Source organism: Cydia amplana, chromosome 6, assembly GCF_948474715.1.
Source record: "Cydia amplana chromosome 6, ilCydAmpl1.1, whole genome shotgun sequence".
Lineage (NCBI taxonomy): Eukaryota > Metazoa > Arthropoda > Insecta > Lepidoptera > Tortricidae > Cydia > Cydia amplana.
The window spans coordinates 10,055,262-10,127,350 of record NC_086074.1 but is presented as its reverse complement, the minus strand read 5'-3'; the positions used below and the strand labels follow the sequence as shown (position 1 = coordinate 10,127,350).

The window sequence follows — 72,089 nt, the reverse complement described above, 5'->3', positions numbered from 1 at the left end:
CATGGTAAATACTTATGTAAGTACATACACATACAAAAATTAGGTATGGCTGCTGGGTTATCTCAAGGGTGATGGTAAGCAAACCCAATAACGATGTTCAAAACGCTACAATAGCATCTTGATCTATTAATAATATCTATGTAGAACATTTCATTTTATAACATTTAGGGCACCACCAAAAATAATAAAGCATTAAGTATTTTTAGTTTTTTCCGTTTAGTGATGGTGAAGGTGGATCCTCGTAACGTATCGATTTATCGCAGCATGTCGACCTTAATTGGACCGTATTAAATAGGTACCTATATATTAAAAATAACGTTCTTCGAAGATTCATCGGGTCATGGGTCTTATCATAGTTGTCTCATCATCATCATTAGTCATTTCTGGGACATCTATTTATCAGATAGACAATTTTCTTAACGTGTATCCAACCAGCCTATAATGGGTCGCGTTTTAATGCGAGAGTACCTACCGCATAAGCGCATAACATACATAACTATAGAATGACAATTATAGTCTTAACCATCCTATGCGTTACACATAAAATCAAAGGAAACGGGGTTTACTTTTGACTTAGGTTTACTTATTACTACGACGATATAACCTACACTTGGTTAATTGTAGGGTAGAATGGTTAACACTGGATCACTCCATTTTATGCTTTTATGTAATTTAAGATTCAAAACATGTGGATCCGGTATTATTTCTAAGAAAATAACGGAGATTAATCCATTGCGCAACAGCGGTGGTTTGCTTTGCAGCGCACTCTCAGCCTACAGTAAATCAGATAAAAATAGTTTGCTAAACAGACTGAATTAATTTGCTTATAATTATGATTGTAACATTTGCGACTTTGATAAAAATAAATCAACAATAAATATACCTACTAAAAAAATTCAAAAATATGAAATAAATATGTAAAAAAAAACTAGCGATACTAATTAAAAAATCCTAAATCAAGCTAGTCTGAATTCATTTTCATCTTTTGTTATACCTAACAAGCTTCTTTGGATAAAAAAGAATTATACATGAGAAATAGATAGGTACCTTGCAGTTTCCCAATGTTTGCGTTATTTACTGTGTTACAGTATGAATTATCTCAGATGATTTTTTCGGGCTCGAGCACTAATCTGTTAAACAAAAGCCTTTGTTTCTTTTAAGAGCGGTCTTCGGCACGTGCCAAAGTAACCATGTCGTTTAAAAAGCAACTATCGTGATAGTATTAAGGTTCAAATTTATGTGACAGCTCATTCTGAGAACAATCAGGGTGGTCTTTTCTTTGGAGATAACAAAACATGTTATCTCCAAATGGGTTGTTTCATGAATTTGAACCATATAAATAGAATGATAAATTTGCTTTTTAAACGGGTTTGTTCCCGTTACTTAAGTAGGGTCTATTAGCGGTAAACAGGTGTAAGCACTGCATAAAGGAAACAATACCTTTTGTTTAATAGACTAGGGCCCGAGCCCGAAAATCATCTCAGATAATTCATACTATACCACCAAACCACTGTCAACCGCCTTACCCTAATACTACATTTAAAAAAACCATTTGGTGTTGGTCATATTATTTAATTCTGAAAGTACGATTCATTCGATCGAAACCAATTAACTCGTACTCGTAATCAAACTAATTCGATCAAATCTGACATAATAAAAAGCCACAACTAGCTTGAGATTCGAGGTTTAGTTTTTTCATTTTCATATTAGATAGATATGGATCGTGTTATTTAATACTATATTGTGCTTTTATCCTAAATTATCAATTATGAAGACATTGGATATTGTTGTATTTATAAAAACTTTTTAAGTTATCATGTAAGATTTATTTAAATAGAATCTGGCTTGATTTTATTACTTATTCTTCATAATATTTAGTGATAGTGTGTCGACACCGAATAATATTTCAGAATAGATATCGCAATAAAGACTCTACTGAAAACCAACAACTTTATATCTTCGTTATTGTATCTAATCGTTTTCTTTACTCTGGTTTAAATGCATTTCGCTATTGACTTTAGCAAATTAATTTAACTTATACTAATCAAAGTTGAGCCAGTGTTTCTGCAACTTTCTATTCAGGCTCCCAGAGAATGGAGCTTTCTGTATAAATACACTATGCCTCTTTGGTAACTGTTTAACTCGTTTAACTTCATATGTATGAAGTTATATGAGTAAATTATAATTATATGTATTTATTGCAGGCAATTGTGATTAGGTACCAGTTTTATAAAAGGGCTTTTTCTAAAATAAATATCGAAAACCCGATTCTTTCAAATCTGGACATTCTTGGGCTCATTCTACTCAGAATCGACAGCACTCTCCATCCTACCATTAAAAAAAGATGTCCCAAAATGTCCATTCCATTACGTCACGTTTTTAGTATGAGAAAAAATTTCACTTGTATGTAACGTGACGTAGTGGAATGTACAATCCCACCAAAAACATTTTCATGTAAAATGTTGCCAAGACGAAACCATAAGGCTCGCACTGACAAAAAGTTATCAGATCTCTTGTAGAGCCAAGCTTCTAACTCTACAAGCCCTAACTTCACAAACTCTACACCTTAGTCAAAATATGTGGCTTGACCGTTTCGCTATTGTCACATGGACGTAAGGTGAAAAATGTATTCACTATTCATTATTTTTTTATAATACAATAGTTCTTGGAGTAATGAAACGGCCAAGCCACATATTTTGACTAAGGTGTAGAATTTGTGAAGTTAGGGCTTGTAGAGTTAGAAGCTTGGCTCTACAAGAGATCTGATAACTTTTTATCAGTGCGAGCCTTATGGTTTCGTCTTGGCAACATTTTACATGAAAATGTTTTTGGTGGGATTTCACTTCTTTTTGTAAGTTGCTTCCATCCCCTAATTTAAAGGGTTGCGCGTGTGATTTAAGGTACTATTAAAAATCCTGAAATACGTACCTCGGGGCATCTTTTATACAATCTGCTTTTTACTGATTCCCCATACAAACTTCAACCCTCCTTTTCCCCTAACGCCTTTTCCACCCCCTTTTCACCCTTACGGGGTGATTTTGGGGTTGAAAACTATTCAATGCCATTCCCCATTACAAAAACTATCTACATACCAAATTTCAACTAAATCGGTTCAGCGGTTATTGATTTCCCATACAAATTTCCACCCCCCCTTTCCCCCCCTTAGGGGCAAAAAATTTCAAGTTTTTGAATTATTTTGTTGTTTGTGTACTAATACTATCTTACATACCAAATTTCAGCTTCCTAGGACTTCAGGAAGTACCCTAGAGGTTTTGATGATCAACAGTGAGTGAGTGAGTCAGTGACGAAATTGGGGTATTTTAGATATGAATAAAATCTTAAGTATAAGAGCTATTCAATTGAAATTTTTTACGTTTAATAAGTCCACTATTGACATCATATCCCGAGAATTTTGTTTATCTGGCATAATCCAAACCCAAGTTATGAGGGTTCAAAAAAACGACGAAGCGCTTCGAGAAAAGGTAGGTAGTGCCCTTGCGCTTCGCTTTGCTCGTATTGGCGGGGGCACGGTTTCATACAAAATTTTGGGACAATTTTTTTATCACCAGGATTGAATATGCTAGTGATTCTGAGTTGAAAGAACCCAAAAACACCAGGATCTGGGAGAATCGGGTTTTCAATATATATTTTAGAAATCGCCCAAAAAACAAAAAACAATGTTTGTTGTTTGTTTAATCTTTACTTAATTCATAATGTGTCTAATATAATTCGTTTAAGAGGTTTCTTCTGAATCAAGTCAGTCTTATTTCATGAAATGAGTATTATTGTAGGATGAAATAAATCATGAAACATTACCTCATTTTCATTTTAATGAAAATATCATTTCCTTCGAAGGAGGTACATCCAAACTTTACATCCGTCATTTTGCATGGGCCAACGGTCGAGTGGCGGTGGCAGGGGTGCAAGGGGGGCGGCGGCGGGTGGAGCGGCGCCACCCCGCGGCCCCCACGGGCCCCACGCGGGATCGATACGTCATTTGAGCTGGTCGCCATGGAGACCGCGAACGGAGCGGGGCGGCGCCGCGGCTTCGGGATGGTGGGTGCACGGAACTCCACGGGCCCGCGGGCCCCCGCCAAATGAAAAAATAGATACAGCCTTATTTGGGACAATCCCTCTATAAAAACAAGCCAGTTAAGATGATGCGGAATTGAGATATTTCTGTTTATTACGTCTGGATATTACTTTAACTTGAATGTCTACTGTATTCTATCCTGTGATTCTATCTAGCCTTATTTTATGGTAGGTAGTAGGTAATTTCGCTTGGCCCGCAGTCCGATCACCGTATGATAGTAGATAACAAGGTCGCCGAACCAACACCATATTTCATAGGGCTACAATTACAACCCGCATATTTGTTTAGGAGGAAATATTGGATTGATTCTACTGTAAGAAGACAATTAACTTACGAGGGGCGTTCAAAATATTCTCGGTATTGATATCTTACAACCTCTTCTAAAATTTCTTTCGTTACTGGCCGCTAAGGTTTATTCATTGACATTAAAAAAAAGTATAATTCGAACCGAGATGTTCTTTTGCTTTTCTGCAATTGCTGAACAAACATGAACATCATGTGGGAATTGACAATGTTAACTAAATTAGAACATCGATGCGTGATAAAATTCTTGACAAAACAGGGTAAAAATCAAAAAACCATAAAAGAGGAAATGGATTGTGTTTACCGTGAGTCTGCTCCTTCTTTATCTACCATTCAAAAGTGGTCAAGCGAGTTTAAACGTGGAAGGGAGAGTGTTGAAGACGACCCTAGACCTGGCCGGCCTGTAGTAGCTACTTCACAAGAAAATATTGATAAAGTGGAAAAACTTATATTGGAAGATGGTCGAGTGAAGGTAAAATCTATAGCACAAGTAACCAATCTCTCTATTGGTACCGTACATGATATTATCCATGACCATCTTAATATGTCAAAAGTAAGTGCAAGATGGGTTCCGCGAATGCTGACTCGGCTTCAAAAAGACATGCGTGTAGCTTGTTGTTCCGATTTTATTGACCTGTGCGGTGAAAATCCTGATGAGGTGCTGCAAAGAATAGTTACTAGAGATGAAACCTGGGTTCATCATTATGACCCAGAGAGTAAACAAGAGTCCATGCAGTGGCACATTAAGGGTTCAGCTCATCCCAAGAAGTTCAAGGTCATCCCTTCAGCTGGCAAGGTCATGGCCACGATATTTTGGGATTGTGAAGGAGTATTACTGATCGATTATAAAGAAAAAGGTGTAAATATCACAGGACAGTACTACGCTAACATTCTACGTCAATTAAAGGATGCAATCAAAGAAAAGAGGCGAGGAAAGTTAACCAAAGGTGTTATGCTTCTGCATGACAACGCCCCCGTCCATACTGCTCATATTGCCAAGGCAGCTATTGTTGAATGTGGGTTTGAAACTGTTACTCACCCACCGTATAGTCCGGACTTAGCCCCCAGCGACTTCTTTTTGTTCCCCAATCTTAAAAAGGATCTGCGTGGAAATAAATTTTCCGATGATGAAGCATTGAAGGCGGCAGTGGAGGAGCATTTTTACACCAAAGATAAAAAATATTTTTATGCAGGATTAAAAATAATAATTGATCGATCTTTTAAGTTTATGAACATAGGGGGGGAGTATATTGAAAAATAAAAATATCAAACTTTTCGTACTTGTTTGTTTTCATTCTCATACCGAGAATATTTTGAACACCCCTCGTAGTTACTAAAAATTACTTTAAATGTTTAAGCTTGGTTTGTTAAGTAGGCGCCTGATAGGTAAGGCGGTAATATCACATTTTTGTTGTCCAAAATCAAACCGTTTATCCCTTACTCTGTCTATATACCGTATTCGTATATACGTATAACCATATTTATATGCAATTTAATAAGCCTGTTGAAATATTTTCTTTAGTCCATCTTTTTTCTTGTAAGCCCGTTTATAACCGCCTTCAAAAAAAAGGAGGTTCTCAGTTTGACCCGTATGTATGTATGTATGTATATTTGTTCGCGATTATCTCGCGTTTGGCTGAACCGATTTTGATGCGGTTTTCAGAAAAGTGTTTCTTACATTCTGGAGAAGGTTTTAGTATACATAGACCTGAGCTGATGCTGAACCCTGGCTGTACCTAGTGGAACTCAGGTTTGGTGCAACATAGGCTCACGCTGTTTTGGTCATCCGACACGCCTTGATAAGCACTTGGGAGAGCAGTACCCAAGATAGGGCTGATGCTGAACCCTGGATGTACCTAGTGGAACTCGGGATGTACCTAGTGGAACTCAGGTTTGGTGCAACATAGGCCCACGCTGTTTTGGTCATCCGTCTCATCTTGATGAGCACTTGGGAGAGCAGTATCCAAGATAGAGCTGATGCTGAACCCTGGCTGTACCTAGTGGAACTCAGGTTTGGTGCAACATAGGCCAACGCTATTTTGGCTATCCGTCACATCTTGATGAGCACTTGGGAGAGCAGTACCCAAGATAGAGCTGATGCACCAAACCACCCTGGCTGGCAGGGTTCACCCTGGCTGTACCTAGTGGAACTCAAGTTTGGTGCAACATAGGCCCACGCTATTTTGGTCATCCGTCACATCTTGATGAGCACTTGGGAGAGCAGTATCCAAGATAGAGCTGATGCTGAACCCTGGCTGTACCTAGTGGAACTCAGGTTTGGTGCAACATAGGCCAACGCTATTTTGGCTATCCGTCACATCTTGATGAGCACTTGGGAGAGCAGTACCCAAGATAGAGCTGATGCACCAAACCACCCTGGCTGGCAGGGTTCACCCTGGCTGTACCTAGTGGAACTCAAGTTTGGTGCAACATAGGCCCACGCTATTTTGGTCATCCGTCACATCTTGATGAGCACTTGGGAGAGCAGTACCCAAGATAGAACTGATGCACCAAACCACCCTGGCTGGCAGGGTTCACCCTGGCTGTACCTAGTGGAACTCAAGTTTGGTGCAACATAGGCCCACGCTATTTTGGTCATCCGTCACATCTTGATGAGCACTTGGGAGAGCAGTACCCAAGATAGAACTGATGCTGAACCCTGGCTGTACTTAGTGGAATTCAGGTTTGGTGCAACATAGGCCAACGCTATTTTGGCCATCCGTCACATCTTGATGAGCACTTGGGAGAGCAGTACCCAAGATAGAGCTGATGCTGAACCCTTGCTATACCTAGTGGAGCTCAGGTTTGGTGCAACATAGGCCCACGCTATTTTGGTAATCCGTCACATCTTGATGAGCATTTGGGAGAGCAGTACCCAAGATAGAGCTGATGCTAAACCCTTGCTGTACCTAGTGGAACTTAGGTTTGGTGCAACATAGGCACACTTTGTTTTGGTTAACCGACTTGTCGTCGTTTGCCTATGTTGCAGAGGTCCACTAGGTGGGTCGATGAACTTTTTTCTAACTGCCTTTAAAAAAAGGACGTTCTCAGTTTGACCCGTATGTATTGTACGTATGTATGTGTGTATGTTTGTTCGTGATTATCTCGCGTTTGGCTGAACCGATTTTGATGCGGTTTTCAGAAAAGTGTTTGTTACATTCTGGAGAAGGTTTTAGTGTACAGTACATGGATGGTTTGAAAAACCAATTGGACCCGGTAGGTGGCCATGCTATCGGTATTCGGTATACCTACCAACAAATTTACGTTGCTAAAACCGATTTAGATAAAATAGTGGGAGTGGGAGTCGGACTCGGACTGGGACGTGGACTGGGAATGGGAGTGGGAGTGGGAGCAATATACATACAAATCGTTTAGCACCAAAACGTCATATTATGTTGTGTCGCGATTATCATCGAGTTAGGCCATCACCAACATTAGTAGACTAAATAGAGAGCCTAACAAACTAGTATTTTAGCCCAAAACCTAAAATAAATGAAGTACCTACCTATCACTAAAAAGTAAAAAATAAAATAAAATAAATAAAAAATAATTAAAAAATTAAAAATAAACAAAAATTAAACCAAAATAAAATAACTTAATATAATATATTTAAAAAAAAAGGGAACCGCCTTCAAAAAACCAACCCACTGAAAAGTACAAAATAATTTTTATATGGCACCCCTTTACGTGTCCAGTCCCTATCCCACGGCGTAAAGCAAATTTTTGCCAAAAAGTAATTAATACCTAATAATAAGAAAATTAATAATCACCCGGGTAATTACTTAGTTTTTGAAGGCGGTGCCAAACCAACAAAAACAGTCTTTACTACCAATCAGAAAAACAATACGAGTACGTAGTACTTAACCTACAAGAACTAAATTAATGAGTAAACTAAGTATGTATTTATAATGCAAGTAAGTGCAGCGTTCTTCGTTGTATAAAATATCGGTTCACAAAAATTTTGGTTTGGCACCGACTTCAAAAACTAAATAATTACCCGGGTGATTATTAATTTTCTTATTATTAGGTATTAATTACTTTTTGGCAAAAATTTGCTTTACGCCGTGGGATAGGGACTGGACACGTAAAGGGGTGCCATATAAAAAATATTTTGTACTTTTCAGTGGGTTGGTTTTTTGAAGGCGGTTCCCTTTTTTTAAAAAAGATATTATATTAAGTTATTTTATTTTGGTTTTATTTTTGATTATTTTTAATTTTTTAATTATTTTTTATTTTTTCATTTTAAATTATAAAATATGTTCAAAGGCAGATAAGTCAAACTTGTGGAGTTTGACTTGATTTAAAGTTGGTGGCTTAACCCCGATCCTAACCGCCTAATATTCCCCAATACGCCGGGTTCGGTACGTTGACACTACTTCACCGCGTTTGACCTAAGGGTTGTTCTGGTTCAAAGTAGTTTGAGTCCTCGCTTTGAAAAGTATAGAGGAGTTTCCCTAAATATAGATTACCGTATAATACGTATAGGTACCTAATTTATAATATAGGTTAACTATTAACCTTTTGGACGCCAATCACCGATATATACGCACCGCAGGTCCAACGCCAAAGACGTATTAATCGGTCATAGACCACAGAGCAACATAAACCTAGGTGCATATGCATAAAGTTCAATTTCAGTTTTGACACTTCGGTGACGTGGCGTCTGAGAGACAGCTTTTGTGTTTGACACGGCGTCGAAAAGGTTAAACATAGCCTATCTATACCTTGTAATTTCTTATTAGGTTTGTTAAAATAATAGACAAGAGACAACTATTCGTTTGTAGTAATTTTGTAATTGTTCGGTCTGTTAAGTAAAAATAAAAGATTAAAACCTGTCAAGTGCGAGTTGCATGGATTCGCACCGCGAGGGTTCAGCGGTGCCCCGTGCTTTTAACATTTTTTTCCTTAAGTTCGGCTCACGTTTGACCAATTTGTTATTTTAATTGATAAAATTGATTTATAATGCCGCTGAATTACACATCATGTATATGTTTACACTAGCTGTTGCCCACGACTTCGTTCGCGTGGATTTTTATATTGGTTGTTTTAACACTACATGAATATTGTGCAGCGAATTATAGCAGTTGGGTTAAAAATTTGACAATACAAAACATTAGTCCGTCACATGTCTTTCTAAGGGCGGGATTCTACCAGTTTGCGGCATCGTCACGTAAAAATGCGGTGGCGGATGGAACAGTCTGAAATTAGAAAGACCTTGTGCATAGGACGGCTACTACCTACCTATTATTTTATTACTACGCACTACGCTACTACGAACCACGTTGATTCCCCATCCCATGTCCACACATAGTGTAGGGTTCCATCGACTGTTAGTTACATAAATGTATGACGTACCTCTCTAAAAATATATTTTATTTTTATTTTAACTTCTAAAGTAAGTAGCCCTCACAAAATAACATATGTACCTAGGTGCCTTATACTTATAGCAAAGAGAATAGACAGTATAGAGGAGGTTATTGTCATAGTAAATTTTGTAGTCGAAAAATCTATCGACTCACTATTAAAAAAAAACAATAAATGTACACCTAGGTATATAGATATGTATATAGATAAATGTTTTTTTTTTCTTATTTATTATTATTTTTAGAACGCCATATGACTTTGACCCATGTTCTTTCAGTGATATGTTCATTTTTACCTTTTTTGTACCTACGGAATAAGTAGTACCTACAATAACTCAGATTTTATAAGTAGGCTTAAACCAAATATTATCCAGCTACATTAGTAAGTCAAAACTTCCAATAAAAATAGAAGAATATCTGTTTCGGTTGTCGAAACGGGTTCTCGATAAATATTATAATTGGAACCTTTCGTAGTTCAATCCGGACACGAAAACAGTTTATTTCAACTTCAACTTTCCATAAAACTGTACAGTACGTATATACCTGAAAGATATAAGTAGGTACCTACATATGTTGTTTTAAATAGGGTGAGAAATCCAGAAGGGGCAGTAAGAGGATATAAGAATTTTAGCAACTATAAGATACTTATTGATACTTATAGGTATGTAAATATACAGTGAAACCTGGATAAGTGAGACTTCAAGGGACGAGCAGATTTGTCTCACTTAAAGAGGTATTCCACTTACCGAGGCTCTCAGTTAGCCAGGTATAAATAAATTTCTGTCTCATTTACAGAGGGTCCCATTATAGAGGTGAGAATAGAGGATATATTTCAGTTATAGGGGTGGTTAATAAGGTATTTTGTAATTATCTTTAAAAATAAACAAGGTGAAATAATCCTTGTCCCTAAATATTTTTTTAGGTCTGTTTAAATATTTATTCGAATTTATTTTGAACAATTCTACAAAGGATAGATTTTTTCAATTAAATTTGATACGAACTTCATTCCGTCTTAGAAATTTACTATAAATGAAAATTTGTTTACTCGTGTGTTACTTATCAAGATTTCAGCTTTATAGACAAAGTAATACATAAAGTAACTAAATGAAACTTGCAGTCGTTTAGACACAATTAAGCAAATGCGGAATTTGTGGATAGACTAAGAGTTAGTAAGAATACGGAAATTGATCAATAAAGTCCAAGTTATAGAGGTCATAGATTGACGTTGTCTCAGATACAGAGGTCAATTCCTATAAAATTCTAAAAAAACAATTAGGAAAATGTAATCTTATAAATATAGTTTCGGTAAAAGAGGTAAAATACACTCTCTGTCTCAATTATAGAGGTAAATGTGACTATATAATCACAACAACTAATCCCAGTTATAGAGGTTCGTTTTATCTCACTAACAGAGGTAATTCAGTGCTAAAGTGTCGGGAGTCGGGACCGCACCATGAGTCCCAGCTATAGAGGTTTCTCACTTATCCAGGTCCCACTTAACCAGGTTTCATTGTATTTCTAACTAGCTGTTGCCCGCGACTTCGTACGCGTGGATTTGTATATTGGTGGTTATATAAGTATTCTACATTAGCTTAGAACATTATGCAGCAAAAGATCGCAGTAGGACGGTTAATCATTTGTTAATTATTAATAATATACAATGCATGCGACTTGTCTTTCACAACCTACGAAGTTTCAAGCCCCTAAGATAAGATAAGATAAGATAAAAGATAGTTTATTCAAGTAACTAAATAAAATTATTCTCGATATAATCCCTCTTAGAAGATTTTCATGTCCTCTATTTAATAAAACTTACTACCTAACTACCTATTTACGAAGTTTGAAGTTCCTAGCTTTAAATAAAATTTGAACCCTATACAAACTTTCAACCCCTTTTTAAACATTTTAGTAGTCTTCTAATAATATCCCTAAATACAAAGATTCAAGTCACGCGCTCGAAAAAATGTTCGATATCCATACAAACCCTCAACCCCTTTTTCACCACCTTAGGGGATGAATTTTCAAAAACACTGAAATTAGTATTCTTGCATTTTAATAATATATCTTTTTACGAAGTTTCAAGTTCCTTGCTTAAAATAAAATTTGAACCCTATACGAACTTTCAACCCCTTTTTAACCCTGTTAGGGGACGAATTTTACAAAACGCTGAAATTACTTTTCCTGTCTTCTAATAATATGCCCATATACAAAGTTTCAAGTCCTACACTCATAAAAAAATGTTGATCTCCATACAAACTTTCAACCCCTTTTTCACCACCTTAGGGGATGAATTTTCAAAAACGCTGAAATTAGTTTTCTTGTATTTTAATTATCTTTTTACGAAGATTCAATTTCCTAGCTCAAAATAAAACTTGAACCCCATACAAACTTTCATCCCCATTTTAACCCCCTTAGGGGTTGAATTTCTCAAAATCGCTTCTTATCTCTTGTACACTTTATAAATGCAACTTAATGTGCAAATTTCAACTTTCTAGCTTTAGTAGTTTCGGCTCTGCGTTGGTGAATCAGTCAGTCAGGACACGTGCATTTATATATATAGATAATCACTAGGTTGGTCTTCAAAGATTTAAAAAAAACATTGGTGCCTATATTCTGTCGGGATTCTTACAACTAGGCTTTTTTGAAAATTAGTACCGCTTTTTTAAAGTGTCATTCAATAGAACTTGCGAACTATGTAAACAAAACTTACTAGTAATTTGACATTCAGTGTCAATTTTAGTATGGCGGTTTGTTTACATAGTTAGCAAGTTCTATTGAATGACATTTTAGATCATAATACTGGTTGCCTAAAATTTAAGTAAGAAATGTAGACAATAGGGATGATGACACATGTTGAATTTTATAACAAAATCTAGTAAAATAGATAGCAAACAAGCAATTTATCACAATAATCTGGATATATGTAGACGAAAATAGATCTCGTCGTTCCTAATAATGAAATTTCCTATCTCGTAGAGTTTTTCATTTCCCTGCTCCATTTGGATTGATCATTTTGTATCTTAGTTTCGTTTTTCCTTGTCATATTAAATAGGTATGTGTGTATGTCGTAGTCAGATCGTATAATCCACCGTATTACATTACGGCTAGCCGTTTTACAAAACACGGGCGTTTTGAAATGCGGCGGTTCGACGATTAGCCGGATTGTCATTGCGATACGTTCTTCAATAAGGCGGCCTACGTTTAGCCGCATCGTATCTACTATTTAGATTGTAGAGTGACCAGTTCTTTCGGTCGCCTACGTAACCAGAGTTTGACAATGTTTGCAGTTTAATTTATTTTTGCCATGGTCCCACCGCACTACATGTGTTTCTTTTCCAAAACATTTCCTTCACAACTTAAATAGACGGAGCCCCACAAGCGGGGATAGGAGCCCCGCTTGTGGGGCTCCTATTTCTGGGCGGTTTGCCCTTCGGGCATCTGAAGTTACCTAACGAACCTAACCTACTTACCTACCTACGCCTTTTTACGCCTTAATGTTTTCACGGACGTCTCACTAAATCAATAGGTAGGTAGGTTAGGTTCGTTAGGTAGCTTCAGATGCCCGAAGGGCAAACCGCTCAGAAATAGGAGCCCCGCGAAGCGGAGCTCCGTCTAATTAAGTTGCGAAGGAAATGTTTTTTGAAAAGAAACAGTCCGACGAACTCCAGATTTGATGGACACCCCAGCGTTTTTCATAGTTTGTTGTTGTTATGTCAGGCAGCGCCACGAGTGTTAAAAATGAGAACTAAAAACTGTCAAAGCGGCGGCTAATGACTCGCTGTATTACATTACGGCTAGCCGTGTTGAAGAACGTATGGCGCCGAATACATTCCGGCGGATTTTCATTAAGCCGCATTCAATCCGGCTAATCGTCGAACCGCCGCATTTCAAAACGCCCTGTTTTGTAAAACGGCTAGCCGTAATGTAATACGGCGGATTATACGATCCGACTGCGACATGTATATTATGTTTCATTCGACTTATAAATAACGAGTCACGTCCAACACTGTCATTTGTTTAATTGTTTCTTTTACGAGTACACTAATCTAACTAGAAGAAAGTTAGGTAAACGTACTGGTGCTCGACGCGGGCCCAGTACTCGTACATGTCATCTTAAAATTTAAGTCATTGACGTCATTGTCAATAGAGGTGACCTTCGACCAACACGGAAGGGACGCGGCATTCGCACTATTTCCCCTCTGCCTAGGTACAAGATCAAATGATCTAGCGCGGGTAATAAAACTAGTTGCGCTCGGATTTTAAACTAGACCGAGTCCAGACGCGCTAGTGAACACAGCAGCAGAAAAAATGCCAATTGCTCGGTTTTTTGTTGTAAAAAGAGGTCGGGGACATCAAATTTACAAAAAGAAGGTATTACATTTCACATGTAATATTTTTTTTACATATCATACGTTTAATTACATTTAAACACGATTATTATATTTTAGTTGCATGTAATTGTTAGATTTATCGATTTTTCTCGCCCAGTACAAATTGCGGATCGGTCGAGCGACAAATCCGACTTCTCATCTCTTGACGAAAATGTGTTAGTGTGCGTGTTGTGACACTTGTGACTCGTCCGTACACAAAAACAGATCGAGGTGTGCAAGATTTGTCTGTGTAGGGTGTCATTTTCTATGTATTTGTGTCGTCATTACAGATTGGATTTTGTATGTAAGTGTGTGAGAAGTGCGACTGTGTGCACGTTCCCCCCCGCGAAAAATCGCAGAATGATTTGAATGTCAAGATATCGCTTGGGCCTATCCCTTCCGACCTGTCGGAAGCCCGTGTTGATCGAAGGAGGTGACAGCAGGGTGCCATATATTGGGCATTAGCATGTCGAGCACTAGTATGTTTACCTTAATTATAGTCTTCTAAGTCTTCTTGGTCTTGAATTACTTCCTTCTCGATTTATCATAAATATGGGTTCTAACGATTTGCTTCATAAAACAAAACAGGATATTGATGTAAGATGTGTGGGTACCGATAAAATTAACTATTTACTGTTTGCTTGGCAATTGGCATAGGTTCTGGTACAGCACATTGACTCAATACCATTTACCCTGTATTAGTGGTCTTGTACTTATGTAAAAGGATTATTGCGTCATTCTTACAGCGTCATGCTGACTGGAATTAATAAGTTTTATCTATAACAATAGTTAGGCCCCAATTGAACTTGCCAGATAGATATAAATCTACATATTCATCTTGATAAATAATTTACTCTGTCTGATTGCTATATTGTCAGTGTAAGAATATCATAGGTTGTGGGAATAGTTTATTAAAATAAGTTAGTAAGTAAGTACCTGATTTAAATATTAATTGTAAACTGTGTACAGGAAGGTGATAAAAAATATAAGGAATGCATCAACAGTAATTATCATTGATCAAATAGCAAAAACTTAGGCTTTACAACATCACATGATCAGTTAACCGGCAACTGGTAAGCGGTACATAACAGTGGCACTTTAATCTTATTTTGTATTTTCTTTTATATTATGTACGGCTTCGCACAGGTTAACAAATTATATATAAACCTCCCTCTTGAATCACACTATCTTTAAAAAAAAAAACCACATCAAAATCCGTTGCGTAGTTTTAATCTAAGCATACATACAGACAGACAGACAGACAGCGGGAAGCGACTTTGTTTTACACTATGTAGTGATTGTCTCGTTTGTGCTTACGAATAAATTCTATTCTATTCTATTCAGTAGCACACATGGCCACAAATATTCGGATAAGTATTGTTTATATTTATTTCGATAAATGTATCCGCTTAGAATTGTATTAAAATAACTTGATATCAGCCTTGATTAATCAAGAACAAAGCAAAATGGACCGCCTATATTAATTAGGAAATTATGCATAATATCGTAAAAAATAGAATAAATAGGTATTGTACTATTACGTCAAAACGTTTTCAAATTGAACGACAGTATTATACTTATTCTTATACAATTCAACCTACAAATATACAAACTTTCAAATACGTGTATTTGCTTATACAAACAAGAAAGTTAGCGAACAATATAAAAGTAATGGGATAGAGTGAGACGGTGTGCAAGTCGTTGTGAGTGCGAGAGGGACGTAGTTATTCAAATTGAGGGTACATATTTCTACATAGGTAACAAATAGCTAGTAAAGAATTGTATGGACATTCCTGATTGAATATTTGAGATAAAATTTTCCATTATATTTATCGCATCATTATATTTTGTTTGTACAGTGCACAACTTAATGTTTTAAGGAAGTGTCAGAACGTGGCGTGATTCGTATGCATGATGATATATATGTATTCGTACCTATCCTTTAATTGAAGGACCTTTTTACGTTTGGAATTTTGGAATTAGCACTCTTGCAAGAAGTATTGTCAGTTCCTCTTCAACCTTCCATTCCGCTTTTAAGAGGTCGGGTAGACGTATGTACATACATATACGTCTGTACAATTGTACAGTTACAGTTGTACACGAGTAATGATATTATTTTTGTAACATACCTAATACTTTAGGTTAGGTATAAGGCCTGACCAGTAATATATGATCATTGATAATTTTCAAGAGGGCGCTGTTATTTATCGTATGGCTTGGTTACATTTTTTTTTTAAATCTTTATTTAATGTGCTTAGTCTAAAAGACGATGCCGCTCAATCGGCTCAATAATACACATCAAGAAATGCTCTTACAATAAATCTTTTAAAAGCTAAACAGATCCTTATTTTCTTCTTCGGATGCCCACCATCACCATACTGTACAGAGCTCTAGCTTCCCTTGATTGAGGGAAAGCCAAAATCCCGTTACAGCCGCCCAGCTCCTTAATATTAATGCCATGGCTTGGTTACATGTTACTGGATACAGAACTTAACTAACTTAAAATTAAAATTATTACTTACTGGTCAGGCTTTACTTACAAATAAATAAGTTTTTTATTCACACTTAAATGTCGCTGATGTAAGGAAAGGCATTCCCATGTTATGATTATTGAACAAAAAGTAGAAAAGTTGAAGAGAGTTGGTTGCAGGAGCAACTTGAAGAACAGGTATTTACACTGTTTGAATATGTAGGTTGTGCAGGTCGTTTGAGATTATTTTCTGTTAATTTAATGTAAATATGTATGTCAGGAATGGGAAAAGCAAACCATTAATTATGAAACTTTGTGTCTATAGAGCATTATGTCGAGAATTGTTACATTTAATGGCTTTTTGCATTGGTAGGCTTGTTGTATTGTATACTAATTTCAAAGTACCTCATTCGTTAAGGATACAGTAGTATTCTATAGGTATAGAGTATAGGGTATTGAAGCAAACATACCTATAATTATTTTGGCCAAATTTACTAAACAAAATGCCTACACCAATAATATATTAGTATTGTTTAATTTTTAGATTTCTTGTTCAATTGAATCATCTTTATTTTACGTTAGTTATTTTATCAATCACTCAAATTTAAAAAGTGTGTAAGCTTACGCCATCTATCGCTAGAGTCCTGAAATGTTTCATCCGCTCCGTAAGTAGGTGCCTCCTTTGTATCCTTGGTTCATTCGAACCCTGTTTTTGGGAACAGTGTGTTGATTTACCACTAGATGGGGTGATCGGGTTATTAATAAATAAATAAAATAAAATGTTCGCGTTCGGGATTAAGGTAAAAAAAAAGTGATCATCATCATCATCATTGGCCCTTTCGTCTACTGCGGACGATTTTTACACAAGTTATGGTCCCAAAACTTGTAGTAGGTAGGAGAAAATCTTGGAAGGTAAATTTGACCCAATTCCCGATTTCGTATGGTATCATTGAGCTGATCTGATGCTAGAGACAGGAGGAGACCATAGGAACTCTGTGATGAAACAACGAAACCTAGTTGTGTTGAGAGTTGTGTGAGGTTTTTTGAATTGTCTCGATGAGTATTATTTAACATGCCGGTGGTAAGAAAAGTACAGTCAGCCAGAAAAGCTTGCACTAAAAATGAAATTTTTGCCATAAACTTACTAATTACGTATCCTCGCTATATAAAAGCTTACCGTAAAGCTTTCAAAACATTTGATTGCTAGTGTTTGTTTGCAGGCGCAGCTTATTCAGCACCTCTGTGAAGAACCATCTCATTCGCCTGGTGAGTGTTTACTAGGGCTTCCAATACCGGGATCCCGTCCTTTTAAACGCATTTTTCAATACCGGTATTTTTAAAGGCAATACCGGGATCCCGGTATTTTTAAAAATGAGGGAAATGCGCAGTATAAACCCTTTAAATCCATTATATTCGGTTGTATCAAAAAGCTTACTAAATGTCAGACGCATCTAGAGTTAGACCAAGAAAAGTCTGCAACGATTTTGATAGCACGCGCAGTGCAAGTATTATATTAAACTTCTATGAAATTATGACGTACAAATAACACTTGCACTGCGTACTGCATATGCTATCAAAATCGTTGCAGACTTTACTTGGTCTAACTCTAACTGGTCTCTAGCCCGCATTTTATTATTGAAACAAGATCGTTGGCTAAGGCGTCAGATAAATATTTGGTGGTTGATGAATCCTGAAGTTATGTGAGTGATGAATATGATGATAGTGACATTAAATTTAACGTAATTAGTTCTTATAATTTTATCAAAAAATAAAACGAAAGAGCAAGGATAACTGTAATAATGGCGCGGCAAATTTGAAAAAATGTTGTCTGGTTGGTTAAGTTGGACTACAAATGTGACTGGTGAGGTGAAGTCAACAAATTGGATAAAATTATTGCCAACCTGGAGTGTGAAATAAAATTATTGCAGATGGCGGCATTGATTGTTTATTGTTGTAATAGCTTTTAGGACATATCTGGTATTCCAGTGAGTCTTTTTAATTCCCCTTTTTAATAAAACTATATATTTTTAAGCGATTCATATTCAATACCGGGATCCCGGGATCCCGGTATTGACGAAGACAGTTTCGGTATTAATACCGGTATTGTGAGAAGTCCGGTATTTGGAAGCCCTAGTGTTTACCAAATATGTACAATTATTATTATGGACTGTTATAGGAAGTGGGTTAGATAGTGTAGGTAGAGTGCCATAACCCCTTGCCTACCGTGTTTAGGATAATAATACCGTATTTAGGGAGGTATACACAGTTTTTTTAACATTACTTAAGCACACGTACACACACATTACACATACCTACTACTTGATGTAATAGTTGTACTGTTAACCTTTTGGACGCCAATGCCCGATAAGTATATACGCACCGCACGTCCAACGCCAAAGACGTATTAATCGGTCATAGACCACAGAGCAACATAAACCTAGGTGCATATGCATAAAGTTCAATTTCAGTTTTGTCAATTCGGTGACGTGGCGTCTGAGTGACAGCGTTTGTGTTGACACGGCGTCGAAAAGGTTAATTAATTGTATAAGATTACCTTTTTATTCCGTACGATATCTTTATCTCCCATCGCAAGTTCGCGCGGCGCGCTGTCTTATAACTGCTCTATTTTTTTGCTGGCTTTACTCCCCATTAAGGTTATTACCTACTTATTAAGACGATAGTAGACGACCGCTTTTCCATACAAACGTAATCCCCATTTTCCTCCCTGGATAATGGAGATTATGGAAAATATTCTTACACCATTTATTGTGTATTACCTAACAATATATTTAAGTTTTTTTATAAGAGTTAGGAGCAAAAAAAAAATCCTACTCGTAATAATAAAAAATCTGAAAACTCAAACGACTCTTAGCGGTGGTTAATATAGATCAAATTGTATAAACATATGTCCTATCATTTTAATATCCAGAGAGGGATAGTGAGGTTTGCGTTTGTATAGAGAAGCAGTTGTCCCTATTCCTCTACAATAAAAAATAAAAAATTTGCACGACGCATGGTTTGCGACAAGACACAGTACAGGGCAGAAGTACCGTCCATGGCCCCTGTACTGTACCCTTCTTGGCAATTTTTGTTATAATTTATAATTATAATATGATAAATACCGTGGCAAACTCAATTGTTACAGTATAAAGCTTTGAAAATATAATAGTTTTCTATTTATTGATTCAAATTTCAACTGGACAAAAACGGTGGAAAGGTGGCTAAAAACAGTAGTTTTCCATAATAATCCAGTGAAATTGTAGAATTTTGTAACGTGGCTCTTTTGCGTCAAATCCTGTAGTTCTGATTTTTTTGCAGACTTATTTATGATGTTGGCCCAATTAATAATCCAGGTTTGTGACCTCGAGCGCCGAAAGCAACTTTGTCCAAAAACGAAAAAACCGCGAAAAATTCGGTTTTCTTTTAGATTTGGGCGATTATAACCCTAAAGGACTAGTTTTTGATAGTACTTTCCTTATACGTTTTTAAAGAAGACTAAATTTTCTATTATCCGAGATTAGAACTGTCTCTGTAGATTGAACAGTTTCCGAGATAAAGGCTTTCAAAATTTAGATTTTTTTGAAATTGAGCTCGCAAGCTAAGAAAGTGCAGTGAGTATGCACTTATGACTCAGGCGATGCCGCTTGGCACGATTGTTCCTAATGTCAAACAAAGCTGATTTGGTCCAGTAGCTACGAGATCGTACCGTGCCTACCCCCCAAAAAGGGAGGGGAAAGGGTCGGATCCCCAGGTCCAATCTAAACTATATTTATTCCTGCTCTTAGCAACTAGAGCAAGTTATATATGATTTTCATATAATTTAGAGCTTCCTTATTCTATAAAGTATCACTTCTAAGCAGGCATTCATACATTTTTTTGTAAAAATACGAAGCGGATTGAGTAACGATTTCCATAGAAATGTAATTATGGCCAAAGTCAAAAGTTAAAAATCTTAAAAAAAACACTTAACTTGGCGTTTTAAAAGTATGAATATAATGTTTTCATCCCTAAATAATTTTAAATGAGTTTAGAACCACACATTCTAAATATATAAAAAAACACGGAAATAAAATGAAGTCATTATTCTCAACAAAATTTTGAATATAATCGGTTCTATTGCTTAGAGGTTACGCAAAAACTGCCCTTTTACATACTTTATTAGCTACAGTAGGAAGTGCTTCTAGTTTAGTAGATATTTGCCATTTTCAAAATTGTCCCGCCTTCCATGTTACCCCGATGCACCTCAAGTGAAGTAGGTGCTACTTGAGTTTAGGTATGTTCTCTTCTTCGTAGCGCAAGGAGGTAAGGAACCTTTATCATGCGTGATCCGACATTAACTTTGCCGGTCTTTTAGGTTTGCTAAGGAAAACACATCAATTCATTTGAAATATTTTATTTAAACTCTCTTGCACAGTAGCACAGACAGCTAGATTGTAGCTTGGTAATAACTAATTAAACAAATAAAATAGAGTTGAAATAAAATTATTTATTTTCCTGATAACCTGAATGTAATTTTTGATAAAAGAAGATTAATATTTTCTCGTATGGAAAACCTATCTCATCTTGATATACAACCAAAACTACAACTTTAAATAAATAAGAAGAAATATTAACTACAACTTACATACACAGAAGAAGGTTTGTACGAATTAATGCGATCGTTATTTACATCTCTACATATAATATCATTCCAAAAACGATCGCAAAGTCTGATCAACTTTCGTACCCGTCTTGATCTGATACACATGAAAGGTCATGTATTTAAGTCTACCAGCACTTTAATATCAAAAGTTACAAAAGATCCTACAATATGCTCCTTAACATCATATTGCAAAAAGTTTTTTACAAAACACTTTTAAAAATATTGGTCACTATTACTAAATAAGTGCTAGTAAAAACTGTGCACCTTCACGAATTAGAGAAAACAAGATCAGTCGTGATGTCACTTTCTGTCAGACGTGGAGGCAGGAAAAGCGCTCGCCAAGGCTGCGCCGGCGCGTGTGCCCCGCTCGCGTCGACGGACGCTTTTCGCCCTATCAACATGAAGTGGCTTCCTTTTTCTAACTTCTAAATTATAATAGTCACTTGTCTTAAAACATGGCTTAAGTACTATACACCTAACATATATAAATTATTACAAATTAAGTAAGGCATTTACATCAGGGATTCTTATGGGTTACTTCATATTTACACGATACTAGATCGCTTATTATAACATCGTGTAAAAACAAAGATTTTGACTAAACTTAACTATTTCGGTAAATTTAAGTAAAAATGGTCAAGATTTCGGCGATCTAGTGACCAACGACACAAAGCTGGATGTATTTTGTCGTTTCAATTCAATTTTCGATATCGAATCGCTTCGCTTTGGTCAGTTTTCACTTTAAAGTTTAATAAATTTTGAAACTCCTGTTATCATAAAGGCATAGTCGATTACAACTTAGCACTATCGTTTGGCACTGACTTTTGTTAATGAAAAGATAAATAATAATAATAAATTAGCCTTAATAATGAAGACCCGAAAACACTAACAATTCAGATTTAGAAAAATCTAATTTAATATTTTAATCACAGTCAAGTATTATTGAGTTGTGCGTGCCATGACTTTATGAAAGTTAAAAAAATTACCATATATGACACGAAATCTTACACTACTCCTTCCTTCGGGATAATTTGAGCATTATTCTTGTGCATAGAAGAGTAGATGGAAGTATTATCACATAGGTTCTTTACCCTAGTGACGTCGCAGGCGAATGAGTCATTTTTCGGGGGGGTATTTCACCTTCGTCGTTTCGCGGACACCGCCGCGGCGATCATCTGTCTGAGCATGGGCTCTGGCGTACACACCTTGGGATCGCACTTCATTTGACCGTCTCCTCCACATCTGAAAAATCGATACAAGTTTATTGACTTGGTCAACCTGGTAATCAAGGGTTGAAGTAGGTGCTTAAAGCTGAATTAAAACACCCTACTATTCATTTCAGCGAGAAATGTCTTACTAAGAAAAACTACTTTTACTTTTATGTAAGTTTTGGCTTAGGTACATTTAATTTTTGGTACAATTTTTTAACTTATTGTAGCAGAAAATAATACTTACGTGCAATGTAAACATGGTCCTGATGATGCTCGCACGACTTCTCCCACTTTGTAGGTGTGTCCCTTTATTTGACAGCCTCTTCTCTGCGCAGCGCCCTTGTAGGCGTGAGGTAGGAAGTGTGGTGGCAATGTTGTCGTCGTCGTTGTTGTTGTTGTCGTAACGTTGAGAGTAGTCGCCATGGACACTGGGCATTCATATCGAGGACAACAGAATCCTTGGATAGGTTCTTCATGACAGCCATGAATTGGAGGAGGACAACTTTGTTGAAGGCAAATAATGTCACTTCTAAAGCAGAAGCAGAAATCACAAGGATCGTCTCTTGGTATTTGTTGCGCAGATACGTATACTTTTCCACCATATCGACAAGTACCAGGACCGAAGGAATCTTCTTCTCCGTAATCAGGCTCTTGTCCGTAACCACTAGTTCCGCTCGGTGGGATATGGCTTTCTTCTTCTGTTGGTAATTCCTCTTCTGTGGGTTGGACTTCGTTGGCTCCAGGTTTCGGTATTTCGTCAGTAACATCAGGTTGTGATTTTTCAGGTTCAGCGGCCGGTTTTGGTACTTCATCATCAGGTTTTCCGAATTTATCAAGTAACGGTGAAGGTGTCGTGGATTGATGTTCTTCTGCTTTTATAGTTGTGGCTTTGGTGGTTGCTAAGATAAATTCTTCTTCAGGTGCATTCGTTTCTACCACATGTGGTTTCTCTGATTCAGACTCAACGCTTGGTACTAAAGGCTTCTCATTTTCCGTTGGTTCTTCAGCTGTCGTGGGTGGGAACGTGGAACTTTCATTAGATTCTACAATATGTGGTTTTTCAGTATCGAGAGATCCAGGCAAAGGAGATATCGTGGTGATCTCTTCAGACACAGGCAAAGGCTCCGTTGATTTTTCAGGTGTCGAAGTTTCTGTCACTTCTGGTACGCTTTGATCCTTGTCGGATACCACGTCTTCTTGCGGTGACTTTTCTGATTCCGTACTTAGGACAGACTCTGTTACCTTTTCTACGGATATTTCAGGTGTCGATGGTTCATATTCCTTTAATGGTATATCGGAAGGACTAGTACTTGTTTCTACATCTGGGGATACAGTCTTATGCGTATGTTCCTCTAATAATACTAAGTCTGGCGTTGTTTCTGGATATTCTTCTTTTGTAGTTTGCTCAGGCTCTTCGGATATTATTGTTGTTTTCTCTGGCGTTTCTAAAGTTTCTGGAGCTTTGGTAACATCTTCTTTAACTGGAGGACTTGTTGGTTCGGTTCGCCTTGTATCTTGCTTTTCTGTCACAGGCAATTCTTGTCCTATTGTTGCACCCAATTCAGTATCAATCAATTCAGGTGCTTTAGTATCGGATTCAATGGATCCAGAAACAGATGATTCAGTCTTTGCGGGTTCCACGAACGGCATTTCCGTCTCAATTTCTACTCCTTCGTGGGGTTTCTCTGTTTCAGAATCAGAATCTGCTATCTTGACCGGATATTCAGTTGCCTGTGACTCTGTAATCTTCTTATCTGATGTAGTTGATGATCCGACTTCTGTAGTTAGTGGTGTTTCTGTTTCGGGTTTCGACGATTCAGTGGGAGTAACAAATTCTTGTGGTTCAGATTTAGTTTGATCATCAAATTTAGTTGTTATTTTTAACGGTGAATCTGTGACTGACTCGTCCTTTTCTGTGATGGAAGATTTTTCTGGCTCTGGTTCAGTCTCTAATGGCTCTGGTGTCTTAGTTGTAAATTCTTGCTCTGGCTCTTCGGTTATATCCTTATCAGATTTTGTTGCTAATATTTCTGGAGCAGTTGTAGCCAACTCAGGTGAAATTTCAGGTAATTCGGTCGCTGGTTTTTGAGATTCTAATAATTCGGATGGTTCTGTCGGTACATTGTGTGGCTCTGTTACGGTTTTTTCTGATGATTCTGGTGTTTCCGGCACTTCCGTTTCCGAAACTGTTGGTACTTGTGGAGCTATCGTTGCCACTGTTTGTGTTTCTGGGGCCTCTGTTACTTCCTCTGGAGATGCCGTGCCAGATTTTTCAGGAGTTTTAGTATCAGATGAAATTTCTGGTGCTCCTGTAATGCCTTGGACTTCTGGTAGCTCTGTAATCTCCTTCTTCGGTTCAGTTTCAGGAGCTTTAGTATCAGCTGAAATTTCTGGTGCTCCTGTAATGCCTTGGACTTCTGGTAGCTCTGTAATCTCCTTCTTCGGTTCAGTTTCAGGAGCTTTAGTATCAGCTGAAATTTCTGGTGCCTCTGTAATGCCTTGGGTTTCTGGTAGCTCTGTAATCTCCTTCTTCGGTTCAGTTTCAGGAGCTTTAGTATCAGCAGTAATTTCTGGTGCATCTGTTATTCCTTGGGTGTCTGGTAGCTCTGTAATATCGTTCTTCGGTTCAGTTTCAGGAGCTTTAGTATCAGCTGAAATTTCGGGCGCATCTGTTATTCCTTGGGTTTCTGGTAGCTCTGTAATATCCTTCGTCGGTTCAGTTTCAGGAGCTTTAGTATCAGCTGAAATTTCTGGCGCATCTGTAATTCCATCGGTTTCTGGTAGCTCTGTAATCTCCTTCTTAGATTCAGTTGGCGATGTTTCGGGAATGGTTGAACTAGTTTGTTGTGACTCAGGTGCTGCAGTTGATTCCTTCTTTGGTTCTGTTTCTGGTAATCCAGGGGAGCTTGTCGCAGTATCCTGAGATTCAGGTGCTTGTGTATCTTGGGACTCCGTAATTAAAGTCTCTGGAACGTTCGTTACTGTATCTTCTGTTACTGGAGCTTCAGTTACTTCTTTTTGAGGTTCAGTTGCATGTACTTCTGGAACGTCACTTGAAGAATCATCATGCGTTGGAGCTTCTGTACCCTCTATTAAAGGTACAGTTCCAGATATTTCAGGAAGAACGGTTACCTTTTCTTCTATCATAGGAATCTTTGTATCTTCTATAGGTACTGTTTCTGTAATAGGTAGTTCGGGAAGGCTTGTTGTTAGATCCTGTACTACAGGAGCTTGGGTGGTTTCGTCTTTGGGTCCTGTTTCTAGTGTCTCAGGTACATCGGTGGCCACATCTGTTACCTCTGGAGCTTTCATAATTTCTCCTTGTGGCTCAGTTTCAGATAATTCTGGTACGCTGGTCACCGTATCTTGAGGCTTAGGTTCTTTTGAAGTTTCCTTATCTGATGTTTCCGGAGATATATCTACCACCTTCGTTGCAGTATCTTGTGATTCTGGAGTTTCCGTAGATTCTTTTTGTGACTGCGTTAAAGATATTTCTGGAGCAGTAGTTGTAACATCTTGTGTTTTTGTTGTTTCCATGTGGGATTGTATTTCTGGTTCTTCAGGCATAGCTGGAGATTCTTTTTGTGATTCCGAGGCAGTTTTAGAAGAATCGGAGGGCTTGGTAACCATATCGTTTGATTCTGGGGCTTCTGTAGTATCTTTATGAGGTTGAGTTACGAACAAGTCTGTTTCTGTTACAGAAGGTTGCGACTCTGTTATTGTTTCTTGCGGTTCCGTTTCCGATACCTTAGGAGCACTAGTAACGCTGATTTCGGTCGCAGGTGTTTCTATTTCATCCTTCTGGGCATCTATAGCAGTTACTTCTGGAGTATTCGTCGTGACTTGTAACTCTGGGCCCTCTGTTACTTCTTTTTGTGCTCCCGTAGAGGATGATTCAGGGATATGAGGCAGTTCATCATCTAGTTTAGATTCTGTAGTTCCGGATTGGGAGATTTCCGGTGCTTTTGTAATAGATTCTTGATCTGGTTTCCCAGATTGTGGAGTAATAGATGGAACATCCTGTGGTATTGGTACATCAGATGTTACCGTTTCCGGTATAATTTCCTGTGGTTGTTTAGTAGCAGCCTCTTCGGTCACAGGTTGATCAGATTCTTTTTCAATTGAAGATGGTTCCGTCGGGTGTTCATGAACTATTAATTCTGGTAGTTCAGTAACATCTTCAGTATCATTCGATTGTTCCTGAGAAGGAGTAATTATTTCTCCTCCTTCAGTGGTTGGTTGTACTGAGCTCTCCGGGACGGAGGTAGGCGATTTAGTTTCCATATTGTCACTTGTTTCTTCTTGTGGGGCACTAAACTCTTGGAGATTAGCTTCTGTCACAGATGGTTCCGAGCTTATTGGTTCAGTGACAATCTGTACTGATACTGGTGAAGAACCAGTGCTAGTTTCCGTTTCTGGAGCTGTTTTATCTGTTGGGAATACATCTTCAGCGACGACTGATGTTCCCAACTTTTCTGCAGGTGATTCTGTTGGCGTAGCCGAATGATCTTCATCACTCACACTAGGCATTTTTTCAATATCAGATACTGACTCTTCCGATGGTGTTTTAGCAGGAATGCTTGTTGGCAGCGGTGATTGCACGGAGTCCGGTGATTCTGATTCCGAAGTACTACGCTCAGTGGTTAATGCTGGCTCAGGTGTAACTGTGCTGCCAAATTCATCGTCATCGTGATCTTTCACAATGGACATTGGAGTTTGCGTTTGAATGTCGACTATAACAGGTGGCGGTGTTTCTGCGTTTTTGTCTTCGTCAGATTCTTCAGCAGACGTTTCTTGAGGTAATGTTATAAACGGCTTAGGTGTCTCAGTTTGACTTTCAGGTTCACCAGTAATATCATGAACTGGAGCCTTTGTTATTTCATAATCACCTGGAGTAACGTTTTCAGGGAGATCAAGGTCTTCTGGTTTAGACGCAGCTTCACCAACAACTAACTCTGGGGCTTGCGTTTCTGCTATTTCCGTAGTATCTGGTAATGACATATCACCGGCAGTCTGCTTAGTATCGTCAGATTTACTGGTGACAAGCTCTTCAGGTGTTGATGTAGATACTGGCAGTTCTGGTATTTTTTTGTCTTCATCTTGTGCTGAAGTACTTTGCGGCTCAGGAGATGCTGTTACGAGAACCTCCGGAGCAGCTGTTTGACCTTCATAAGATTTTGGTGTCGTTGGCGTACCCTGTGATTCTTCTTCTTGGATTGGTTGTACGTCTACCTTTTCAGTTATTTGTTCAGGTGCAGATGTATAACGTTCAGTAGTCTCGGTTATTTTTTCTTCAGTGTCTTGCACATATTCTGGTTCCTTCGTTGATTTTTCGTGGCCATCTCTGTCTAGAGTTTCAGGAGCCAGTGTTAACAGTTCTGGTGATTTAGTGGTTTCCTCAGTTATTTTGGGAGAGCTACTTTGAGTTGCTCCCTCGGTTGTGGTAATATCAGCTGTGTCCTTATCTTTAGCAGCATCTTCTGGAACTTCAGACTCCGTATCACTGATTGGTTTTAATGTTGGTTCTGGCAACTCAGTTCCAGCAAAGCTTGGCAATTCTGTAATTGTTTCTGTAGTATCTTTATCAGATAAGCTTGGTATTTCTGTCGTGGGAACTTCTGAGAATGCTGGTGTTACTTCTGGTAATATTTCTTTTACCTTAGTGATATCTAATGGAGCCATTGTTGTTTCTTTGTTGGCACTTTCGGTAATGCTCTCTTCCTGTTCACCCTCTGTTGCCTGGGTTACTATTTCAGGGCTTTTGGAAATAGTTGCAGGAGTCTCTTTTTCTTTGTCATTATCAATTTCTTCGTATTGTGGAGTTGTACCTGATTCCTCGCCCTTTTCTGGTATTGACGCTTTGGTGGTTGCACTGGGTTCAATTTCTTTTTCAATAGCAGTTGTCTTTGGTAACTCGGTAACTGGTTCCTCAGATTTTGTTTCCAGTTCTTCATGTAATTCAGTTACTCTTGGGGCAGACTCTGTACTAAACTCTGGTATATCACTTATGTGTGGGACATGATCTTTTTGTTGTGTGCATTTAGTGCCAACGCAATCACTAGGTTGTTTATTAATTTCTGGAACTTGTTGTGTTTTACATTCTTCTTCGTTGCATTCTCCAGTAGTTGGAGTCTGATTACTTTGAGCACAATCACTGCCATCCTTACAATCTTGTGATTCTTGTGGTATCTGAGATGGGAATTCAGATACGCATGATTCGCCTGTGCAATGTGGTGCTTTTTCGGGAATTTGGACATCTTTACAGCCATCTGGATTGTCACAATGTGTGGAATCATCCTTAGAAGCAGTGATATCAGGTTGAATTGTGCAATCATCGCCTTGACATGTTTGAACAACAGGAATATCACAACCATTTTCATTGTTACACGTTTGATCTTTACAGCCATTTGGATTATCACAAGGTGCGAAAGCTTCCTTAGGACCAGTAACGTCAGGTTGAGTTGCGCAATCTTCGCCTTGGCATGTTTGAATGACAGGAATTTCACAACCCGTTTCATTACACGTTTGATCTTTTGGAATTTCTGTTTCACATTTACCCGAGGCACAATGATCTGGTAATGATGAACAACTATCGCCGTTACACCCTTCGGTAGGGATAGCTGGATGAACTTCTTCTGGCTTATTGACAACTTCACCGCACCCTTGAGATCCACATTCGTCAGCCTTCTTATTTGAATCATCGGCACAGCCCTCAGAGGTACATGGTACAGATGGTGTAGCTTCTTTCTTATCTTCATCGGTTTTGCATTGGTCCCCATCACATTCGATTGTAGGTGTAGGAATAGGACTTTCAGTACCTGCCATCTGACTATGTGATTGAGGTGGAACCGTTTCTCTTGGATGGTCACATACATAAGTAGGACAGCAAGATTCAGGAGAATCATACATTGGTTGACAGTTATCCATATAGTCTGGTGGTGGGCTACAAACGATTGGTTCACATTTGACAATGCTACTGATGCACCTACAACTGGTGTGACAATGACTGCTACTGGGTACAATACTCTCGTGACTATAAGTGACACCATCAAGTAAGCAATCGCCTTCACCGGGTATTCTACCTGGTGCCAATGTGGGGAATGATTCTTCATCAATTTCGTTTTCAATAGGATTTGCAGATGTAGTATAAGAAAGGTCAACCTTGCCGACAGTAGTAAACTCAGTAGCAGTTTCAGGTTGTACAGTCGTAGCAGTTTGGGTATCTGTCTTAATAACATCAGATTCTGTAGTTAGTTCCACGGGCGACTCAGTAGTTGATTCTTTAACCTCTATTTCTTTTTCAATTAACTGTGAAGTTGTAGTTTTAACTTCTTGTTCTATGGATGAAGAAGTAGTACTTTCCGGAGTTATGATGTCACTTGCTTTAGTGGTAGATTCTTCCAAATGTTTCAGTGTTGTTGTTTCCTTGGGAATCATTTCATCTTCTTCTTTCCTTCTGGTGGGTATCGTAGTTTCAGCCACTTGGTCTTCTGAAGTAACTATGCTATCTGGGGATGTAAGTAACTTATGGTCAGCAATAGTTGATTCCGCAATGACGGCAGGTTCGGTAGCTGTGATTTCCTCATGAGGAGTAGTTTTGTATTTTAGGGAAGACTCATCTTCAGGTAATGCAGTTGTTTTCGCGTCGTAAGAGGACTCTTTTTCTGTTTCTAGCTTAGTAGTTGTTGTTGTTTCAGGTGAAGATTTGTCTGAACTATCTTCTTCAAAATCTCCACTTGGCACGGTATTTTCTCCCTTATCAGCCTCAGTTGTTGTCTTTTCAGTAATTTTAGATTCCGTTTCGGGTACTTCAGTAGTGCTTGGACTATAATGGTCTGGAATTTCATCTTGATCAGTTACAATTAACGGATGAGAGGTTTCGCTTTCCGGAAGAAGCATTTCACTGGCCTCGGTTGGTTTGAAAGGTTGTTCTTCCCCACTACCCTCAGTATCAGGCTCCAATGGGGAAACTTCAGTCGATGGCTCATCTGTTTCACTTCTATATCCACTGCCTTCTACACTAACTCTTCTTGGTGGAGATAATGTAGTTATATCCTCGAAGGGGGTTACAGTTGCAATATCAGGTTTCACCTCAGTAGTCGTTTCATCGCCTTCACAGATGTAGGTGTCGGGGCAGCATTGGCCTTCATGTGGAGGCATGGAAGTGCAATTTTTGCCCTCATTCTCCATAGGAGTACCACACTCTTGCACTACACATACAATGTCACCTTTCATACAGTAACAATGTTCGCAAGCCTTTTCTGTTTTTATTGATGCACCATCAGAAAATATTTTGTCATCGTGCACACAATCTTGTGTCATTTGTGTTACTGGTGCAAGAGTTGTGGTGGTCAGGAGGAATCCTGGCGTAGGTCGCACCGTTGTGGTCATATCGTCCAAGAGTGGTATTTCATCCTCGGGGTGATCTGAAAATGTACAATTGTTATAATTAGCAAAGTGTTCAAAAATAGGTAGAAGTGATTAATATTCAGATTAAAGGGCAGATGAGAGGAAATCAGGAAATGAATTGGTTTATGGAAAACATCTGTTCATATTTTACCGGTTTTGATTGGTCCTTGAATGAAAATATAGATACATAAATAATTATGGTATCTTATGTGAATATAATATTGATCACATGTCAGAAGTTTAATAATTAGTAGATAGATGCATTTCTCCAGGCATAGGCATAGTAGGCATCTAGGCAAGAACAGGCTCAAAAATATAATTATTTAGAATTCTGTCCCATTCAGCACTATGTGAACATGAACGGTACTGTTAAGGCGTTTTAGATATGTTTTATCGCTTCGGCAACATACTATGTCGCAGATATACCTAAGCTTAGGGATTTTAGGGAGGCGAATGAAATTGGAATAATAACACTGAGCCCCTACTGATGTTCGAATTTAAACTATTGTGAGACATACTAACATAATTGAATAACATGTCGCGCGAATGACTAAAAACAAATGGGTCTAAACCAGGGATGTTGCGAACATCCGCATCCACATCCGCAAACGCGGAACTTCCGCATTATTTTCAACATCCGCATCTGCATCCGCATCCGCATAAAATCGATGCGGAGCTTATGCGGATGCGGATGTCGAACAAGTCGGTACAGTAACGTCTTAGCGGCGGCGTAAGAACTAGGTCATTACCTATAACGAAATCATCTAGATCCAGAAAAGTCGGCCAAGTTACTGTTTATTAAATATAACGCAGGTGCAGAATATAGGTATATTCTTGCTTAAATACTAAACGTTTCGTTTTTTTAAATAAAAAACTACTAAAAATGTAATATTTGACGTTTTCTAAGTACCTAATCTTGACATCCGCATCCGTATCCGCGGATGTAAGCCTTTAAATATCCGCATCCGCATCCGCGGATGTCAAAAAATCTGCATCCGCAATATCCCTGGTCTAAACCATAAAATTATTCAACCTACTAATGTTATTTCATACCCGATTTTGTTCAATACGAAAAAAAGAAAACATTTAGTTACTTTCAATCTCGCTGTCAATACTGACTTTACACTGAAGGTCTTACAACGGTATTCGGAGCAATATTTTTTTTATTTAACTTACCACACGAGTAGCGAACAGGGCAACACACGTCTTTACGATAAATCGGAGTGCAGCCGTCCACGTGAAGAGTACATTCTTGCATAACACAAGTCGTCATATTTCGTATGCAGTAGCAATGTTCGCACGGTTTGTTCGGAGAAGGCGGCACCTTGGAGCCCTCGGGGAAGTATTTCCCGTTAATGCTGCAGCCGTATCTGTCCAATTTGCCGAGTCCAGTCTCGCCATATTCAGACGGAGATGACGTCGAAGTCGAGGTGAGTAGGTCAACTGGAACTGAAAATAGGGTTCGTGAATAAATTGGTCGATTCCTATCTATTCTGAATAGATGTTTCTGGGTCATACACAAACTTAGGTGTTAAGTAGCGTTTTTTATTACCTAAAGCCACGCCGTTGCGGTTTTGAGAGACGTAGACATGTTTTAAATTATAATGTACACAAGAAAAAACTACGAACATCTTCCGAAAAATAGCGACAACCATACCTTCAACACAAGAAACAAAGATAAGCTTGCTGTTCGCCGCTAACGTCTTGCTAAGGCTCGAAAATCATTTATTGGTCAGGCAGTACATTTCTACAACAAGATTCCTAATCATATAAATTTGCCAGATTATAAATTTAAAAAAATTGTCAAGCATAATTTAATAGAAAAATCGTACTATAAAGTGTCAGATTATTTGGATGACAAAGATGCAGGATAATTGTATTTGCGAATTGTATTAGTTAAGTAGGTAATTAAGTATGTAATAGTTTTAAGGCTAAAATGTGCAATAATTGACGGACGGATAAGTGTATCTTGTATACCTACATGACAAAATAAATTGAATTGAATTGAATTTTGATTCAAGCCAATATATCACGTCGCTTACCCATATATGCAGATATACCTAACTTTACGCAACATAGGGTTTTTATTAACTGTACTAATTCTATTTTTTAATATTGCGTTCTCTCATTAAATTAAGAAATAATATGTAAAAGTTACCATCAGGGCACGTCACGATGGGGCAGCACTGGTCAGCGCGCTTTTCAACCGAGCAGTCTTGGCCAATGGGTTTGGTGAAGGGGCAGACCCTCAGATAACACATCAGCATTCGGTTGTGGCATGTGCAGTTGAGGCAGGGCTCGTTTGTCATGATACGGTCACCTTCCCCGTAGTGCTGGAAGTTGTAGTAACATCCTTCCGAAGGTCCTGAAATTAGATTGTCGAACATAAGATATATATATATATATATATATATATATATATATAAAGGAGAGGCATACATTAAGATGTGTTAATTTTGCCAAGTTCCGGAATTTTAAAACTTACCTTCGTATAAATCTAATGCAGTTTGGTTGCTGGTTGTAGGTGCTGAAAAGATAAAACAAAACAGTGTGTTAGTTTTAGTAGGAAATATTGTAAGATATTTTGTAGTGTAAGATATTTTGTGTGCGCGCGCGTGTGTAGGTGAAAAATTAAGGTGTCGTTTTCCACTCACTATCACATTTGCAGTTAGAAAGGAGCAAATGCTTGAATTTTCGGACTGATAGAAAAAAATATTTGTTAAATATTTCTTTTGCCGTTAGTAAATTATTAAATTATATTAAGTTAAATATTTAATAGATGCTTACATTTGCATGATATTTAAGATGCGTAACGTACGGCAAAGGACACTTTAAAAGAGATGAAATGGCAAATGTTTCTGGGAAACCGAAAAGTAATTACTAAAACACGTGTGTTCAGTTCATGGTATGGTAATCGAGAACTTGGATTAATTTTTCTAGTCTTGTTAAAACAGCTATTTTACTTTGTTTTGGTCTTTTAGCATTACATTAGTTTTTCTTATCAGTGCACGAGTAAACTTAGTTACGAAGTGTATCAAATGACGGTGCCGAGTAACTACTTAGTAGGTACCTACACAGATTAATGATGTATTTACGGTGATGGATTTTCATGCGTTTGACAATGGAGTTTTAAAATTACAAGTGAAACGACTAAACCTGACGCACGAATACCTAATCTTTAACCAAAAAAGTGAAATAAAAGCGAAACATTATGTTTGTTAATTAGTACATAACAGGTAAATGAGGCAGAAAAAACTTAAAACTCTAGTTGATGGAGTTAGTTTGTCTTTGGTAATAGTTGTTGGTCAATTTGCACTTGGAGTACCTTATATAATATATACAATACAGTTGGTTCAGGTTTTGACGTATCGAGTGTCTCACATGGCCAGGGCTGTAGAATATTCGGAAGGCAAAATCTGTTTTACTACACTATAGCGCCCAAACTCGACAAAGCCGTAATTAAAGTAACGGAGCTTCGCTTGAACGCGAGCCGACATTTAGGCCACTTGCATACACTCAATAATATTGACTACGAATATTATGTAAGTAATCAATTAAGTAAATGCTCTTAAACTACTAAACTTCGGAAAATTCCGCATTTTACAAGCCGGAAAAAGTTGTTCATGATAATGTTGGGACAGTTGAACGACTTCTTCGCGGATGGAGTTGCGGTCAGATGCTAATAGTGAATAAATATGCAACTATCCTTCACGTCTTCTTATCATTTAAGTATTCTAATACCGTTATTATATCCTTTTAGTATTGTCTCAATATATAAGTCATTTTAGTAACGTGTGACTTGTGAGTGTGTGCTTGTATCGGAATGCGCGTGGAAAATTGCTCGACGGCAATTTAATTGATCACGTAAGTTATGCGAGGCGGTGGCTTATCAGCTGTGGCCGACGAACCGTTAGGGCTCTCTTGTCTGGCTCTATAAGGCGGGTGCACGCTGCCTCTGCGCAGATCGTCCAGCTAACGGTCGCCAGGAATGTCGTCAGCATCCAGTTTTTGCGGGCCATGATTTCGATCCTAACACACTTCTACGCGTGGTCATAAAACTGAAATAATTAGGACTGGCAAGCGGAAATTGGTATCCTGTTTACTCGCATTTATAGGATGATGACCTTTCTTGTCACCTTAATTATTGGGCTGATCTTATCTCAATACTTAATTAGCAATAAAAGAAAACATGAAAATCTGGCCTTATAATGTACTCGCACATATCAATTAGGATATTTTGTTCAGCAAAAATAATTTTATTTTTTTTGCAGATGGCAAACAAAATAGCTGAAGTATGACAAATTTGAATGACTAATACCTACCCAAATTATATCTATGTAGTTATGGAAAGTAATGATCTCTGTAAAGCTTCGCATTCCAAAGCTACCACGTGTACTAACCACTTTAATGTCATTAGATATGTATAAATTCAAATATTATGCCAAGGAGTGCTAATAAGAAAGTCTCTATCAAAAATTCCAAAGTTCTCGTGACGTAGCCCCTCGTTCAACGAGCCCCATACTAATGAATTGCTTTTGCGTCCGCATGTACCACTGTGACGTTTATAAAAGGCCCTGCACGAACAAAAAACCACTTAATGCAAAATCGTGCGCTTAGGAACATGGCCCAAGTCAATCGAAATCAGGAGCCGGCTTGAATTTGAAATTTGCACTACATTAATATGGATTGTTGTTTCAATGAATGAATGTCGCCGTGGTCGCCATGCGTGATGAAGTTCACACGGTACACCTAAACATTGTAGGCCGCATTTAAATATACTTCCTATGTAACATAAATTGAATGCGAATTCTTTGAAATGACCGTGCTGCGGATACTAAATCTGTGGCTGCAGACCGAAATAGCATCATCTAATAACATGCATCGCGAAACACGCGCACAGCAGTTAGGCGCAGGGCGCGACCGTTCACCTAGACTACCCAGAGACGGCGCCGAAGGATCCTCCTGGCTCATGTCAGTTACACTCTCCAATAAAAACCCTAGAAATTAACTAGACAATACTTTCGAGAGATTTCCGCCTTTTTAGACTTCATAAAGCTACACTAGCCTGCCCATTTCATTTTTAATGTTTAGGTAAGAGTTTTTGTTTATTATTGAATACCTGTATTAATTGAATTATTCTCTTTAAACGAGCGTACGCGGAATCCTAAAAATGTGGGTTTTCCAACACCCAATATTTATGATTTAAGCCAACCGTTACGAAAATAAACATAAAGAAATCACCATAAAACAAACGGTGCATCTGGGATTATAGTTATATAATATGTACTTATATCAATAAAAGTCAATGCCCCAGGAACCTGTTTGATAATGTAATAAAATTAAAGCTACAACTCTAGCGGTAACAAGTTTATGTGGATCTGCGAAAATTGAGAAATTATACGTTCGAGCGGAAGCCGAGCGCAGCGCCGGTAGCTCCTGGCTCCCGGCGGACAGCGGAAATTAATGACGGTGACAGCCGCATCTACAACTTCATTAGATCATTACAGTAACTTCACATGTGACATTAACTTATTCACTAAGCTGAGAAAAGCTCCAATTATACTAATCTACTTATTAACATAATATCGGCATAACCTATAAAGCCTACGCTATAACGTCTTCTTATATATTTGATCTACATAACCCAATTCGAAAAAAAATCGGTCAATGGGTCAACTAATGTGAAGTGAAACGATTATATTTATATTTTACTGTGGGTATAACATATAGAAGAACATAATAAACGACTTGTATTGAATTAATTTAAAGTCAAACAAACACGTAGCTGCAGTCTGTTTCACAGAAATATAAACTATTTATAAAGATTTTCACTGGAAATACCACCAAACCATAATTCATTGTTACAACAATAATATTAGCATATTATACTTATGACACTTGTTAAGCGGTATATACCGTGTAGCATTGATACATTATTCATAGTCGTATCTTATTCCAATAAATACTTAATTTAAAAACATTTTGCATATTTATTGTTAATGTTTATTTTTATGCGTGTACCACCATATAATTATGGTACCCGTAGGTAATGTTAGAAGGTTAATTAAACTCAAGTTTACCTTAGTATAACTAGTATTACCCATGCCTTTTGGGTAAAGTCAGAAAATTTAAACAAAATTTATCTGTATTCTGCGTTTACCCGTACACATCTAGGTCTACCCAACACTGTCTGGGTAATGTTGGGTTCATCACTTCTGACATTACCCTCCTATGCAGTGTTTTGGGTAGACCTAGATGTATACGGGTAAACGCTTATACAAATTAAAGTTAAATTAATTTTCGGGCTTTACCCAAAAGGCTTGGGTATAAACTATCGTAAACTTAAGTTTTTCACTAAAACAAGATCGAATTCAGAAAACTTTTAATAACGTCTCTAAATGCGGTCAGGAATACACCTTTAAAATCTGTCGGGTTAGTCGTTTCACACCCTGCATGTTTCAACATCTTAAAGTGGATGTGCGCAGGCAAGATTTCATACTAAAGTTTCTGCCGCTTTTTGGAGTAATTAGGGAACTTTTTCGTTATTTTAAATTGGTCAGTAGCGTACATCATCCAAAGATGTTAAAATATTTCAGGTACATATTTTTAAAGTAAAGTACCATAATTATTGACCGAGTGTTAGCGAAGGTCTCCGTTTCAGCTTGGGCAAAATTTCTTTCGTATGTCCGGATGTTCTTCTCTACAGGTCGCAATTCTATAATTCTCGTGAAATTGTGTGAGCACGTTCGATGAATAAATAGATATTTTTTTCGATTTAGATTTAGGATTATTTTCAAAATGGCAGTACATTTAAATATTTAGTTTTAAGTTATTCTCGCGAGGCCTACAGCTCACAGAGCCACTAGTATACAACATAGTGTAGGGCAAGTCCTATATTTTGAAGGGAAAAAGCAGTGTAAGTGTGATTTGCTCGTTATTAGTGTTGTCGTATGACTCACCCGCCGCCGTATTCGCGATGTAGGCGGCCAGCGCGAGCAGCGCCCCCGCCGCGCACCGCCGATCCATCTGCCGTCGCCTGCAACAATCACAATCGAATCAATTACCCTGCCTCACCACTTCGCTCCACTCTGACTCAAGGGCATTGGGGATCGAACACACCGGTAATGGGTAACCGTCACCCTTTACGATGCCAAATGACGTTTTAGGAGCGCGCAAAATCTTGCAGATGGGGAAACCAATGTTAAGTTGCTTTACTCTTATTGGTGCAAAGAATGCGCATTTTAATATTTCTGACTTTAATAACGAGTACCTAAACATTACTGTGTGAATTTCAAAGAAATGTTGAAGAATTTCGTAATAAACCGAAACCATCATAAATATTGGTCATATAAGATCTAAAGCGACACCTAAACATAAATCAACCAAGATAGAAAATGTACCAAATATTGAGAGAGTTCCACCTTACACAAGGTAATAAATATATATCTGGCGGCATGTCCAACTTTAAAAATCTATATGTATATACAAAACACCTACATACAAAAGGGTCATCAGCCTCATTTGGGTTTAAGATATGTTTACACAGTACGTTCACACTTAGTGCAGGGCCTCTATAATAGTGATCTGATTTTTTTTTTGACAGCGAATGTAGGTATAAAAATTGTAAGATTTTGTAAGGGAAAGATTCAAGGAGCCAGTAACGGCACCACTTTTCAGCCTTTTTTCACCCAGGAACACCACTACAAAGATCAGAAGCTATACTGCGGTCTAATAATTATGCATAGGTAAGACACTAATCGAATTTAAACTGTTGTGAGACATACTAACATTGAATAATTTTACGGTTTAGACTCACTTGTTTTAACAGTGACAGCGAGTGACCTAAAACAAGTGAGTCTAAACCGTAAAATTATTCAAAGGTAAGACACTATTCTAGAGACCCTGCACCCTGCACTGCTAACTGCTAGGGTGCTAGGCGAAGGACACGAGATATTGGGCTAGAGGGCTGAATAACATTTATTGAGATCAAAATGTATTTGAATGTGTTGCCTGTTTTTTTTTTATAATGAAATCATAAGTGCTGGAAATGACACATTTTTATTTGAGTACAATTTTTCTCATAGATACATTTCAAAAGTTACAAGGTTTGATTGGTTATCCCACTCTTCTTTGTAGTTTCGTTAAGTCCTAATGAGTAAAATAAACATACACACACATGAAGACGGGGATAAATACGCAACAGAAACAGAAAAACGTGCTGGAGTGGGCCCCTCGGCTGAGGGAGTGCACTTCTTGGTGTGAATGTGCACACATCACCAACAATACTAATTACTTAAAGTAGGCACCCACGATGATGAAGCTAATGTGACGAGCGTGTTTTCAATATAAATTGCAGGAAGTTACAAAAATCATACGAATGAAGTTCGTATTTGCGGTGTTCGGTTTCTAGTAAAAAATTACTACTGAAGTAATATATGTTTTCATAGTGCCCACATATTCGGAAACTACTTTAAAATTATATAATAAATTACTCTGACCGATTTATCAAAGTTTCAAGCGATTCAATAAAACTCAAGTCAGTAAATTCATAAACTTTTAAGTACTTTTTTCTGTTGAGTATGTATTAAAGAGCCAGGATACTAAAACGTCATTTCCATTTTCATTCCAAGCAACTTTGTTTGAGCTGCTTGTATGGCTGCGGAACGCGGAAACGAGGGTCAAAGGCAAAAATCTAGGCAACCGTTTAGTCCTGAGTGAATGCCAATTTAACTGTCCATTCACCGCCGGCGCGCGGACAATAGCCAACTATGTGGTTCGAGGGAATTCAATAAATTTCAGCATTTCTGTCAATGGCAGTTTAAGTTATGCCACGAACGACTACACGGTTCCCGTAACGTCCGCTATTTTTTTCCTTGAGCTTTAGTATTTTACTTCAGCGCAAGATAAGGCTTAGACTTATTTTATACTTACTTTACATGTTTGTTAAATCCTTATAGATAATTTACATATACAGTACCGAATATAACAATATGAGGTGTCCTCTATTAATAACTATCAAGTCTCGACGTTAAGTTGATTTAAATTCAGCACTTAACTTAATCTTATCGTCGTATGAGATTCATTCAATCTGAATGTCATTCATGTTAATCATGCGCGCGTCCGGTTTTCTTGGCAGGAGGGAAATTTTATTTAAAGTCTTAACTGAAAGAGTTTCAAGCTCTGGTGAGCAAATGATCGTAACTCTGGCTTATTCGCGGGGCTCTGGCTGTTACCGTGGGAACGCATCCGTCCGGCCTGTTGTTCGCACACACGCGCACTCCGCACCTACGCCACCTGTATTTATGTCTACTTAACTGTACTTGACCATCATATATTGCACACAATTCTGCTTGTTACTAAAATTGGCGGTATATGGTACTAAAGTGGCCTGAAACGGTCGTAAATAATTACCATGGTAAATGCTAATTACCGTTCTCGTCTAGGTATCGTGTACAAGTGCAAGTTTCAACGCGGATTTAGTTGATAGCTTATTTTACATCGTGTTCTTGTTTTATATGATTAGAGAACAGTGAATTATTCGTCTTATGTACGTTATGTACTTGTACCGTAATTGTAAATCTTGAAATTCCTATTAAAATTGATGTATGGCTTTCAGGATTTCTTTATTAAAATCCAAGTGAAAACAATATTTTAAGTGTCTCCGTTCTTATTAAGTATGTATTTGACTATTACACACGAGTTTTGTACAATACAATGTTCCGCTTAAACAACAACCAAGCAATGTCTTGCTTTTGACAGGCACCTGTAAATAAAGTAGCGCACACCCAACGCGACAAGTTGGTCCCGACACCGATCTCTTTATACTAACCTCATTATAATGCTATAAATATAAATAAGCGTGTATAGATGACACAGCAGGGGTCCTCCGGCCTCCGTCTAGACGCTCTCGGCGAGCCTCGGGCGTAGGGTGAGGGTAGGTTCGTCATTATTTGCTTTACTAAGATACCACGTGCTCCGGACGTGAAGAGCTATTCACGTCACGTGTTTATGCCGCTTCCGTGCTATCTTTCTCTTCGCGGGATTGTGTAAAAATACAGTTCAGACTACATTTTCCACCACAATTTGTTCATTCCTACCATATACATGTCGAGTATGTCGATGTGATATGAATTCAGATCCGAAATTGAAGTGGAACCAAAAGTAATGGTTTTTTTAAATCTATGATGTCATGGCAAGAACGTGTCATGTAGATGGTAATTGAAAATTGCAGTGCATAAAATGTGATTTCATAGCCTGCAGTTTTACCAGTGTTGTATTGGAAACATGTTAAGGCAAAAGCTAGAATATTCATATATTTTTTTTTTACTGTGAATTTAAGCAGTTACACCCTCATACTCGTAAGATATCTTTTAATGGTTCATTGCTGTTTAATATACAGCGTGTAAATCCAATACGGGCGAATATTTAAACTGTTGTTAGCATAGGACCTAAAAAGTATATTGAGATAGATTTGACTTAGAAATGCAATGAAAATTTTAACCATACAAAATAATTCGGCCCGCAATGTAATACACCACACAAGTTACGGAATACGAGCTTTTTAAAGTAACTGTCAACGCTTGTTGGCAGTTACAATAAAAAGCTCTTATCTCGTAATGTCATGCCATATTATGTTTCTTAATGTTTGCAGCACATTGCTGCTCGGTACATGTGAAAAAAAATAATTACGGGGTCATAATTAAGTGTAACTTAAAAAAACTTCTTAATTCATGATTAGACGGGTAAATTCTATATCTGATTTAATTTATTGCCCGTATTGGACTTACACACTGTATATGTAGGTCAACGGCGACTTGACTTACCACTTTTAAACTTTTTAATCTATATATATAAATGCAAGTGTCCTGACTGACTGACTGACTGACTGATTCATCAACGCAGAGCCGAAACTACAAAAGCTAGAAAGTTGAAATTTGCACACTAGGTTGCATTTATAAAGTGTACACGAGATAAGAAGCGATTTTGAAAAATTCAACCCCTAAGGGGGTTAAAAAGGGGATGAAAGGTTGTATGGGGAACAAGTTTTATTTTAAGCTAAGAATTTGAAACTTTGTAAAAATGTATTATATTAAAAAACAAGAAAACTAATTTCAGCGTTTTTGAAAATTCATCCCCCAAGGTGGTGAAAAAGGGGTTAAAAGTTTGTATGGTGATCAAATATTTTTGTGAGTGTGGGACTTGAAACTTTGCATATGGGGATATTATTATAAGACAGGAAAAGTAATTTCAGCGTTTTTGAAAATTCATCCCCTAACAGGCTTAAAAAGGGGTTGAAAGTTTGAATCCATTACAAATGCTTTGAAACTTCTTAGAAAGGCATAATAGCCGATTACAAAAAAAAGTAATAGCAACGTTTTTGGAAATTCAACCCCTAAGGGGGTTAAAAAGGGGATGAAAGTTCGTCTTGGGGTGCAAATTTTATTTTGATCTAGGAACTTGAAACTTTGCAGAAAGGTATTAAATTAAAATACAAGAAAACTAATTTCATCGTTTTTGAAAATTCATCCCCCAAGGTGGTGAAAAAGGGGTTGAAAGTTTGTATGGAGATCAAATATTTTTGTGAGTGTGGGACTTGAAACTTTGTATATGGGGATATTATTATAAGACAGGAAAAATAATTTCAGCGTTTTTGAAAATTCATCCCCTAACAGGGTTAAAAAGGGGTTGAAAGTTTGAATCCATTACAAATGCTTTGAAACTTCTTAGAAAGGCATAATAGCCGATTACAAAAAAAAAGTAATTGCAACGTTTTTGGAAATTCAACCACTAAGGGGGTTAAAAATGGGATGAAAGTTCGTCTTGGGGTGCAAATTTTATTTTGATCTAGGAACTTGAAACTTTGCAAAAAGGTGTTAAATTAAAATACAAGAAAACTAATTTCAGCGTTTTTGAAAATTCATCCCCTAAGGTGGTGAAAAAGGGGTTGAAAGTTTGTATGGATATCAAATATTTTTTCGAGCGCGGGACTTGAATCTTTGCATTTGGCGATATTATTAGAAGACAGGAAAAGTAATTTCAGCGTTTTGTAAAATTCATCCCCTAACAGGGTTAAAAAAGGGTTGAAAATTCGTATAGGGTTCAAATTTTATTTTAAGCTAAGAACTTGAAACTTCGTAAAAAGATATATTTTTAATATGCAAGAAAACTAATTTCAGCGTTTTTGAAAATTCATCTCCTAAGATGGTGAAAAAGGGGTTGAAAGTTTGTATGGATATCAAATATTTTTTCGAGCGCGGGACTTGAATCTTTGCATTTGGGGATATTATTAGAAGATAAGAAAAGTAATTTCAGCGTTTTGTAAAATTCATCCCCTTACAGGGTTAAAAAGGGGTTGAAAGTTTGTACGGGTTTCAAATCTTATTTTAAGCTATGAACTTGAAACTTCGTAAAAAGGTATTAAATTAAAACTGAAAAAAAAACTAATTTCAGCGTTTTTGAAAATTCATATCTGAAGGTGGTGAAAAAGTGGTTGAAAGTTTGTATGGAGATCAGATATTTTTGTGAGTGCGGGGCTTGAATTTTTGTACAGAGGCATTTATTAGAATACAAGAAAAGTCATTTCAGCGTTTTTAAAAGTACATCCCTTAAAAGGGCTAATAGGGTTAAAAAGGGGTTGAAAGTTCGTATAGGGTTCAAATTTTATTTTAAGCTAGGAACTTGAAACTTTGTAAAAAGTTATTAAATTAAAATACAAGAAAATTAATTTCAGCGTTTTTGAAAATTCATCCCCTAACGTGGTGAAAAAGGGGTTGAAAATTTGTATGGATATCAAATATTTTTTCGAGCGCGGGACTTGAGTCTTTGTATTTGGGGATATAATTAGAAGACAGGAAAAGTAATTTCAGTGTTTTGTAAAATTCATCCCCTAACAGGGTTAAAAAGGGGTTGAAAGTTTGTACGGGTATCAAATTTTATTTTAAGCTAGGAACTTGAAACTTCGTAAAAAGGTATTAAATTAAAATACAAGAAAACTAATTTCAGCGTTTTTGAAAATTCATCCTGTAAGGTGGTGAAAAAGGGGTTGAAAGTTTGTATTGATATCAAACATTTTTTCGAGCGCGGGACTTGAGTCTTTGTATTTGGGGATATTATTAGAAGACAGGAAAAGTAATTTCAGCGTTTTGTAAAATTCATCCCCTAACAGGGTTAAAAAGGGGTTGAAAATTTGTACGGGTATCAAATTTTATTTTAAGCTAGGAACTTGAAACTTCGTAAAAAGGTATTAAATTAAAATACAAGAAAACTAATTTCAGCGTTTTTGAAAATTCATCCTGTAAGGTGGTGAAAAAGGGGTTGAAAGTTTGTATTGATATCAAACATTTTTTCGAGCGCGGGACTTGAGTCTTTGTATTTGGGGATATTATTAGAAGACAGGAAAAGTAATTTCAGCGTTTTGTAAAATTCATCCCCTAACAGGGTTAAAAAGGGGTTGAAAATTTGTACGGGTATCAAATTTTATTTTAAGCTAGGAACTTGAAACTTCGTAAAACGGTATTAAATTAAAATACAAGAAAACTAATTTCAGCGTTTTTGAAAATTCATCCTGTAAGGTGGTGAAAAAGGGGTTGAAAGTTTGTATTGATATCAAACATTTTGTCGAGCGCGGGACTTGAATCTTTGGATTTGGGGATATTATTAGAAGACAGGAAAAGTAGTTTTAGCGTTTTGTAAAATTCATCCCCTTACAGGGTTAAAAAGGGGTTGAAAGTTTGTACGGGTTTCAAATCTTATTTTAAGCTATGAACTTGAAACTTCGTAAAAAGGTATTAAATTAAAACTGAAAAAAAAACTAATTTCAGCGTTTTTGAAAATTCATATCTGAAGGTGGTGAAAAAGTGGTTGAAAGTTTGTATGGAGATCAGATATTTTTGTGAGTGCGGGGCTTGAATTTTTGTACAGGGGCATTTATTAGAATACAAGAAAAGTCATTTCAGCGTTTTTTAAAAAGGGGTTGAAAGTTTTGTGAAAGTGATATCAAATATTTTTTCGAGCGCGGGACTTGAGTCTTTGTATTTGGGGATATAATTAGAAGACAGGAAAAGTAATTTCAGTGTTTTGTAAAATTCATCCCCTAACAGGGTTAAAAAGGGGTTGAAAGTTTGTACGGGTATCAAATTTTATTTTAAGCTAGGAACTTGAAACTTCGTAAAAAGGTATTAAATTAAAATACAAGAAAACTAATTTCAGCGTTTTTGAAAATTCATCCTGTAAGGTGGTGAAAAAGGGGTTGAAAGTTTGTATTGATATCAAACATTTTTTCGAGCGCGGGACTTGAGTCTTTGTATTTGGGGATATTATTAGAAGACAGGAAAAGTAATTTCAGCGTTTTGTAAAATTCATCCCCTAACAGGGTTAAAAAGGGGTTGAAAATTTGTACGGGTATCAAATTTTATTTTAAGCTAGGAACTTGAAACTTCGTAAAACGGTATTAAATTAAAATACAAGAAAACTAATTTCAGCGTTTTTGAAAATTCATCCTGTAAGGTGGTGAAAAAGGGGTTGAAAGTTTGTATTGATATCAAACATTTTGTCGAGCGCGGGACTTGAATCTTTGGATTTGGGGATATTATTAGAAGACAGGAAAAGTAGTTTTAGCGTTTTGTAAAATTCATCCCCTTACAGGGTTAAAAAGGGGTTGAAAGTTTGTACGGGTTTCAAATCTTATTTTAAGCTATGAACTTGAAACTTCGTAAAAAGGTATTAAATTAAAACTGAAAAAAAAACTAATTTCAGCGTTTTTGAAAATTCATATCTGAAGGTGGTGAAAAAGTGGTTGAAAGTTTGTATGGAGATCAGATATTTTTGTGAGTGCGGGGCTTGAATTTTTGTACAGGGGCATTTATTAGAATACAAGAAAAGTCATTTCAGCGTTTTTTAAAAAGGGGTTGAAAGTTTTTATGGGGTTCACATTTTATTTTAAGCTAGGAACTTTTATTAAAAGAGAAGAAAACTTATTTCAGCGTTTTTGAAAATTCATCTCTCAAAGTGGTGAAAAAGGGTAAAAAGTTTGTATCAAACATTTTTGTGAGTGCGGGGCTTGAATCTTTGTAAAATGGCATTTTATTAAAATACGAGAAAAGTAAATTCAGCGTTTTTAAAATTCATCTTTAAAGGGTCGAAAGGGGGTTGAAAGTTTGTAAAGTTGCAAACAAACTTGAAACTTCGTAAAAAGGTATTTCATCAAAAGAGAAGAAAACTAATTTCAGAGTTTTTGATAATTCATCCCCATGGTGGTGAAAAAGGGGTTGAAGATTTGTATGGAGGTCAAACATTCATTTGAGTGCGGGACTTGAATCGTTGTAAACTTTGTATATGGGCATATTATTAAAATACAAGAAAAGTAATTTCAGCGTTTTTAAAAATTCATCCCCTATAATGGTTAAAAAGGGGTTGAAAGTTTGTATAGGGTTCAAATTTGATTTAAAGCTAGGAACTTCAAACTTCGTAAATAGGTAGTTAAGTAGTAGGTTTTATTAAATAGAGAACATGAAAATCTTCTGGTTGAGAGGGATTATACGAGAACAATTTTATTCAGTTAGGGGCTTGAAGCTTCGTAGGTTGTGAAAGACAAGTATCATGCGTTGTAATATTAATAATTAACAAATGATAACCGTCCTACTACGATCTTTTGCTGCATAATGTTCTAAGCTAATGTAGAATATATAACCACCAATATACAAATCCACGCGTACGAAGTCGCGGGCAACAGCTAGTATAAAATATAAAATAATAAATTTCCCAACTCAAAGCTTCGAAAAGATTGTGATAATACTACACAAGATAAAGTTAGCCAAAGCAGGCAGGTAACCAAAGTTAAATATATGTAGCTAGGGCTAGGGATAATGTTTTGATTAGCTACCTCCTCCGCGCCGCGCTCCGATTCCTTCAATGTATACCCATACACAATAGAAGCCCACTTCCCAAGCTTAATTTGGCATACCGTTTACTCCAGCGGTGGTTGCGCCGGAAAGTAACAGTTAATCCGATTGAATAAACTCAAATTTGAAAAGCATGGAGATGAAAGCCGCAAATGTGTGGCGCTCTTAATTGGTTTCCCGAGCGTGTAACTGTAGATGGGTGCTCTCTGTTATTGATCACGGGCTTATCTACGCGCTGAGCGGAGTGCTACGACGATGCGCTACGCACGCACAACCCACTGCCTCCTGCCTATTTGCACCGCCGATTCTTTTACTTTTATGCGCATTGAGGAAAACGATCTCGAACGAAATATGTTTCTGTTATTTTCCTGATAGTATAAACGTATTAATAAAATGTAAAGTTGTATATATAAGATGTTAGGTTAGATGCGTAGCGAGCTAAATTATCCGATCGGATGGTCGCCGGGAATTGGGCGACCGGTCGCGGCGCGGTGGCTCGGTGTCGGTGGCCTGCCGGCGCGGCGCGGCGTGCCCGAGATGTTGCCCAACACATAATTTCAGAGCACTGCAACCACAGCGAGCATTGACACCAATTTATCGAATATTGAACAATGGCTAAGATCAGACGAGAGCTTTACTTTCTGTTTTCACCCTCGCTAAAGAAATAAACATACATCATAAATGGCTTGATTTGCTAGACCAAGCGTGAATATTCTTTTATTTATTTATAGATGTAGATTTTAAGTTTATTCAACTAGGGACCAAACCAAATTATTTTATGAATATTGTTTGATTTGTGCGGGCCTTGGCTACCGGTGGACTTGGTGACTTTTTCGTCAGTTTATAATTTAAGCTTATTATTTACATGGGATAATTTTCAATAATTTAACGAAATGCAAATCATTATGTTTTGTCCTGAACATGTTGGAACTTAAACGTTTACTTACATGTTTTCGGTAATATAGGTATAAGAAGATAAGTTTTTAGACAATGTTAACAGAGTAGGCACTTAAGTTAAAACATGTACAGATTGTACAGAGATCATATTTTTTTATTCAAATTACTTTCTCCTGTCTTACAGTGTCAGTAGGTACGGTCAGATGCGGCGTTCTAGATTGTTGCGCGATGACCGCCGGGTCAGTGAGCACCGGCGCGGCGCTCGCGTCGGATCGCGAATGCTACGCGAGCGCGGAAACTTTTATGTTCTAAAGGCCGACCCGCCGAGATCCCGATAACGATAGACAGCTCGTTTATCAGTCTCGATCTTAATTGTAGGTACTAGTGAGACTGAACGTGTAAGTTCGATTAATAGATGCATACGTGATAGAGCTTCGAAGCTTGTCTACTTCGATGCGTCTACGCTCGAACAATGCGCTCACGTACATTGTCGCGATTAGCAATCGTCGTAAATTACAAGTGATTAGCATATAAGTCGTGAACACGGCAACTGCGAGTCGTTACAGTTTGGGCTACAACCTACATGGCATCGTTATTAGGCGATAATTGTCATCGGAGTGTAGCGGTCGATTAACGGCAGACGGACGCAATTGTGTACATACTAAGTAGCTGAAGCATGCAGCGTGCCAGCGAATCCAGAACTATGTCGAATGGATATTTAAATGAATACACTTCCTAAACTGGACTGCTATGCTGTTATATTACGTAAATTATATTCATGATTTGCATTTAGTACTTTTCTAAGAGCATGAGTATGGAGCAGCCATCCCTAAACGATGATTAGACAAAAAAGTCTTCGATACTTTTGCGGAAAAAATACATGTTCTTAGAGAAAATACTTGCATGCTGAATCCAGATTTAGCGCTTATAACCTTTCAGAGGACATTCTCTTAATAGGAAAGTTAGAGGAAATAAAACACTTCTGTCTATACATTTGTACCTACATATCTACCCCAATAACAAAATAAATTTTATTCGACTGTGATTAACCAGAAAGTAAGGTTATGGGTTTAAGTACTCATATTCAGTACATCCTGTAGCTTAGGATACTGACTAGACAGATATTTTAAAATGATGTATCGGTAGATTCCTCTTGGCCTTCACAACCTGCTTTTACTTGTTTTATTAAAGAAAAATCAAAACAGCCGCCTTGAGAGTACGCCGAAAATTAACGGATTTTAATAAAACAGACACCAGTAGATTCATAATTGGTACACAAGTGCTATGCAATACAAACTTACTAAAATTATAAATTGAAGTTAATCATGGTTGGTTAATTAATAATGGAAAATGAAATCATTGGAATCCAACATATAAAGCTGCTGTAGGTAACTATACAAACAGCAACACTCCCAACTGTACATCGGTGGACCTTATTACAAAAGGCATAAGGTCTACCGATGTACAGTTAATAGTGTGGGCGATGGTACCCAAGCTGCTTGAAAAATAGATAAATATTTATTTAACCTTTATTGCACTAAAGAAAATCTTACAATACAAAAGGCGCACTTAATGCCATGAGACATTCTTTACCAGTCAACTTTAAGGCAAATGGGGGTTGATGTCTGAAAAGTGGTAAGTCTAGCTGTTATCGAACTGTTTGTATGTATAGATAGATTGGTATTTGAGAAGTGAGTGAGGAAGAGGAATATTCGCGTGCAAGTAACTCGTCTTGGCAGGCCCGTACCCGTGTCCCTAAGGGAATTGGTATAGGAACATAGTAAATATTAGTTTCCTTCATGAGATATCTGCTTTCGGTTCGGTTCGATGACCCGTACAAATTTTGTGTCAGAGGATTAAAGTGAAAGCCATCCAGACTGTATCATCACACATAACAGTGCTTGGGTTTTTTGTCAAAAAGAGTTTTGCATAGCTTATCGCTAAACGAATCTGTGTTCATGGGCTTCTACGTGAAACTACTAGACACTACGAGTATCTAGGTACCTATTTGTCTGCACGTACTGCCCCAGATTCAGTTCAGACTAAAACAAACTCTTATTCGTAGATAAGCATAGTTACGAAAATATTAATGATTTGGAAAGAGACGTCGAACTTGGTTCGCGGTAGGCCCGGCACGTCGCGCTAACGTAGTCCGAATAAGTTAGGTAAATCCGCTCTAGACGCACCTATACCGTTAGAAACGTTAGCATTCCATTCCACAAACTAAACCAAATCATCTCATTTCCACACTATTCTTTGATTGATTTGGGTTCATAAGACAGTTGAACCTTTAACTTAGTTATCTGTGAATCTAGCAGCAAAAGAGGGTGGTTAAGCCGGAGTAATTTTAACTGCAAATGTGTAATTGTAAAATTGTGTTCAAAATTAAATCCAAACTTCATGACATGATTACTAACATTAGCTAACTTATGTGTAAGCAGGCCTAAGCATGTGCTGTAAAAGCCACCGTTAGTGGGCATGGGCACGAAGCGAGTGCAGCGTGCAGCGAAGGCTCTGTTGCTAGGCATACGCTGAATTCGCGATTGTTGCCCGGCCGCGTCGCTCACACGATGAACGTTGCCCCCGACGCCCGCTCGCATACCTATCCACTACCTACCGCGGCCTGCTGAGATCTAGGTAACATTGCACACGATCATGCTCAGCAATACCTTGAGCTTTCGAAGCATCGATAGGTAGAAACAAAAGTAAAAAAAGTGAAACTTTTAAATACGATGGATAGTTTCACACAGAACAACGTAGATCAGCGGTCGGCAACCTTTTAGCAGCCAAAGGCCACATAGTAGTTAACGAAGTTGACGCGGGCCGCACTTACTTAATATTTATGACTTTATCAAACATTGTCGTTTGTCAATATTACATACAAAATAGCCAGGGAGGCTCGCGGGCCGCAAATGACAGGTTCACGGGCCGCATGCGGCCCGCGGGCCGCGGGTTGCCGACCGCTGACGTAGATGAACGCCCAGAATATACAGTAGGTAAGTACTACCCGAACTATGAAAACCTAATGTATTTCTACATATATAGGTATTTAAGGAGGTCGGTTGCACTGGCTCGGTTCAATCGATCTATAAGTAATGGTAATTGAATAGAATCTGTTTTCGACGAGCGTGGATCTTAAGTAATGTTCCGGGCTCACCCCTCAGCGTCAAGTGAAGAGCGCCCTTGCTCTCTGTATCCCGCCCTCGCGCCGCGTGCGGTGACAATGCGACTTGCACACCACGGATACATGCGCAAATTCAAATAGACTGCAATCTTTTAAAGGTCGCACCCCTGGAACTTACATAACAAGTTTTCAATACAATCCTCTAGAAGTCTAGTCTAGAGTATAAATAAACTAAGTATGTCGGGCCATAAATTTGCTAAATTAGCAATTAGTCTTCCAATCCAATACAGCTAAGTTATCCCAATGCAATAAGAAACCGGAGTGTCCGGGCCGGCGCGGCTGCACCCGCCTGACACCGGCTATTAGGGCGACCGCTGACCCGTGCCACTTATGCGCCCCTCTCACGTACGAACAGCTAAACCAACTATACATCGGGTACAAAATCGGTGACTTTTGAACTCCATTCCCTCGAGTACGAAATCTAATTAAGATTTAAAGCCCAGTTGATATGGTTTTGTGATGGCGGGTGGGCGTGCGAGTTGTGTTTTGTTATGTTAACAGTTAACCTTACCAGGAAGTAAGGGCTTCAGTGCGATGTCTATTGAGTTGCATTCGCAGGCATGTTCAAATGCTTCGTGTCGAACTGTGTTTACGAGCGTCTGGCCGATAGCTAACCGGCTGGCCCGTCATTACGCCCATATCTCTGTGTAAGGAATGAATGGCAAGCTCTTGCGAACGTACGCTATGCATGAGCTTTAAGAGGTTAGGCACGTATTACTAGGATTTATTCTTCTAAAAAGTTCCTTTCAGAGATTAACATGTGTGGCCGAGAGAAACATTCGAATATTGCGTCTTGGGAACAAGTGGACCCATTCTATTTACCTACCAATGTACCTACCTACATTAATATGTAGATTAATTACCTAGGTATTGAATAGAAATACTCGTCTCGTTACCTAATTTAATATGATATTATTAACAGTACCAAAGAATGCTGGTTAAATTTACTTTTATGCCGTGAGAGGTGTAATAACAATGGCTTCATGGATCATGTTTTCACAGCGGGATTGCACTGGAGCGAATCAGTTAGTTTATAAAAACTATAATATGTAGCACTAGCCATGAAATATACATTGCATTATCATATTACACGGGAACCGTGGTCATCGCTCAGAAAATTATGCGATTCGTTTTCACTTGGAAACCACACGGGGATAAAAACGCACTTAAACAAAGAAAGCCTAGTACTAAAAAAACTACGGCGAGGGCGCAGGTCCGCTCCGGTATCCTGCACTTGAATTAGTCTACCATATTATTTTTGCAATCGAGAAGCAGTAATTATATCGCGTGATAGCTTAACGATGCTATTCCCGTCAAGATAAGTACTAGGTTTATTGTTATTTAGGCATTATAAAGGGTGGACTATAAAAACTGACTTTTAATTAACTACTTTCAGCCATCTTTTCTATAAGTATTTATAGCGACATAAGTTATAGCATAGGTACTCGTATTTAATGACGAACTATCTCATTGATGATTGTTGTATATATTGAAAGTTCTTTTTTTTTGTTGTTATTTTTAAATTTAATGTAATTTTTTAGTTTTGTGTATTTAACAGTGTAAATATGTTTATATCCTAAATATTTTTTATTAGTTTTTGATTTATCTTGTGGTTTAACGATTAAACACCATCGGAAAATACTTTTGTTAACACTCACTGTAAAGAAGCCTTCCTTTTATTACTATGTATATATAAGGAGAAACACAATGTAGAAAGATATTTATTTTTCGGGTTCCAATAATAAACACGATTGCGGAAATAAATAAGCGCGCAATGCATGGGAACGAGGGTAGATAAAATAATAGGGATCGCGAGCTTCGGTCTGAATGAGTCGCTTCCCCGAGAGAAGCTCGCCGGGGTCAACCTGTGCGTGCAGCATCGACCCACATTTGAAGGATTACAAGTAGCTGTTGAGAGAATTTACCGCTATCTTCGCCATATAAGCTGTATGGATATTAGGTCGCTATGAGCAAAGCATGCTCTTGCGCCGACATCTGCGCAAATATTGATTTAGGTAGTAAGTCGGAACCACAATGGCGGCGCGGCGGTTGAGCCCGGGCAGCCTAATGTGCGGCCGCAAGAGCCGTCGATGCCATACCTACCTACATATAAACATCAGGTTTTCGTTAAATTACTTGCCACCAAGATGACCAGACCACGTAAAATAAAATAAATATTTGTCGTATATATTATCTTTCCCACGCGTGTGTCGAATTCAAAAAAACACTCACGATCCTAAACGAGAAACAATCTTATATATAAACTGTTTGGCATAATTATAAGTAAAAAAGATGAGATTATGAATTTAATCGTTTTAAGAGTAAGTAAGTACCTACTTAATTAATACGACGGATAAGGATTACGTTACTTAGTTAAAGTAAAAGAGCCGTATAGTGGGTAATATAATCTTTCCCTCGAAATCTTTATGCCTTTCGGAAAAATGTATTATTGTTTTGACAATGGAATGAGAAACAAAAGAACGGTTTTAAATTAGTAGTACAGCGGCCGCGCCCACTAAAGCAGTCGGTAACTCGGTAGGTCGGTACCGGTCCGTAAAGTGCCGTGTTTACATGTCCGTTTCTTTGCCCTCTCCATCATAAGTGTAGTAGCTTTATAAAAAGATTTCAATGTAAAACAAATAAACGACTCATCATCAATTGGCGATTAGTTAAGTGTTTTCGATAAAAACTATTGGCGCCTTCCGCGGTTCCGCTCCTTCCGCCTAATTACACGACTCATCTACACGAGTTAACTAAAAACCTTCCATGTAAGTACATACCTTCATTGCTTACTCTTCTATTTGTTTTGGCATGTTTTACACTTGTAAGTACATGTTTGTTCAAAACACATTAACTCGCAATGAAAATACACTTAATTATTAAGAACAGTTTGTCATCCAATAAACGTTAAACGAGAACCCGGAGAAGGAAATGAGCTCGGCATTACTTGTCATTATGCAACATGCCATATTAATGGTGGTTTTGTACCGTTACCAACTGCGCCGCCGCAATTTTTAAGAAACCACTTACCGCATCGAAATATATGTTTACCCGCCCGTAATAATATCATACTCCGGAAACCAGACTAGCACCGTGGCCAATTGGAAATTTTCAGGTCTTAATACTAATACCTAAGTATAAAAAGTTGTACACCTAGTTGTATTTTCTAGTAAAATTGAGGATATTGATTAGTAGGTATTATTTTATATTTATTCATTTAAGCAGGCATCTACCTAACTCCTTTCTGGGTGCCTCTATGCCTTATCATTAATAAGAATTTTGTTGGAAAGCACTAGGTATAAGAAGCCTTGCTCCAATTTGGTTTTTAGTAGTCAAATCCACCATGGAAAACAAAGGAAATGGTTTTTTTCTAAGGAATTACCATGATGTCGAGTTGGTCTCGTTTAGTTTTTCTCGGATTCACAAAACGGCAAAAAAACAAATTTATTGATGTCCATGGAACCACGTCTGTCCGAACCGCAATCACACTCACAACAACACTGGAAGATGGATATATTTTAAGCGCGCAAGTTAAAAGTTATGGCTGTCATTTAACGGTGCGATTATAATCAATAACTCATTTCCAGAAACTGCTCGTACCGTCGCAAATTGTAAATATTTAAGCTCTTATGTATGTTTGCGTTATCGATATACATACAACATCCAATTTGTTGAGCATTGCAATCGATTTACATCACTTCAGATAGTAACAGTATTATTATTTACGTGTGTGGGCCGATTCTACATAATTAGGTCCAAGGGATGATGTTGTATTGTGTACACATGTTGAATTTTATAACAAAATCTAGTAAAATAGATAGCAAAATATATCAATATGAGTTGTAATTTAATGCCGTTACAGCATTAATAATATTAATTCAGTGGCCACATAAATACTTGGTACCTGCCTAAAAATAATCAAAAGCTGTAACGGCATTAAATTACAACTCATATTGATATATTTTAAGGCTCCGTTTTTGTTGCCAAACTATTAGTTTTAGTAGCCATTTCTATTTTTTTAAACTACCCAAATTCGATTAATTCGTTGACCGGTTAAATACGTGCCTTTATGATTTGGTTTGTTACTTTGCACAGGCTTTAAGTCAAAAAATGCGACATCAGAGCCAACAAATTCGCATCGGCTCCCAATATATTTTGTAGTATTTAAATATGCTCTATTTTTTATGACTCCCTTCTAAATACATATCTGCGTGTAACTCTAGAATTATGCTGGAAGTCTTGGGTTCGAATCTTGGTAATTAACAAGGCGATTAACATGTTTGTGAGACGAACAATAATATAATTATAATAGTTGTAATTTTTTTTCTGTGTACTTTATTATTTAACTTATCTTTTCTATTATATTAACAATAATACTTAGGTATATTGAAGGCCCATACGAGTAGGTAATACCATAGAGAAAAAAATACATAGATTGCTCACTCCATACATCAATTTTAGTACCAAAAAGACTATTAGCATCTAGCATCGAGTAGCGGAACTATCAGTACTGCTACTTGACAGTAGATGTAGACACTGAAATTAATAGTCTAACTGGTGTATGGAGTGAGCACTCTATATTTCTCTATGGTAATACTAATATGCAACATAATAAATGTTGTTTAATTAGTATTTGTTGGGGATGGGTACTTGTAAGAGATTTACTTAATAGAATCGTTGCTACAATAAAATTTTGCTACGTTCGTATTATTTAATTAGTAGTTACTACGGAAATCACCTATGGATCAAGCAATAGTTTTAAAAAGTTACCATTTTAATTATTCGCTGCTGTCACAAGCTTTTACCTACGCGATGACTGGTCTGGCTTTTATTCAAATAAATGTTATTGAAACACAAAAAGGCAATGTTGCATAGTAATTAAATTATTTGTATTTATAACTGTAATAGGAATGACTCGCAGTTATATACTACAACATTCTTACATACATTTGTATACGTAAAAGAGCAGATGAGTAAGTAAGAGTCTAGCCTATTTATTTATGTAGCAATATACAAAAAATACAAGTAAGGAAATAAATATTACATCACTTCTATAGTTATCGCGTTAAGAATGACCATCAAGCATATCTGTTTTTTACACCATAATATAAGAACAGAAACGATCGTGATTATTTCCAACATCAAGATATTGAATGAATACGTATAAGAATTATAATTATTTTTACGAAAAAACGAGTACCAAAAAATGTCTATATTATATTCATCCAAGGTGAAGATGTCGGCGCACGAATGTCTAGAACCGAATTTATAGGGAAGCGCGAAGCAGGAAGTTCTGTCGCAGATTACTCGCGTGATCGTTTAACTAGCTCGATAATACTGATAATAGGAATTAACCCGCCGCGCCGCCTCTGTCTGTCTCTCTGTCTGTCTGTGCTAGTCCTTGAGGAGTATGTTCTTGCTTACCTGAATTTTATTATGAACTAATCTTCTTAAACATCTCAGTATAATCTGGAAAGATTCATATACAATATAATTACTACCTATATAGCGAATATGTCTTTACTCAAATACTTATAATCCCGTAATATACGTATCCGCTTAAATATAGAAGCGTTAACGGTCTTTTTCGCCAATTTATTGATTTTCGTGCACGTTTCCTTTGAGCGTTCCTCGAGTGTGAATAATTCATGTCTCGAAGACTCAGTTGACATATTACTTTCATCGACTCTCCCCTATGGTAGAGAAAAATGTGATAAACGCAGTACTTCAATGCCATGGACTGTGAAGTGCTTTCTTTGATATTACGGTGGCCACATTAAGATGAGTTTTAAATCAATGGAGCCGCTATGTAATTCCGTGCAATAACAATATGCAATATTAAATAGATTTAAATATGTAGTTCCGGGTGATATTTGGAGACATAGAAGACGTTGGTGGCGTTACAGGCAGCTTCCGAGGTGCAAGCGCCTACCTCCCAGGACAATGACATCGCGCGTTCCGCACGATAAAACACAATCTGGACATTATGGAGAGCCCAAACCATTTTACTTGCGTAAAAACTGTTAGAGACTATTTATAATTGCATCATTAAGAACTCTATGCTTGTTTCGCGAACAGTGACCTGTTTTTCGAGATCGTTCACTCGCCATTTTTACGTACTTATATATGAATTATGGGAATATTTTATATTTTCGCTTTTGTGTTACGGCACATAGATGGGGCATTATCACAAAAAGAGGCTAAGACTCCATATTATAATTTAATACATATAAATGTTCATCCAAAATTTTGTATTATCACAGATTCATGATAAAACTGCTTCCTAAAATTGTGTATCTCTTCTATTTAATTTACTTTTATATAATTTTATAAACATCAGCTAAAAAAGTTCATGTTCACACTTGTCCATAAATTGCACAAAGCACTGCAAGACATGGACTGCCATGAATGTCGTTGGCGGTGAACAGTATAAGTACATGCAGAGGCGCGCTCCTATGTTGCCGCAGACACCCCTCAGTAACGCAAACGTCGTATATCGGTATAAATACTAATTGGTAAAAGACCTACTCAAACACGCCATGAGAATTTTTACTCGGTAAATGGTAAAATGGGCATGTCTATTTGTCTTGTTAGTTAGAGTGTGTGTGCCACGACCGTAGACAACGCCATTCAGTTTCCGTGGGCTGGGTAACATAACTCTCCTCGGTTGACTCTTCGTCAATAAATGCTAAGAATGCGAAGAAATGGCTTATTTTGCAGTATTTTCTTGATATAATTCTTGTTGTGAATGAATGAATGTGAATAATTTGGCTTCCCCATGTTTATTTGCTGATTTATTAGTAGGCAAAGCGATAGAGGAAAAGTTTGATTGAATTATTTGTTACTAACTAATACAAAGCTTTCGAAGTATGTACTGAACTTAATTACATACTTTATGAATTATTTCTGTAGAAGCAGGCTTTCTGGAAAATCCTTAATATTTAAATTTACTCCAAACTTCACTTCATGTGCGGCTTATTCTCAAAAAACATATAAACATATATTTAAATTTTTAATTAAAATTAATGGGGACTATTTTTAATAAAATATAACAACGGAGCCATGTTGTCACGTCGTCGCCCAAATCCAATGTTTGACTTGTACTTACACTTGCTAGGTTTTGTTTCTTTGTATTGTATTTTATTTTGTAGTTTCACAGTGCCTTGGTTTTACTGTAATGCTGTGTTACTTATTTGACAAATAAAATAAAATAATCGGTTCATTCATCAATTACATATACTAAACGGATGTGCTAGTATTTACATACAAATAACAAGACTACAACTATCTTATTAAATAAATAAATAATAAATAAATAAATATTACACGACATTCTTACACAGATTGACTAAGTCCCACAGTAAGCTCAAGAAGGCTTGTGTTGTGGGTACTCTCACTACTCAGACAACGATATATATAATAATACAAATACATAAATACATAGAAAACATCCAAGACTCAGGAACAAATATCTGTGCTCATCACGCAAATTTATGCCCTTACCGGGATTCGAACCCAGGACTGCGGCTTCACAGGCAGGCTCACTACCCACTAGGCCAGACCAGTCGTCAATTTGAATTGAACTTTGTTAAGTATAATGTTTAAATTAATGTAGGTGAGCCCATTCCCACGTACGATAATCAATAAGTATCTAAGTTAGGTGTTAGCTTTTAATAAGCAGGTCGATCCATTGGCCAGGGGTGATATTACATTAACAAGCCGAGATTTAGCACAGTGACGTCAGTACTTTCACGCCTTATACGTTACTGATTGACATGAAAGGAGATAACTATTGTAATAAAAACTCAGACCAGCAAAAAACTCGAGCTAAATAACATCATAACCTACATTCCATTAGGCGGTACAGAGCGCCTAGCGAGCCCCGCTATTGAATGTGAATTTTAAACGGACCTCGAGTAGGGCCATATTTGTGTGTTTCTCTTTATCGGTCATTGTGACCTGCATCACAGCTCTTATATTCTGATATTGATATTCAGGCGGCGCCCCGTCGCGAGGCTTCGTACCGGTGACTACTTACTCGCTTCTCGTTTACATTAGGGACCAATAACCATCCTGCCGTAAAAGAAAATTCTTTTTCTTTGTTTCGCTAACATGGGAGAGAGTTTTTGTCCCTACCGGGGCTTATAAATATATTCTCACGCAGAGTAAGCTCGCGAGGTGGCTACATTTTGTATTTGAAGAATGTTTTTCATTTGTTCAACAGAATTTATATATGTATTTGCACGTCGATTGGAAAGTAGAGGTAGTTAACTGAACTGAATACCTATCGAATAACATTGATGGTTATCTTTCTTCTTACAAATCAATTAGCAATTTAAAATTTAAAACGGCAATGCATATCGTGGCATTGAAGTTTTCCTATTAAATGTGATATTTGTTTAATAAGTAAGTATATACCATTATGATCCATCAATATAACTTCGGATTACTGACTAAAACAATGGAACCAAATTAAAATGTGGTTTATGGTTTACGATTGTGACGTAATTTACACTTTAGTCAATCGCGCAAAGTAAACATACCTAGCGGTGAGAGCGTGCGACTTGCAATCCGGAGGTCGCGGGTTCAAACCCCAGCTCGTACCAATGAGTTTTTCGGATCTTATGTACGAAATAAAATTTGATATTTAGGTACCAGTTTAGCTTTTCGGTGGAGGAAAACATCGTGAAGAAACCGCGGACTAATCCCAATAAGGCCTAGTTTACCCTCTGGGTTGAAAGTTCAGATGGCACTCGCTTTCGTAAAAACTAGTGCCTATGCCAATTCTTGGGATTAGTTGCCAAACGGAACCTACAGGCTCCCATGAGCCGTGGCAAAAATGCCGGGACAATTCGAGGATCATTGTGAAGTTCTTCATTAAGTATTTGCATCAACAGCATTCCTTATAAGTACGTATAGTCCGTAAGTATTATATTTATGTATTAGTATTACTTATTAAAATTAAGGAATTCACATTTTATACGAGTTGTCATATTATATAGCAATTGGGTTAAAAATTATACACGGTGTTTTTTTAATTAAAATTAAATATGTATATATATATATTTGACTATCGAAACATACCCGAAAACAAAAAAAGCTGCCAAGTGCGAGTCGGACTCGCCCATGAAGGGTTCCGTATTTAGGGGATTTATGACGTAAGTACCTATTAAAAAAAACTACTTACTAGATCTCGTTCAAACCAATTTTCGGTGGAAGTTGCATGGTAATGTACATCATATATTTTTTTTAGTTTTATCATTCTCTTATTTTAGAAGTTACAGGGGGGGGGGGGGGCACACATTTTACCACTTTGGAAGTGTCTCTCGCGCAAACTATTCAGTTTTGAAAAAAAATGATATTAGAAACCTCAATATCATTTTTGAAGACCTATCCATAGATACCCCACACGTATGGGTTTGATGAAAAAAAAAATTTGAGTTGCAGTTCTAAGTATGGGGAACCCCCAAAATTTATTGTTTTTTTTTCTATTTTTGTGTGAAAATCTTAATGCGGTTCACAGAATACATCTACTTACCAAGTTTCAACAGTATAGTTCTTATAGTTTCGAAAAAAAGTGGCTGTGACATACGGACGGACAGACGGACAGACAGACAGACAGACAGACATGACGAATCCATAAGGGTTCCGTTTTTTGCCATTTGGCTACGGAACCCTAAAAATACCCATTCTCTTTTTAAGGAAGTGATTAATATATTTAAAAGTTACTTTACTTACCTACCTACCTAAAGCTTTTTTATAACGCAAATCATCATCATTTAATGATTAGCAAATAAAGGCTATTTATAGTTTTAATAAATTCTATAATGATTGTCACGATACTATGATTAGATTATCACGACGTGCACGCTTTGATACTTACATAATAGTACGCGAATATCTCAATGAATACCTATACCTATACCATGAAATCAAAGTCACGTCACGACATTACGATCGGGCCCCCGCGCATTTTCGGGTCTACCCCACTTGACTCAATCTGGCCGTGATTACAATATGGCAAGGGAAACAGAAACGGTTTCCGTGGTTTTTTGCGACATTCTTGTGGTCCGGTAACGGTGCCCGTTCCTAGAGCATCGGCCCGGCCGCGCGGGCGTAGCGTCGTGCACTAACACTTCCACTGCACTCTTCCGATGAGTACGGAACCACCCATTTTTATTGCGACTAATATAGGTACACACTTGAAACATTCTTGATGCAATCGATTATATTTCCAACCTCAATTTGAAAACAATTTTAACTATTATTTATCTATTATCGGAATATGTGCAATTCACCGCATTCTTTAAGAATAGGTTATCCAATTGTGGAGTGTTGTGGAGAGTTTTATTATTTTGAGGCCATAAACCTACATGGAACTTATGTAGGTAAAGAATAAATGTGAATAGCAACACATGTGCTTCGAGTGTGGAAGGTTGTGGAGGTCAATGGCACCGCCGCAGATTTAGTTCCCCATAAGTTGCGATTTTCCCAGGAAGCGGGCGGCGACGGCGGCGGCGCGTGGCACCGCGGAGCGCGCCCGCGCATTCTGTCACGCCGGGGCTTGCGCGCGCATATTGACGTGCACACATTAATGCGAAGTCAGTAGATCTTCGCCACGTTTTGAGGGCATTTCATTTTATAGCTGCCGATTAAATTATGGCTGTGTCTCAACATGGATGACATAATTTTTACTATAGGAATTCGCAACATGAACATGTCGCGCGAGTGACTGAAAATACGTGAGTCCGTTACATAAATTATACGGTTTATAATTAGCTTAATGTTAGTTTAAATTCGATTATAGGAATTCATTTTTTTTTCTCCCTTCCCAAAAGGGATCTTAAACTATGTAGATGGTAACATGCCTATTCGTTAAAACATTTCCAACGTGGGCAACGACCTATTTATAAAGTGTTTCACCCTGAAGATATGCCAAATTATGTAATACGAATGTTTAGTAAATCAAACTTATTGTACATACACCTGTGTAGAAGGAAGAAGGTAATCTAGTTATTTAACTCTCATCAACAAGGCGTGTATCCGCAGCCTAAATGCTTGAAACATAAGAATCGGGAGGTTTGTCACAAGTGTCACAACTGGTCGACCTTGTTACTCTGCCGTCATCGATGACTATTTACTTATAGATACGTGACTTCAATTAAATTGTTCAAGTTAGTCGTACTTTTAACATTTAAAAGTAACGGATTAATCAAATTCTAAAATTCAACATTGCAAAGTTAGGCGTCCCATCGTTTTAACTGCTCCTCCGTAATGTGAAGGTGAAGCTCTGTTGTTTCGTTCGTTGAACAAGAATTTCAATTAAGTAATTTAAGCCTTCCAGCGAGAAAAAAATATGCTAGCTTAGGTATCGTTAAAATGTGACGCCCGCCCCACAGATTTATGTCGCTTTACCAGATGTAATTTAACCTCTGCGTTTTCTTTTGTATATTGTTAATATTTTACTGGAAATTCACGAATTAAAAATAAATAACCCCAATTCCATCTGAAGCAGAATTTCCTACTTTTAATAAATGGGACGAGAATCCGATCGGTACATTGTGATTCGTATCCATCGGATGCGACAGAAAGTACATATTTAAATTGAGAAACAATAACAATAAAGTTTGACTGGTGGGATATATTGTTTTGACTGGGTAATTTTTCGCTGATTATATAATTCTTACTATCAATGAAAAATATAAAATACATCGCGGTTTATTATAGGGTCGGGGACAGTGGAGAGGTCCTCAAAGTGCATCGTGAAGGCGTGTGGTCGCGGCGTGGAACCTTCACCCTGCACTTGAACTCGCCCGCCGCCGGCTCCCACCGCGAGGCGCGACGCGACGCCAATACTAGCGACGCAATCATCCGGATACATCGCGAATTTTTACAATTAACGCATTCATTCAAGCGTATTAGATTCATTTTCAATGCATTTTTTTATGAAGTACCTATATACTACTTAAATGTCTACTGTATAAATGTCGATTTATTTCACATTTTTAATATAAACGTCAACGGGATTTAATCGCGTATTGAAAACCATGAAAATTATTTGTGGCCCTGAAAAAAATTTAATAATTAAAATATTGTGTAGAATACGTATCACGGTTACATTGTGTTTTATTTTATTTACGTTAAGAAATTTATTTACATACCTAGGACTCTGCTAATTGGTCTAGTTGATATTTTTAATTAGTGCGCGTTAAATACATTAAGTTAGGCAATTATCAATATACGATTTATAAAAAATTAAAATTTTCACCATTATTAAAACTTAATAGGTAAGTATAAGTATGCAAAGAATATTGTTACCCGAGTTAATTCGTTTTTTTAGACGATTAAGCTTGTTAGTTACATACGAGTACCTATACACATGGATATTTACAAGTTGGTACTTAAAGAACTTTATACTATTTTTTTACGCGATAGTTTGACATTATGTATTAATAATTACCTGCGCCGTGTGGCCTTAACTTATTACAGTCTTTTCGAGTGTCTATACTTTGGACGAAACATCAGTCTCAAGTAGGTATTAGAAAGGAGCAGAAATGTATTGGTTGTTATGTGGCTTCAATATTTAAATCAATTAAAATTCGTAAAACGTAACTAATGAAGAGGATTTATCTGTTTTACTATTTCGAACGTCACGGGAGTCCATCAGAAAGTATAGATCGAGTAATTTCACTCCAACTAATTATCTTTATATGTATTGTGTTTTTTTACAAACATGGTGCATACAATTTTAATCTGATTACATATCAAATATAGTTCATATTTTCTGTTCATTATCTTGGAATTTGAAACAAATTATGTTACAACGGTTTATCTCATAAGTGACCTGACCTGAGTCCTTGAATCCTTAAAAAGTAAACTCTGATTTATTTTTTGAAGTTTTTGGCTTATAAGTATTCATTAATTGCATTTTATACATAGCAATACATGGGTCAAATTGCGTAAATGAACAGGCCTTACCCAGGGCTACCTACGTGTTTTTAGGGTTCCGTAGCCAAATGGCAAAAAACGGAACCCTTATAGATTCGTCATGTCTGTCTGTCTGTCTGTCTGTCCGTCTGTCCGTCTGTCTGTCCGTCCGTATGTCACAGCCACTTTTCTCCGAAACTATAAGAACTATACTGTTGAAACTTGGTAAGTAGATGTATTCTGTGAACCGCATTAAGATTTTCACACAAAAATAGAAAAAAAAAACAATAAATTTTTGGGGTTCCCCATACTTAGAACTGAAACTCAAAATTTTTTTTTCATCAAACCCCCCATACGTGTGGGGTATCTATGGATAGGTCTTCAAAAATGATATTGAGGTTTCTAATATCATTTTTTTCTAAACTGAATAGTTTGCGCGAGAGACACTTCCAAAGTGGTAAAATGTGTGTCCCCCCCCCCTGTAACTTCTAAAATAAGAGAATGATAAAACTAAAAAAAATATATGATGTACATTACCATGTAAACTTCCACCGAAAATTGGTTTGAACGAGATCTAGTAAGTAGTTTTTTTTATACGTCATAAATCGCCTAAATACGGAACCCTTCATGGGCGAGTCCGACTCGCACTTGGCCGCTTTTAATACTCCAGTTATAATGTTACAATTTAGGAATGTCTATTTTTGAGGTACAATTTTATTTCGGTGGGATTTGTATTTAAGGAATGCTCGGAGTTTTTTTTTTATATATTTTAATCCGAGTAAGTTTTTCGGGTTAGAATTTTATACGACTTTCAATGTGCCCTCAGTCGGCAATAGAGTTATATCAGGCTTCGTTTATCATTTTATAATGAAGCCCACTTCTCGTGCGACTACTTGTAGTAGCTTAGGTCTTCTAAATTTAGTAGCTTTCGTTTTAATCTTACGGGTGATAATCAAGAAAGACGTCTCTCAGCAGCGATGCTCTAAACTAAATTCGCAGTTGTGTGCTCAGTGATAAGAAATACCAAAAAATCGCATATCTGCAGATTCGAACAACCTTAGGTATCCTAAGTAGGTCAAGTAAAAAATCCTTCATGCGCAGTCTAAGTCAGAAAACATGAATTTGAATATATATCCCACAACCGCTATACAAAATCACCGAGCCTAAGTTTTCTCACAAAAAAAAATACAACAACATTTTTGCACATCTACTAAAGTGAGATTATAGGAACTTCCAGTATGACGCCTGTAAAATGCACTTGAGTCTCATATACTGATGATTAAGTGTCTCCCCATTGCGTTTATGTCACATGATTGAGGACATTTTGTCAATTTGTGCACCTCCGCGGCTAACGAGCGTTACATGACAAACGTTTTTTAGGCTTGAAGGTCGTCACTAAACACTCCTAAACAACAATTCATACACTTACACGTCTTAATTACTTCCATCTCATCATGATCATATCCAGAGGCCGTGAGTTCAAGTCTCACCCAAGACAGTAATTTTTCCACTTTTAAATTTATTCTAATATCGATATACTTTGAAATATTTATTTCGCGTCAAATGTATTTTTGAAAATATATGATTATTATATTATTAACATATTCTGAAGGTCTTAAGCCCTATATAATAAATTAAAATATTTACCTATATATAAGTAGAACACAACTTTATAATGCTGATTTTTTATTTAATTTGAATAACATAATAACCTTGGGGCTATCTTATAATGGATAACAATAATTATATAATTTTGATTTCAACCATAATACACCACTGAAATTATAAACAGCCGATTTGTTACAAGACTAACAACTTCATGCAGGTAACCGCTCAAAAGCTTCATTACGAACAGAGCGCGCCAAGCTCTGAGCGCTAATCACGTTTGTTACTTTCATTGTTTTCAGTCACATTGAACACGCCTGTAATAAACTCCGATAGTTTAAATTACCTTGTTTCAGCGGAATGGATTGTTCAGGATTAAGTAGAGGAATTAATTTTGTTGTACTTTGTAAAGTACAATCGAGAATGATTAGTGGTTGGCGGTGTGAAATATTGGATCCGCCACGCCGCGAGCGCGCAGCACGGGCCGATCGGATCCACTCACGAAAACCTATTCAAACCTTTATTCACTTCTCCGATCGTCTATTTCTTTTATTGCGAGAGTAGGTAATTATATGTTTAATGTATAAAGCGAAACTAATAATTAAGTTAAAGTATGAAATTACGATTCCATAGGCGTTCATGCGGAAAATATGCATTTTTTTTTATTATAATTCATTTTATGGTGCGTGATACTTTTATTGCACTTATAATTAACTTTTACATTTTGTACTATTTATTTATTTAAATAATAAATAAGTTGAATGGATTTTATACAACGTCTTTTTGAATAAAGTTTTCTTAAGCAAAGAATTAGGTAGATTATATAAACTGCTCTTTTTAAACTAATGACCATGTAAGATCTGGAATAGTTTCATTAAATAAACTAAGAAACTGAAGAAAAACCATGCTCTTGCTCAGTTCCTACTTACTGAACAGGATACGTTCTCTTGTCAACTCGGCGGAAAAGCTCGCCGGCCAGCTCGTAGCCGTTTCAGCAACAACTAGCTTTCAGATAACTATTCACTGTTTATGTACTTACCACTTGTACACAACTCTGTTTTAACTTTTTTATTCATTATTAAGTGGTTTTATTCATTATAAGTAATTGTATATCTAATAAAAAATAGTTGTACCGGAAATATTTTGAAGTGATTGCAAGACTTACCTCTATAACTGAGTGTCAGTGCGAATGTCGAGGTCGTCAATTGCAGGTCGGTAAAATGTTTGTCACTAGAGTCCAGCTGGGCTGAGGAGTGTCTCGTGAAGCCCGGAGCGTGGTGTCTGCGGCGCGGCCGGCCCGGCACTGACGCGAGGCGGTCGGCGGAGGCGGGCGCTCGCGCGGTGCCGCCGCTCTCGGGAGCTGGAGGCTTCGCAGCGAGCTTTCAGCGACACAAGACTCGACCCGTACGCACTGCACACTGCACTCGCCCTTGTCTACCCACGCGGTGCGAATCGCTTCTCAATCGTCTACTGTTCTGAGCGCCCGACGCACGTTTGAACTCTTCGCAATGCCCGCTTTAGCGTATAAATATGAGGGCCGGTGGCGGGGGCGCCGGACCGCGACGCATCACGAATCCACATACACATAAATTGATGATGCAGCTGTTGTCCTCCCCATTGATTTTATAACTTATCATTCTGTTACACCCAATTAGTAAACCCTCAACTTCCGAACGACGTCACGACTACCGCTGTATGCGCGACGCGTATGTTATGTTCCGATAATTACAACAATTGTGTCATAAGCGGGGCGCATTGTTACTGCAGTTAAAACATTACAAGATTCTTTCCGTTCGTGTTTGTAACCTGATCGCGGGCGCTGAATAAGCTCGAAGCTCCAATACGATTTATAGATTCAGTTGTAGATTTATAGGCATATATTTAAATTTCAATTCTATCTTCAACGGTTTAGGCTAACGTAGCCTAAACAGATAACAAAAGTTTTCGTATTTTTGGAAAGTCTCTATGCCGAAATGCCGATGCCGTGAAATCGGCCATCTTTACCCAGGACATCTATCAAAGGCAAAAATGTGTAAATACTTAGTAGGTACTTAATTAAACCACGTAATATAATGTAAGAGAACTGTCCATGCTATCCGTCTGTGTATATTGATTTCACATGTGCCAATTTACCTTCAGGGCACAAAGGGACGGTATAATAATACAAAAGTAACATTTTTGACTTGATCTCTATTTTAAATTACCCACCCAGAAGTTCCATTTTAAGTTTTAACTAGTAAAAAATTATCCAGTTAAGTACATCAATCTTTTCCCTCGTAAAATGTTTGACATGTTTACTATTTATACTTTTTACATTAGATGTACTTTCGCACATAATTAGGCAAATTAATGGGACAGTTGTGAATGTCGGAAATGATTAATGGTAAATAAAATATTTTACTGTACATAATCAATCATGACCTAGATAGTAGCGTTCTTAATAATACTTATTAGTTTCCATCGCTTTCCATCAGAGAAGGGTCAGAAGAGTCCTTAGGGCTTAGGCTTCATGTGAATCAAGGCTCTCTGGGCCGTTCTCTGATAGAAAGCCACATTTAATATATTTAGGCTCTAGTGACTCTTGATCAACAATAACATTTCAACAATATTAGAAGCCATAACTGTGGAATATTGGGAGCTTTCAGATTAACAACTTATATGCAGATAGGTATTACGGCTTACCCTTTTGAGATACGGCCCCGGATACCGTACCGGGTTATACAATGGAGGATTTTTAATAGTAGGTAAGTATACTGTCGCCTGCGCTTAGTTATGCCATTATTTATGTGACACCCTAATGCGTCCGAAAGGCGGCATCCTTATAGCGGAGGCAACCAGAGAACTCTTATTTTATATTATTCAACTAAATTACGACTTTAATCTCATTAAAATCGAACTGTAATTTTAATTGCTTAGGATTATCGACATTATACACTACAATACAAAACAAATCCTCTTTATTGCACAACCTCAGAATAAATGTACATGGAAACACAAATAATGCACCTCCTAATTATATCATTTTTCATTTCTCCACTACCTAAAGGTTGTCTGGAAGAGATCGCTCTTTAGCGATAAGACCGCCTGTTGTTTATAGTATGGCTCTTCTGAGGTGAACTTTTCGCTTCGAACCTTAATCTTTCAAACAAAGGCCATTGTCTCTATTATCGCAAAACCGCTTGCTCCCGACTTAGCACGTGCCAGTACAACATTCATATTGAAAAACAACCGGTATCGTCGTAGTATTAAGGTTCAAATTTAATGTCACTGATATTCTAGATATTACGTTTTGGTAGTGTGGGACGATAAACCGCCCCGAAGCGATACGGCGCGGCGCTCATATTATTTTGATACTTAGTGTGGTGTTAAAAATGAAACGTGGTTATTTATTATATTGTTTTATTTAAATTATTAGCTTGCGGTGGTAAATGTAATAATTTACAAAGGTGCATCTGCAAGCAATTGTTATTTTTTTCTTATCTTTAAAATAACGATACTGTGAAATTAGCACCTGTGATGTGATGCCGACGCATAGTGACAATAAAAACACTGATAAGGCAAACGTGGAGCTTTGAAGCGTACAGCTTTTCTAACAAAACGTCACGTGTCAACGGTCAGAAGAAAGGTCGGTTATAATATAAGAAAGAAATTGATTATATCTGATTTTTTATGACACGATTTTATCTAGTAGTACGTATAACTGTTTATATACCTACACGGAAAAGTGTTGATTACACCAATGTTAAACTTATTAATCTTAAATTTACATTGTTACCTTAGATTTTGTTATATAACAAATATACAACGCTTTATCATAAATAACCGGGTTTCATTTTTAACACCACACTAAGTATCAAAATAATATGAGTGCCGTATCGCTTCGGGGCGGTCTATCGTCCTACACTACCAAAACGTAATATCTAGAATATCAGTGACATTAAATTTGAACCTTAATACTATGACGATACCGGTTGTTTTTCAATATGAATGTTGTACTGGCACGTGCTAAGTCGGGAGCAAGCGGTTTTGCGATAATAGAGACAATGGCCTTTGTTTGAAAGATTAAGGTTCGAAGCGAAAAGTTCACCTCAGAAGAGCCATACTATAAACAACAGGCGGTCTTATCGCTAAAGAGCGATCTCTTCCAGACAACCTTTAGGTAGTGGAGAAATGAAAAATGATATAATTAGGAAGTGCAAAAAAAACTAAATTTAAACTAGAAAGAATACCTTTAAATTTTAATTCTACAACAATAATACAATACATAAACATACATACTACTAAAATTATTTATACCTACATATACAGTGTGGAAAGTTAAGTCGGGCCCTGGAGGGAAACTACCTTAAATCCTTGAGCTAGCTCATTTTACTTAAAGGAGACATTCCTTTATTTTGAAAAAGAAACAAAACTGCATTCAAAGATTTTCTAAAACTCGCTTGCCTCGCCCGGGACTCGAACCAACTAAAATTAAAAAAAACACACACTCTCTATTTTATTATACTAATCGATAGTATTAATACTCAGGATAAAATTTCTCTAACAAACATTTGGTTACTGTTCACTTTTAACAAGTAAAAGACACGTAACAATTCTGTTATCTCTCTCATAACAATCATTACTGGTGTCGTCAAAATCCATTCCGTGTCCGTGAAACGAACAATCAGGTCAGATTTTCGTTTAATGTTTGGTGTGGAATCAAAAGTAATATGGTTGTTTTGGTGCACATTTACGAAGGACATCTGAATGCAGCAAAATACATTGAAATATTGGAGCTTCTACAAAATCAATTAAACCTTCTACCAGAAGAGGAACGAAATAATATCATTTTTCAACAAGATGGTGCACATGCCCACAACAGCAGAATTGCCAGGGCTTACCTCAATGAACATTTCAATACCTGGATAGGTACAAACGGGACGATTAGATGGCCTGCAAGAAGTCTAGACCTGACGCCCATGGACTTCTTTTTATGGGGTCATGTAAAAAATGTTATTTATGAAATTTGCTATGAAACCGTTGAAGAGCTAAGGGTTGCGGTAGAAAATGTTATTAGGAGCATACACCACAACACTTTGATGAAGGCTACAAGAAATGAATTTTAACGGCGACTAATTTTGTGTAGACGGAACCACGGGGCTCATTTCGAACAATTTATCAGTTAAATAATTTAAGTGTAACAAATTGATAGTAAAATAAAGTTAATGTTAGATTTAACGATTGTTTTTATTTTTAAGACTAAATGTTTGTTAGAGAAATTTTATCCTGAATATTAATACTATCGATTAGTATAATAAAATAGGGTGTGTGTTTTTTTTTTAATTTTAGTTGGTTCGAGTCCCGGGCGAGGCAAGCGAGTTTTAGAAAATCTTTGAATGCAGTTTTGTTTCTTTTTAAAAATAAAGGAATGTCTCCTTTAAGTAAAATGAGCTAGCTCAGGGATTTAAGGTAGTTTCCCTCCAGGGCCCGAGTTAACTTTCCACACTGTATATACACAACACATACATATAATACATATATAAAATACTATACTATAATTCATTATCGTACTCGAATTCAAATTAAGCAGAGACTTTAAAATAATTTGAATCACCGTTACCTACCCAAGCCAATGTGTGAGCCCGCCATTAAAACTCTCCGGAAGGACATTGTATATTCATTAATTCAAATCAAAAGGCATCAAAATTACTGGTCCGGTTTAAACCATAAAGCTTACAACCATAAGTGATGAGGTCATTTATTAAATCAACAGTTTGCAAATATTAAAAATAATCGATTTTTAACTATGTACAGTGAGCTGCGAAATTACATAGAGACATTATGAATGAATTCATTGATAAAGTCGCCATGCACTTTTACGGCTGATCTTACATAAATATGATAAAGTTACATATATGTACAGTCAAAACCGTTTACGACGACATCGTTTAGAACAACATACCGGTTATATTGACCAAAGGTCCCGGCTGAATTCTATTAGACCGCCTTATAAAAAACACCGCTTTTTACGACATCGCTTATTACAACATATCTCTTTAAGCGACTACATTTAACTGATATTTTCGGAGAATTATATCTGTTAGAACGACCAGCCGTATTGTAAACCTTTGAATAGGTGAGGGCAGTATCCCCGTCCCACATCTGGCTCACTAAAGTCATTAAGATCGCAAAAGTAAACAAAAACAACTCGAGTTTAGGGTCTATTGTATTTCTCAGAAACAAAATAGGTACACGTGTATGCAGTATAATCGAAACCCAAAGCCCGCTTTCTCATTTCTTTTCAGTCAGTTTGTTACTTATCCGAACCATTGACGTATAATAAGGACTGGCTTTACGGGCAATAATAATGAGGCATGACAGGGGCCAGTACAGCGGTGTGAAATCGCTACAACGCGATTGGTTGATGAGTTCGCATCACGCGCGCGATTGGTTGACGAGTTCGCATTACGCGCAGTATTGGTCGCAACTAGTCGCGTTAGACTGTACGATTGGCTGGAATTCGTGGGTAGCACCGCTGGACTAGTACGATGTTTAGTGCCCCATTAGCCCGTCCTTAGATATTATACGTCAATGATTGTTGAGTTATTCGTGAAACTTTTAACATGTCGCAAAGTAAAAGAAAACAAATTACATAATTATGTACGTAATGTCTTTTTATTATAATTTTCATGTGAAATAAATAAAATGTAGTTTTATTTTATAGATGAGTATATTAA

At 37.2% G+C, this 72,089-nt stretch overlaps 1 protein-coding gene across 1 annotated transcript; it reads right to left on the bottom strand.

The window, feature by feature from the left end:
- Positions 1–20,976: 20,976 nt before the first annotated feature.
- Positions 20,977–67,024, bottom strand: LOC134648852 (mucin-2). Its single transcript, XM_063503433.1, has 7 exons — positions 66,539–67,024; positions 37,821–37,897; positions 33,347–33,388; positions 33,020–33,226; positions 32,038–32,310; positions 22,697–30,878; positions 20,977–22,483 (listed from the first exon to the last, which is right to left on the bottom strand). The coding sequence occupies exons 2-7, from the start codon at positions 37,885–37,887 to the stop codon at positions 22,378–22,380; spliced, it is 8,877 nt and encodes a 2,958-aa protein (XP_063359503.1). The 5' UTR covers positions 37,888–37,897; positions 66,539–67,024; the 3' UTR covers positions 20,977–22,377.
- Positions 67,025–72,089: the final 5,065 nt, after the last annotated feature.

Bases quoted from the DNA above. Each gene is read 5' to 3' on its own strand.
- LOC134648852 (XM_063503433.1), bottom strand. From the start codon at position 37,887: ATGGATCGGCGGTGCGCGGCGGGGGCGCTGCTCGCGCTGGCCGCCTAC. The intron at 33,227-33,346 runs GTAAGTTTTAAA...ATCTAATTTCAG, and splicing joins TGCATTAGATTTATACGAAG to GACCTTCGGAAGGATGTTAC. The intron at 32,311-33,019 runs GTAACTTTTACA...CCCTATTTTCAG, and splicing joins CATCGTGACGTGCCCTGATG to TTCCAGTTGACCTACTCACC.